Source organism: Lottia gigantea (genome assembly GCF_000327385.1).
Source record: "Lottia gigantea unplaced genomic scaffold LOTGIsca_4, whole genome shotgun sequence".
Lineage (NCBI taxonomy): Eukaryota > Metazoa > Mollusca > Gastropoda > Lottiidae > Lottia > Lottia gigantea.
Window position 1 is genome coordinate 4,290,749 of NW_008709379.1, and position 72,089 is coordinate 4,362,837.

The following is a 72,089-nucleotide window of genomic DNA, read 5'->3' on the forward strand; positions in this document are numbered from 1 at the left end:
GAAATAATGGTAAGTGTGTTATTCACTCTCTAGTCTCTATGAAATCTAATGCGTGTCGAAACTATCCTACATTCTCTAGAAAACTCTCTACAATTTTATCATATTAAGTAATACTGTATACATGATCACTCACATCAATTTAAGCGTCGTAAAAACAGCGTGTTTCTGGATGGTTTGTATAGCTACAGCTAGGCCTATAAAGATTTAATGACCCACATATTACAGTGGTGTAACCTATTTTCGTGGATATAAGCATTCAACACCGAATTTCGTCAAAGTTAAAAAAACGAAATTTTTTTTTTGTCTTAGATGTTTCCTCAGATATTCTACAAAATTGGTTTATTCTGATTTTCTTTATGAATCCTTCACTTTGACCCATATTTCATGAGCAACCAACCCAAATAAGTATACATTAATACATTTTACCTTGCTTTAAACGACTGGATTCATTCTACTAGCTGACATTGTACAGAAAACCCATGTTTATCAAATCAAACTAATGTGGAGGTTGCGCAAGGTCGCTCATGTAAATTATTAAACATTTCCGGAAATCCACGAATAATAGGTTTCCACGAAATTAGGTTACTTGACTGTATGTAGGCTTTTCCTTTTTTCCTTTCATTCTGATCAATAATTATCTAAAATAAATCCTGTAGGCTATTGTGAAACAAAATCTTTTCATGTATCTATAAGAAAATATGAAGCATTAATATGAAGAGTCAGTGTAGGAAATTCAAAATCAAAGAAGTCAGATATTTTATAAGACTAATGAGGATTTGAGGGTTAAGTCTACCATGGTCATGGACTAGGATAATACTGAAATTTTTATTTCTTCTGTAAGCTGTAACAAGTCTCTTGCTGTAGATATGAGGATATTGGTCTTAAAGTTTCTGGTAGGCCTAGCGGCATGTGATGATATGAGAGTCGTTAGTGGCAGTTGGCTATGATTGTAGGTGGTAACAAGTCTTCAATGAATGTTCTTCTCGTGTACCAAAGGTAACAGAGAGACTTCCTCATACATTTCATCTCAAATACCAATAATACCATTGTCTATTGCGCTGTCTGCTGGATTCCAATTACTTTTTTTCTTGGTACGCTTTCCACAGCCAAGGCGTTCACGATAGAAAAAATTTAGTTGAAATATTGGTGAAATAGTCAATGGCTTTGACATGGGAATGCAAGTCAAACTGCCATCCAAAAGTCTTTTTTTCAATGGGAGAAAGTTGACCTAATTTTAGAATACTTCCTCCCGTGTATAGTTAAAATACGAGACCCATTTAATGTAAATAGTTCTATATTTCATGTAGGCTCCAGTCACATTTTCTGATGTCATGGTGCCAACATATTCTCTGGGTGTTTCCGGGTTTGATTTAGGGGTTTTATGCTGGTTATTGGCCATAGTTATTGATTTTTGAGGTAAAAGTAGGACGGAACTGAATAGATTTGAATCATTGATTTTAAAAAGAAAACCACGAGTAGACGAACAATTGTTTGCTGAGAAATTATTGCTCAGGAATTACAGAAGCATGATGAAGGCACTGTAGAATCTGAAATAATGCCCTCACTATGGTCTTGGTATCTTACTGCTGTCTGTAATTGGATTTCTGTGGTTGCCTATTGTCATAATGTTGTCCATTTCCATAAGGCCGCCTATTGTCATAATGTTGCTGATGCGATGGGGTCTTCTATGGGGTTACCTGGGTAAACGGCAGTTGTATCCATAGTCCATATTAGATCAAATAAAATCAACTATCAAGATTGCAAAAAGTAAAAGGGAAATTGAAATAAGTTTTTTTTTTAAAAATATTTTAATACTTAACAGTTCAGAAAAAAATTAGAACAACAAATAAGAAATAGAAATAAGACTTACAAAATAACTCACAATAAAGAATAACAAATTACATAAGTCCTCATATGACTATTCTGGATGTAGTATACTTCTTCAGGCATTTAGTAATGTCTGATTTCTATTCATAATACTTACATAAAGTACAATAATAACATATTTTCACTGTTATAATAGTGTTCAATACATCAATTGTAGATGTAGAAATATACACAGTTAAAATAGTGTTCAATACATCAATTGTAGAGCGATATACATATAGAGTGTACACTTTTAAAATAGGTACTCAATACATCATTTGTAGAGCAATATACATGTAGAGATACACTGTTAAAATAGGTACTCAATACATCATTTGTAGAGCAATATACATAAGACTGTTAAAACAGTACTCAACAATAAAACATCAATTGTAGAGCTAATATACACTGTTAAAATAGTGTGATACACATGAAGTAATATATACAGTTAAAATAGTACTCAATACATCATTTGTAGAGCGATAAACATGTCGAAATATTCACTGTTAAATTGTATTCAATACATCAAATATAGAGCAAATTAGAAATACTATGTTATTTATTATGTTTAAAGAATAATGGCTCAGTCTTAAGGCGAGCAAAGGTTGACCTTGTGTTATTGATGGTATAACAGAAGAAAGACTTCCTCCTAAACTTTTAGTAATATAAACTGACATCATCCAAAGTTCACAGGCCGATGGAAACCCTGCATGCTGAGGGCAAATTTCAGCTTGGCAAACTACTTTGACACATACAAGCAGGAATTTGATTTTCAGCCTTTTATTACAAATGATCAAAATATTACATAAATATACTTGCACATAGAAGCTAAGTAAATTTAAAAGGCTCATGTGCGCCCTGCTACTATCAGTTACAGTTTTTCGAGATCCTAATTTAGAGTAAAAATGTGAAATTGTATGTCGAAAATTTAAGCTTTTCTTAAAGTTCAAAGGCCCTAAAACTAATATTGGCTTCACTTCAGCCAGTCACCTTTGGTATTTTGCCAAATATACAAACATCAATCTGATTAAAATGCAAATCTGGACATTTCACAAGAGATTGAAATTACAATCATGATCTAAATAAATTTTCAATGCATCTCTTGGGCAAGTCATGTTATATAAGTAAGTAGATTATTTATTACAGTGACATGTGCATAAAACATAGAATACAAAGACGTGAAAAGTAATATCATAATAAGCTTATATCCAATCAATCAAAGATTTTGTTACTTTATGTTAGGAAAATTTCTGGTATATTTATTGATGATCATTCACTTGCATTGACTAACCTCTTTTAATAGTGTTTTTGATTGGTTAGCATAAATTATGACAACTATTGGTGCTATTGAGTCATTAATCCACAGAATAAGATTTAAAAAGAATCTCATTTCATTCGTTCATCGCATCATGAATGGTAAGTGTAGTTGCCCCCAAAAGATTGAAATGAAACCTCCAGTTCTGTATTTTAATCAGATGGCACAACAGTGGCTTTGAAAATAAAGCAGTTAACTGGGCATCTTGTAATGTCAACCAGTTCAAAACACTTAAAATTAATGGACTTTTGTTACTATTAAGGTCATTGGAAGAATCCCTTTCAATCAGCTGCTAATAACAATAAAAGGGCATTCTGCTTTTTTATGGGGTCACATGAAATGGGAGGCGTTTAGTGTCGTTGTTCCGTCCATACTTGTTTATGAACACTCCAAAAGTCACAATTCTTGACTGATTTTGACCAAACTTGGTATGATTGTATGTAATCACCCAAGGATGAAACCTATTGAAAATCAGAAAAATCTAAAAATATTTAGTTATTGCACTTGCTCATGAAATGCTTGTAAACACTCTTGAAGATGCAGCTCTTGACAGATTTTGATGAAACTTGGTGTGAATGTTTGTTATCACCCAAAGATGAACCCTATCGATATACAAAACAATCGGAAAATATTTAGTATGATTTCTTGAAAAAGCATTCTTAAAAACACTTGATTCTTGACAGATTTTGATGAAACTTGGTAATATTATACAATATCGCCAGAAAAAAGTTCGAAAGAGGTGTAAGACTGATGGTTGAATATTGCATACTGGTAATTGTTACTGTACTGCCAAATATTTTTTATTCAAAATCAAAGCTGCCAATGGGCGTATATTACCTTGCCTGGCAAGCTATCTTTCAATCAGTTTTTGTGGTTTTGAGCATGAAATAATGAAACTGCATGTCAATATATAGAGGTAGATGCCCCCTTACCTTTCATTGAAGTTTTAACTTAAAATTTCCTAGTGTTAAGTCCCAAACTACAACAGTCTTAACCGGTTACGAAAGTAATTTAAATCCCTGAGCTCCCTTTTTACTGTACAAGCAGATGATATTTGATTATGAGAATTAGAAATGAATTCTAATTGGACTACCAATTGTTGATAACCTGAAGCGGCAATTTCACAAATGTACCTCCAAAAGTGAAGAGTTGCAGTTAAAAATAAACTGTCCATACAAATATCACGTTTAATACAGCAATTCTAAAAAATTTTATGTTTAAAATGGCATAATAAGCCCAGTTTACACATTGAAATAAATTTGATAGCAGATATAGCTCCTTTAAGATATTGATGTCAAAAAAGTCTAGTTTAACTGGAATAGCCTCAGATATCAAACTGAAAAATGGAATGGTGAAGATGCTATCAGTGTTCCCAATAACACATTAATGGAATACTATTTCTTAGAATGACATAAAACTCAAAGTGTCGAAACATGGTCAATAAGAGTAGATATTCATTGGTGGACTTGCTCTGTGCCATGCGAAAAGAACAATCTCTTAAATGGTATCTATTTGACTTAAATATTTTTTGAAAAAAGCGTTTTTCAAAATGACTTAGTTTAATGAATTGAAACTTTGTTTCATAGATTTATTGGATTATAGAGGGATTCTGGTTGTATAGTTTGGCACCAGATAAATCCACTGATGAACAAAGACTCATTTAAGCACAAAAAGTTTTTTAAGTTTTTTGGTCATCCTTAGAAGCTGTATGCCTTTAAAAGTTTGGAAAACCTTTTTACAATCCCTTTAAATCCAGGACTTTCACAAATGTACCTCCAAAAGTGAAGAGTTGCAGTTAAAATCTATTTAACTTAAATATTTTTTGAAAAAAGCATTCAACTGTTCAACTGCAGGTCCAAGGAGTGAATATTTTCTATAAATAGTTAAATTCTATTCTATAACATATTATCATAGATTGATTGACAAGCATTTTAATGTAAAATATTGATTTATAAACATTATTATTAATAATTGCTCAGACAACATCTGTATATATATTTATACAAGTATATTATAAACATCACTGATCAACCAGTATTGTTCAAAAAAATTATTAAAAGAGTTAAAAATGATAAAAAGGAAAAGGCATTTTTTACCCACTGTTATTAACACTGTTAGAGGGATTCAACGAGGCTTGTTTGATGTGTATAATATAATTATATAATTTCCTCCATTCTGATTTCTAGACCTATGATTGTGGTGCCCTTGAGCCTTTCACAGATCCAATCATAAAAATTAGTTCATGGAAGAATATTTTCTATACTTAATTACAAGTTGGACCTCATACATTTGTACCTTTTAAACTTGTATCTCAAACACTTGTACCTATACACTTGTACCGTTTACATTTGGATCTCATACATTTTTACAAGACCTTGTTTTGGATCTCATATATTTGTACCTTTTACATTTGCATCTCATACATTTTATACACTTCATACAATTCCTTATCAGATATGTATATCATACCATAATTAAAAATTCATACAGATTTTTAGATAATATTATCATCATGGAACATAACTTGGAATTCACTTAAAGATGTACTTTAAACATAAAAACCTGAATTTCAACAACAGACTAATCCTAAAATTCAACAATTACATTGTCAGTTTGAATTGAGGTCAGATTTGACAAGAATGAATTACTTAAAGTTTTAATGTGTTACTTCAGGGTAAAAATACTGTTTTGTTACAATTGATTAATTCCTGACAGTATTTAATTATTTAAAGGAACAAGTTTGATGATGTAATCTTACCTCTTTTAAACAGTCCAATGAAAATGTCTGACTAAAGAATAGATGAAGATTTGATAACTATTCAGTGGTAGTTTTGGGAAAATACATGATGTATCTGTGGGGTGCCTGTGGATAATTATTTTGAGGATTATTTTTGAATTTGATTCGTCAAGAACATAGGTGTATGAAATTCAGAGGCTTGTGAAGTGGAGTAGGCTTGTTACTAACAGAGGTAACCAGAAACATAGGCCTTTCTTTTTTACTACATACACCAAGTGTGTTAACCCTTTCCATACGTAAAACCCATTAACGCGGCACAAAATTAACGTGACAACTTGCGTAAAACGTGTTAAAGCGTCTTTCTCTTTCACTGCTTACTAACAGTAAGGAATGCACAAATTACTAAATGTAAATATTGTTAAATGATATCAGTGGAGTTTTCTCAATCACGGCTAATGATTGGTTGACCTTTAACAAATAATTTAAGCAAAGTTGAAGGTCGATCGTCTGCTTGTTGTGTCCCCGGGTGCTCCCATTTTGGGCGATAGCCACCATAAACGATTTAATTACTCTGCCGAGCAGGCCAATGCTTAGATTCAGAATTGGATTGGTGATAATCCTGTTACAAATTCCAGTTCTTCCGAGGCCAATGAGGAAAATCAACCGCCTTTAGAATCACTACAGAATGAAGAAAGTGAAGAAAATTCGGAAAACTATGACACCAACGATTATGAGAATTAAATACCTGCCAAGAAAAAATCAAGTAAAACGACTAGGCCTATTACAAAGCCTAATTACGAATGGACCGGTGTAAAAGACAATGATTTTTATGTTCAGAGAGGATTTAGATCCCAGGAATATTGAAGAAAGTCTTATGATTGAAGCTGCAGAACCCGTGGATTTTACCAAGTCATTGATTGAATGAAGATATTGTAGCAAAGTTGGTTATTGAAATTAACAGATCAGCATTAGAAAAGGTCACTGACACTGATAATTTAAAGTCAAGGTTACGTGATTGGAGAGAAACCAGTTGTGCTGAAATTTATTTATTCTTCGGAATTATCATGAATGTGGGAATTGTTTGCCTACCATCAATACAATCTTACTGGTTGACAGACTGGATTTCTGCTGTTCCTTTTTTCAGAACGTCAATGAATAGAGACTGGTTTTTACTTTTATACCACACAATGCTACATGTATGTCAAACAGATCCAGACAATAGACTGCTTGGAGACAAAATTCAACCGCTTATCTATGATCTTGAGAATAACCTTCAAAATTATTTTGCTCCATACCAGATGAAAGTACATTGAGTTCAAGGGACGTGTTATTTTTCGTCAATTTATACCTAGAAAAGCAACAAAGTGGGGTATGTTAGCCCGATCTTGGCAGATAGTGTTACAGGATACATGCTCATAATAAAACTGTACTATGATAAAACTGATGACGGAAATATGGATGACAATTTATCAAAGACAGCCAAATCGATATTAAATGTATGTGAACCTTGTTTAGGTAAGGGTTACCATGTTTATGCAGATAGACTGTACCAATAGAAAGGGTATTCCAGTTGAATTAAAGTCAAAGAAAGGTATGAAAAGGGGGGATATAAAAACATTTTGTTCAGGCCATATCATGATAATAAATTGGATGGACAAGCGCCTTGTAACTATGATTTCCTCATTTCACAAAGGAAATGAAACAGTCTTTGGTGAAGGTATTCGGATTGACATGTTTACACTATCTTGTAAACACTACATTTAATTGTTATTTGTTAAAACCTTTTGGTAATTAATTCTCCTGTGATATATGTTCTGTTATTACTGTATTATTATGTTGTAAGTTATTTAATTGTGATACATACCAGTTGATATGAACAAATATACCTAATGTTATCTGATTATTGTTTTGTCTTTTATACTTATCCTTCCACACCTATTGTCGATTATGTAATTATTACTAGAGGTATCTACACTCATTTATCTTTATTTTCATATCAAATATACTTATCTGGGACTTTTTACTGTAAAGTTTGTATAGCCATTTGACATTTTGATGTGGAAGTAGCAAAAATAAATTATGCAAATAACGTTGATGTCATATATTTTAAATACGCATGGAAAGGGTTAAACTTATTTTTTTGTGGTAAATTCTAAAGTATTCTGTAAGGGACAGATTAACCATTTTCAGGTATTGATTCCGGCCTTGAATATATGTAAACAGTCTTCAGAAGTACTAGAATTTAAGTATCTGAAAGTTGAAAGTCTTGTTGAAATCTTTCATCGCAGGTATGTGTAGATGAAGTGGGACAGGATGATTAAGTCTACTGTATACATGTGACATCATTAACTGATATTTGAAATAAAAAATCTTGAAAAAAGAGGAGTAACTTATTTATCTTGCTGACATGGATAATTATAGATACACATAGCTAAGAAGGCTCAAATTTAGGAGATAAGCTGTGAATACTATAACAGATTAGCTAAGCTGAATCATTCTCATTTCTGAAACCAAGGTACAATTGATCCCTAAAAATAGCATTCTGCATACATGTGTACAGGTCAGGAAAAAAAATCTGGAGATTTGCCTTGAAAAATCTGGAGATTGGGTGAAAAGTCGGGAGATTTTTCCAAAGCGTGTAAATTCGTGATTTGAAACTTAAAATTGCTTCTTTTTTCTTTTTCTTTTTTTTTTAAAAAAGCTTTAAGCCTTGTAAATTAATTAAATTGATCATAGGCCTACATGACACAGTTATCCATAATTCTAGAAATAGTGCCTGATATTTCAAATTTAGGGGCCCAAAAAAATTTGATATTATCATTCTTCAGTATTGATTGAATCAAAAATAATGTCAAGGTGAAATGATGTTTGAAAACAAGAAAGCAAGCATGATCCCAGCCCTCTAAATTAAATGGTACCGGTAATGTAGTTGTAATACATGTACCATATTAAAAAATCAGTATTTAGTACATGTAAATAATAAGTACTGGCAAATTTACTTTTTCCAAAGGTGTAATTCATGACATCTTAAATATCTCCAGTCCGATCATTAAATAATTTTCCTGCAACATTCTCACGAAGTATTGTACTAAATTTACCGCTTCAATTTTGATACTCTTTAGATATGGAAAGACTTGTAATAAGTAAGCCTGTTCTGCAGGCAATAAATGAATGTTTACAGGCTACAGTCAAATTACAAAACGATTTTATGAAACGAAGTTTGAGTTTACATACGAATTAGACATCCAGTCGCGAATGATAATCTACCGATAATAAAAAGGAATTCTGAAACGACGGCTATGTTATATAGGCCTATCATAGACCTCGCAGATTGACAATGACGGTATAAAATACTGAGATGACTTCAAGATTTCGTTTTTTAGTAAAAGTAGGGCTACCGTAAAATTTATTATAAAAGCGAAAGTAGAATCTACCGGATGTTGTTATAAAAGGGGGTCACGTGGGCTTAAAATACACATTATTGGGTGAAAATAGATCAAATTACCATCTTAATTGGAGGATTAATTAATCAGGCAATGATAATATTATTACGTGATGAGATTAACGCGTGTTACCGGCAATTAAGATACAAGTGATGATAGTGAAAATTTTATCAGGAAAAAAAAACATATCATAGAACTATACAGTGTATTTAATTGTGGTGTATTTTTTTTTAAGTGTTGATAAAGAGGAAACACTTGAGGTTTGTAAAAGCTATTGTTCATTATTTAGTCACCAGTGATTAATTCCACGTCACTCTTTCGAATTCAGGAAAATTAAAAGTTATTAGATAAGAGTGTCATTGTATGCCTATATACATCGCCATTGCATATTTTGAAATAGATTGTGAAAATGCAAATGAAATTCATGAACAAGGTTTAGTCCTTTAATTGACCTTAAACTATGAATAATGTTACAATGTTTGAAAAAGTTTAGTACACTGTGTATAAAAAGCATATTTTTAACATAGTTTTTGCTATACAGAAGCTCGTTCAAACTCTCTATTAAAGTAGAACCTGTCTGAAATTTGTTTTATTCCAAAATTTAGTCACATTCAAGAGAAATTTTCAAGCTTTCAAGCTTACGTAACTTTTAGCCTTCCATTTTCCCTTGTTAAATCACATTTTCAAAGGTTGGGCAGATATACTTACCATTTTTTTTTTATTTTGTAAGCAAGACTAATATTGTGGAGCTTGAATGTGCCCCGAAAGCAATTTAAGTTACTTGTGAATAGTTGATTATGAATATCAAATATAACTTTTTGATTAAGGTTCTGTCTGAGTATAGACAAGGACTTAGTAGGATTCAACTAAAAAATAAAATGAAATGAGCTTTGAAATGAAATGAGCTACTATTGTTTACGATTTTTTATAATAAAGATGTGCTAAAACAAGCACAAAAACTATAGCGGTCTTCTGGGCTACTAACTCTTTTTAGATTTCCCAATGTCAAGGTAGAATGCACAGCTTTTAGGACAAAGGGGCTCTATTATTTCATTGTCCAAAAAGGTATTAAATGTCCTTCAGGGCTCAACAGGGTTTCAAAGAAGGTACATTGTGAAATCGATTTATAGTTTCTAGCTTTATTGTTAGTTCTGAAACTGTTATACTGGTAATGATAATGACAATAAAGAGGATATCGGGTAGATATCATGATACATGAATTCTGTTACCTGGAAACCATTAAAAATTATTTGCTTGATGTGTGAAACTCATTGCAGCATATATACATGCATTTTATGTGATGAGGGATATTTAATCATTGTAAGTGAGTCGAATTCCTTGTGTTTAGAGTGTTGCTATATTTTGTGGGTAATATTGTGGTAAATAAATAATTAATTTGCATTATTATTGGTATACATACAACATTAATGAAAGTCGTCAGTTATAAAGGATATAAGAGAAAATACCATATATTTGTGAATAATGATAATTGAATTATCAAATGTAAATTAATCAATTGTTCAACAACATGTTCTTTATAGGTTCTGTTTTAATATTTATAATCAATTGTTCATACAAATGCAAACTGCTGTCCATTATTCTGATTAAATTGAATTCAGTCATGTGAAACTAATAATAGTTTTTATGATCATAAGGAATTAAAGAAACACTTTCTTAATGTATATGTATATTGGTATATGGACAATATATTTTGTTTTGAAACTTCTTATTGAATATGAAAGTATTTTAACAGCTCAGTTTAACATCAAAAAAAAAAATTAAATGATTGCCAAGATTTGCTGGAAGTTGTCTAAAATCCCATTGATTTCACAATCTACCAATTGTATGATTGACCTGAGCTAATTTTCATATTGGAAAGCCTTACACTGAAATCAGAACACTATTTCATGGGAATACCTAACACTGACATACGAACACTGTTAAATATGGACATAAAAATAAAGATTTGAAAATTGAAACACTTAAGCTTATACCATGTTTTTGAAACAAAATTTGTTATGATTATTTATAATATGTCTTGTATTGATAACAAGATAGAGTGATTTACAATTATAGATAAACAAAAGTACAGAAACACAGGTCAACTGTAACTTAGTAATAACCTTAGTGATTATATGGTTTGAGAGACAGTAGATGCTTTTATTGATTGTTTACATTGATTATTTCATGCTGCATATTATTCATTATTAATCCAGCCAAGTGAAACTAGAGTGGTTGAATTGAGTACATCATGATAACATTGTGAACATGGTTAATTTGATCTGTCCTTTTTCTTTTCTGAAATATTAGTGATGTGGACCCAACATATGGGATGCAGAGGATAATATTTATATCTCTGATACAAGTCAGTTGGGCTGACATCCTTGACATGAATTGACAGGCATGAATGGAAGTTGCCTGAACCTGTTTGGTTTGATTGACTAAATCATCGAAGGTATGTTTTATTTGAAGATAAAAGGTGTCATGTGATTTCTGCATTTTCACATATCCAAAAGACTCATCAACTATAACAGATGGGTGCATATGAACAAATTTAAAAGCATTATCAATTTCATTTACTAAACCATGCTGTTAGATAACTGTATTTTGGACATAAATATTTTTGGATCAGATGGTAGAAAGTTTCCCTTTAAATCCAACGCGAAATAAGACCATATCTTTATAGTAATTTGAGATAATGTAAATGAATACGTGGAAAATTTATATTTATTACTGATAGAGATCTAGCACGTTCAGATTGAATACAGACCAAAAATCCTAGTTATAGGTCAGTATATGAATTTGAAGTAATTTGATCACAATTTTAGATTGAAATTATAGGTGGTAAGGCTCTTTAATTAACTATTGCAACTAGGATGTCAATACAATCCTTAATTTATCATGCAGCCACAAGTGAACTTTAACAAGTTTCACAAGCTATGTGACACAGGGCGTGTTCAAACCTTTTGAGCCTATTGTTTATCTTCTATTGGTTTAGGTTCGGTGAACTTAATATACACTCAGTACATTTGAACATTGGTCAACATTTTGATAAAGTATTTGTGAACATATGACAACAGATTCTAGTTTTAATATGGTTAACTTTCCTCATTCTAAATGTTTGTTTGATGTCTTCTGTTATCAGCTTAGAATAAAGGTCAGTCAAGGTATTTGATTTTATGAATTTCATTTCTTTAAAAAACATATAAAGATATATAATCCTGGTCACCCTGATTAGAGTTCACTGAAACAGAGAGAAACTAGAACTGTTCTAATAACAGTACTGATGCAAGGCCTGTTACAACATTCAGGTACATACGAAGATGGTCTATTGCAATTACATTGATGTAAATACTTTTCTACATCTCTAAATGCAAATATCCAAAACTGCCTGGAGTTTAAAGTATATTGACTAGGAATAAAAGAATGTTTGTCAATTTGATGAAATTCGGATAAGAAATAAGAAAGTTGGTAATGTGCAATCCAATCCAATTTAAAATTCGATTATACACAAACATACCAAGTTTGAAGAAATTCGGTCAAGAAATAAGAAAGTTGGTAATGCGCACAACAAAAATTTAATATTTCCATCCAATTTAGAATCTGATTATACACATACATACCAATTTTGATGAAATTCAGATAAGAAATAAGAAAGTTGGTAATGCACATGCGCACTGCACAAATTAAGTGGGGGTATCCCTTTAATGTGCTTCTGTAAGCTGAACTTACAGTATAGCATGGTTCAATCCACCCAAGAGCTTATTTGTATACCATAACTGGACATAAAACAGTCATATAAAACAAATATAAAACGGAGGGTATCTTTTAACAACTAAAACTTTTCTATTGGGGTTGACAGCCAGGTTAATCTCATTAGCCGATTTATCTAATAATAGCCCCATGTTAAGTGAATGGGGTTTTGAATTTGCATGTAAGGTATGCATGTTATATATCTATGGAAAGCTCAGAATCTCTACATAACAAAATCGAAAGAATTATTGCCATATCTCTATTAGAGACCGAGATATAGCACTGCAAAAGCTCAAAATTGTCCATATTTAGACCCCTATAATTATTACTTCCGGTATGTATTTTTTTAGTTTAATAGGTTTGTATTAATGACACTAATATCATGCATATTTATGTTAGTTTGGGCATAACTCAAGTGACGTCACCAGAAGTACTAGCTTCGAAACCGGAAGTGATGCAAAAATTTTGAATGCATTTTTTTATTCCCCTATGCTGGCTGTCTACACTATATAAGTTTCAAATCTGTCCGACAAATAGCAACCGACATAGCATATTTCGATTAATTTCGACAAAAAAAAGTATCGAACTTATTTGCGAAAATCAAATTTTTTCAACTGCCATCATGTGTCCATTGTTATAAGAAGTAGAATAAAGGAAACCGGAGCAAAATCGGTCGATAATTACGCCCACTAGAGCCCACTTTCTGTTTGTTGCTAAAGTCGTTTCATGTTGCTCAGAAAGTTTTCGTTTTATATTCATTACTTTTATTAAATTTTCGTAGAAATCATAGTAATCAATGTTTTTGTTGAAGAGATTTGTGATCGTTACATCTCGTAAAAAAAATTCTATCTTAATAATATTGAATCCAATGTGTATGTCTGAAGAACTGGTAGGTATGCTATTATGTAGGTCTATATGTACTTGTATGTGTGCTATTATGTAGGTCTATATGTACTTGTATGTGTGCTATTATGTAGTCTATATGTACTTGTATGTGTGCTATTATGTAGGTCTATATGTACTGGTATGTATGCTATTATGTAGGTCTATATGTACTTGTAGGTAGGCTATATGTACTTGTATGTGTGCTATTATGTAGGTCTATATGTACTTGTATGTATGCTATTATGTAGGTCTATATGTACTTGTATGTGTGCTATTATGTAGGTCTATATGTACTTGTATGTGTGCTATTATGTAGGTCTATATGTACTTGTATGTATGCTATTATGTAGGTCTATATGTACTTGTATGTATGCTATTATGTAGGTCTATATGTACTCGTATGTGTGCTATTATGTAGGTCTATATGTACTTGTATGTGTGCTATTATGTAGTCTATATGTACTTGTATGTGTGCTATTATGTAGGTCTATATGTACTTGTATGTGTGCTATTATGTAGGTCTATATTATGTACTTGTATGTATGCTATTATGTCGGTCTATATGTACTTGTATGTGTGCTATTATGTAGGTCTATATGCACTTGTATGTATGCTATTATGTAGGTCTATATGTACTCAAACTCATGTATGCTATTATGTAGGTCTATATGTACTTGTATGTATGCTATTATGTAGGTCTATATTATGTACTTGTATGTGTGCTATTATGTAGGTCTAAATGTACTTTTATGGGTGCTATTATGTAGTTCTGTATTTTCTCTTATGTATGCTATTAATTAGTTCAGTATGTACTTGTATGTGTGTTATTATGTAGGTCTATTTGTACTTGTATGCAGGTCTATATTATGTAGTTGTATTTATGCAATATTGTAGGTCAATTGTGTCTAGTAGGGGAGTATTTGGTATTATATGCTAAGGTTATATCTTGACCTGGTAGATAATGACTGATAGTGGTTATAACCTTACACTAATTTCAATGATATTGTTTTTACATTCACTTTCACCTATTGCTTATTGTCATTATGACCAGGGGAAAGACTGTAATATAACAACATTACTTAACTGAAATAGTTCACTTTAAATTGAAAATATATGTATTTATATGGTTGGAAAACTCAAAAAGTCCAGTGGAGTATGAAGGATGATAAGACAATAAATACTAATCAATGACAAGTGGTTGTCAAGGACATATTTTCACCTCAAAACATGTTTATGTATGAAGTATATCTTCTGGTTTCTACTGTAGCAGGTAAACCTTGTTTAAAAGGATTGGGGATATCAATATTCATGATGTCACATGATTTTCAAACTAACCAATTAATACACTTTTACATTGTCATTTGATTAATTATTTTGTAAATTGAACACACAAACAAAACTTTTGAGTAAAGTATGAGTACAGGCAACCCCCTCTTGTAGGTTTTTGGAATTAGTTAAAATTCCCTCCCCAATATGACGTTATTTGGATAAAGTAGACCATTGTCACTTTTTTTTATAAGCGATTCCTAGAGATAACTCTTCTTTAAATTTTTAAGTGAATTTGATTAAGAGACTTTATCTCAGTTCATAATTCAAGGAAAATTACCTAATGAATTAAATCAGATGACTTCAGAAATATATGTAAGAAAATCAGTTCAATTTTTTCGGAGCTCTGAAAGTCCATTATTATCTTCGAGTGATATTGAAATGTAGTTAAGTGACTGGGACTTAGCACAATATTACTGAAATTGATATATTCCATCTTGTTCTGTGGACAACATGCTGAGGGTTTTCACTTATAGTTTCAAGGTTCATACATAGGCTAGGGAATTTGTCTATTGAGGTGGTGAAAAAAGTGGCACAATTGCCTACTCAATTTAGAAGAAACTATTTGTAGACTTGTGCCAAGACAAGGGTAATGCTGACTCATTTTGTTGATGAGTTATCACAACTGATTAATGATGCAAAGCTTATTCTCAAAGTGCTGAAATTAGCTTGATATCTGTTAGCTTCATATTATTATATTCTATTTATATTATGTTCATTCCAAAAAATATTAAAGAGGCCCCAATGTCTCCTACTTAAGTTATAGTTTATAAATAAATATATTTTAAATATGATTTAGAAGGGGCACTTGTCTTGTCTTTTTCTCATCACAATAAATTGTATATTTGGTTGAGTATCATCTAAAGCATAGAATCCGAATAAGTTCAAGAATTGTTGCATCCCTACCTAGCAAAATTGAAACAAATTTCGAAAATGCAGCATGGAAGAAAGTTTCCCATACAATTCCCTACTTCCAAATTATCAACACCCATTTGACACATTGTATCATTACATTTTTTGCTTGTCAACATGTAACAATTTTGTATGTGCCAGATAAAACTGGTGAATGGCAATATTTTCCTTCTGCTTTGTTATACAGAAATATTGATATCTCTCAATATTTGCCATGGTCTTACACGAATATAAACTTCAAGTAATCTCTCTCTGTTTTATCTTTTCAGGTCAGTAAATGGTAATAGATAGTACTGGTAGATACAATAATAGTTAGTATAGCAGGAAGGAAACTTCTAGATTAATATCATCATGAAGAAACGAGATGTGTTATATTTACTTAGAAACATATTGTGTAATGTCAAACTACTCTTATTGCTTCTTATGACTTTGGTATTGATATACATATTCAAGTCCAGATCAGCCTCTCAAGCTGGACATGTGAATCAGTACATTCAGATGAACTTACATCCAGATTCTAATAGCAACAGAAAATCAGTATCTGAACCAGATCTAAAATGTATTCATCCAGAACTGGACCCTAATCATCCTGACTTGATCAAATTTTTCTTTAAAATTCCCCCTTTAAAGTGTGCAGCAGAAGAGAACTGGGTTTATATTGTTAATGGAACGTTCTATATCAATAAAGCCTCGTCGGACGCTAATGGTGATATAACTTGTGACATATATCCTATGGTTAGGAAAGGAGATTTTGATACAGATTATGGAGAAGCCATTAAAGATGTAAAAAACGGAACTGCCTTGAATTCTGATTTTATAAGAGTTGATTGTAAAGCTAACAAAGATGATAACAACTATAGTAACGTACATTGTGGAATAGCATATCAAAAGGAACTACATGAGCGCAAAATAGATTTGCCTCCCAATGCCCTTAATATGGATTTCTTAATGGTGGGATTTGATTCCATATCTAGGATGACCTCCATTAGAAAATTGCCAAAAACAAGAGACTATTTTTTGAATACTTTGGGAGGATTTGAACTTTTTGATTATAATATACTTGGAGATGGGACACCAGCAGCCCTGTTGCCAATTCTGACTGGACAAACAGAAGAAGAGTTGCCTGAAGCTAGAAGAGGCCATGCAAATGCCAAAACAGTAGATGGTCATCCTTGGATCTGGAATGATTTCAAAAAAGCTGGCTATGTCACCACTTATGCAGAAGATTCCCCAGGTGTAGGTACATTCCATTACCGTATGAAAGGCTGGGAAAAACAACCAACAGATCACTATATGAGGAATTTCTTCATTGCAGCTGACAAAACTAGTAAGAAAGACTATTGCTTTGGTTCAAAACCAAAGCATATTTATTTCTTAGATTGGTTGCGAGATACATTTGTAATGTATCGTGGGAGGAAAAAATGGACATTTGGTTTCCACGGTGAAATTAGTCATGACGACTCTAATAAAATTGACTATATAGATGAAGATATCCGTAAATTTTTTGAATACCTTCAAAATAATAGTCATCTTGAAAACACTTTGTTGATATTTATGAGCGATCATGGAGCTCGGTTTTCTAAAAATCGTGAAGCTGCTCAAGGTAAACAGGAAGAGAGAATGCCAATGTTTTTTATACGATTTCCTCCATGGTTTGAAAAAAAATACCCAGATGCTATGAAAGCGTTTAAGATCAATACTCATAGGTTAGCCACTCCATTTGATATACATGAAACTCTAAAGGACTTACTAAACTTTACTGGAACTGGCAAGGGTGATTTGAGTAAACGTGGGATAAGTCTGTTTAAAGAGATTCCTAAGGAAAGGACATGCCAGCATGCTGCAGTAGAGGTTCATTGGTGTGCTTGTCTTGATTGGAAGGCAGTGAGCCCATCTGATCCTCTATTAAAAAGGGCCTTGCAAACTATTGTCACTAAACTCAACAAGCTGACAGAACCACATCGATCTTTGTGTGCTGTCTTAAGTATTAAAGAAGTTAAATCGGCTTTAAAATTTATTACTAACTCTAAAGTTTTGGCATTTAAAAAAGCTAAAGACCATGATGGTCGGATTGGTGACTTTTCTGCGAACACTAAAGACAGTGAAATCTTATATCAAATCACAGTAGTTACTGAACCTAATAATGGTCATTATGAAATTACAATCAAACACATTGTCAAAACTGATGAAATGACGCTCAGTGAAAAGGATATAAGTCGAACCAATATGTATGGTCATGATCCCGATTGTATAGCTGCCGATTTTCCTTACTTAAGACCAATCTGTTACTGTAAAAAGTAACGTGTGAGAGTAAAATGCTGGTGTATATTTTTATATAGATAACATCTCTTGAGTTATCTGTCATTCGTTCCAAACTGTGTTCCAACAATCAGGCCAGTGTTAAGCCCCCTTGACGCAAGTATTCCAAATTTTTTGAACAGCAAAAAAAAAGTCACGTATTGCAATTATATACATATATTTGACTTGAATACCTACAAATGATCATAATCAATAATCATAAGTCTAATTTGGAGTAGTAGGTAATAATATCATCTCATTTCAATCCAATTTTCAGATGTCATGTGTACTAGTTTCTTCTAATTTACACACTCTCAATATTATTAGATATGTGAACACTCAGACAAGATTGTTAAGGTGTTCTACAAGTATGTGCATGATCTGCCATAATAAATCTATTAGTGGAAAGCTCGTCATAATTGTAAGAGGGTTATCAGTTGGTGATTTTATCACATCAAGTCTAGAATAAAAACTGAACACTTTGTAGTGTCCTGATGTAAACAAGGCTTTTGATTCAATAGATTAATGTTAACTGGTTTAATAATGACAGTAGTTTATTGGTCTATTGTTATGTAATAATTATACCATATAAACAATATTATCTACGTATGTGACTCCTTCAACAGAAGATTACTTTTGTCTTTAATCATTTCATTGTGTTGCAATTTAAAAAGCTTCCAAAGAGGAATCTCATTTTGTCTTTTAGGTCTATCGATAGTAAACTAAGTTACTTTATGAAGGCTGGTATAATGAAAGCAATATATATCTATACATGTCAATTATTTAGTGTTAAATTAAATCAAAGTATAAAAATTGACCAGTTATTGATACCAACATTATCTTTAAGGGATACAAATTTTATAATTGCGAAAAAAAACAGCCATTTAGTTTAATTTCTAAAAAGTGATAAGGATAGCTGAAATTGAGATCTGTATCAGCCAATATTAAGATTTTTTTTAAATTTAACTTAAACATCAGTATCCAGGTGTGTTTTCTTACTCTTATATTCTAAAATGAAGAATTGATGAAATAAGATAATGTGTATTGAATTAAATTACATAGTCATGTAATTTTTGAGAATAATTGAACATAAATAAGGATATAAAAGTAAACTTAGTGTGATATAATGTGAAGTGTCTTATATAAATACTGTTCTAGTGTATATTTGTGTTCGTGATCAACATGAAAGAGCAGTATTACGAAAAAGTTTTTCATGAAGTTCAATAATGTTGTAAGGATGTTCAGTGTTTATTTTAGTTGTACTTTGTAATGGTGCATTTCCAGATAATTTTCTTTTTCAAAAATAGAAAAACTGTTGCAATGGTTACATTTGTGACAAATCAAGCTAAAGATATGACTTGGATTTATGTCAAGATTGATGTCCATAATTTTAATACGTTGGTATAAAGTCAAATTTTTGTCAGTGGAAAATGAATTTGAAGACTTTACACAACAGAAAACATGCAAATGTCTGCCAAAATTTTAAGCTGTTTAAATGATCTTGATTGGAATTTTGATTTTGAAGTTGCAGACAAACCAGTCATCTTTAAATAGAAGTTGAAATAATAGTAGGACTTCTAACACAGAAAAAACATTAAACATGTACGCCTATTGGTTTGCACCCTTAAAGACAGATTTTCTGTATGATAAACATTTTGAATGATATATTAAAACTCATGTCTGATCAACATGATTCTATTAAGTAAACACTATAACATCAGGGTGTGGTGTTTTGCCATAGTAATGTATAGGGATTTGTTATTACAACGTTTTAAGGTAGAATCTGAATAGTTTATAGATTTCTACTGTGCTCATTTGCACTAAAATGTCACGAATGCCTTTTTTGGGCTAAAATAGTATTTTATAGATTTATACTGTGTTCAATTGCTTTCAAAAGCCTAGAATTAGTTGTAGTAGCACTTATTATACTCCACTGTTATCTTCATAATTCTGTTTGCAAAATACATTATTTAAACCTATTCTAAAACTATTATTACATAATCTATTTAAGTATATATTTATTTGGGTTTGTTTTTAGTGAATGTTTTATATGTGTATATTTGAGGAGTTGGGAATTTGTCATTTCAGATGAATATACACCCACGTACAATGAAGAAATGAAAACGGGTTAAAGCACTGCTCAGAGGTGGTGTATATCAAAATAAATGCATCCAGGAAAGAACACACAAAATAGCTAGTGCTTTCACATCACAGATCATCAGGCTTATTATTTATATATATATATAGCAAACATTTTTATTCTAAAAATAGTTTTTGAAATTAATCATATCACAATAACTTGAGGATCAGAAATGTGGTTTGATGTATTTAATGTTTGATTGACCTATTTTCTGAAAGGGTGACCCTATACTTTCAAGATTTGCGAAAATAATAAGCTCCCAGCTCAGCAGTAAGATGAATGTGAGTGTCTTCCAGGAAAATTATCCATCAGGGCAAATTATATTTATCAGGTTAAGTTTATAGCAGAGTGGAAGAAATGTGAGTATTGAAAATATGCAAATTACTAGAAATCATTGAAAAACTATGCATTTGTATAGATAGGTGTGATTTTTGTTTGGAAAATGAGGGCCTTCATAGATTTCTTTGTTGGTCAATCCAGGAATATATCCCTACAAATGTATAAGAAACTGATTTAAGATTCACAAACAGTAGTTTCCAAAAAAGGAGTTAGATTAGTCTAGCCCATTTCAACAGAAAAACAGAAATAGGTCTTCAATTGCAATTAAGTACAGTAAACTCAACAATACAGATATATTTTGTAAAAGAAAAGGAATCAACAAATCTCAATAGAGTATGTCAAAATATTTTCAAATTTTTATTTTGTGCCAATGCATTTTGAATAGTATTTAATATTTTCATCATAGCTTATATCATGATTTTTACATATCATATTATATATAAAAACATTCCATCTGTGCTATATTAATTAAATTATGGATATTTAATTCCATATTTGTCATGTTATTTGTTTAGCCTTTAGACTGATAAGATTTATTTGAAATAGAATTACTAGAAAGATTGTAATATTCTGTATCCTACCATGGCCTTCTTCTTTGTATGATCATGTTCATTATTGCTATACAATGTTTTTTTTAAAAGGTGCGGAATTAATTAATTTATTACAAATGAATTTATATTTTCAAATCGAGGTATATATAGTTGTCCTAGTCACAATATTGCCTACTGACTGCCCAGTCGATAGCCCACCTTAAATATTTATCCGATAAAAATTATAGGTAACATTTGTAACAAAGCAGAATTGTATCACTTAAATCAATGTAAATATTAATTTGTAGTCCCACATGAGATCTTTCATGAGAATGGTGATTTTTATGTTCATTTGAACTGTCTTCAGTCATAATCAAACATTTCACTAAGTGTTCATAATATATGTGTTCTTAAATAAACGTATTCAAACAGCCATTGTTATACCTTGAAAGAGAGTCCAAAATCCTGCTCAATACCAATCTAAATCCATCCTATTGTTGCCTGTGTAGTATCAAGTCATAAGACATAAATTATGATTTATTCCAAGGCCCTGAATGTTTATGATGTGTACCAGGATCCCAAATACATGTATACATGCATAGTGTCAAACTCTGAGTAACAACATGTTTTTTAAGTTCTGTTTTAATAATCCTATATCGCTCTACAATATGGAAGGGTTTTTGGGTCTAAATAAGATGATATGCTAATTTGTCTAATCCATTGTTGAAATGTTTAGAATGTCTAAATACTTAATATGATACCGTCAACTTTGTAATATTGCTTAAGTAAATTTTAATAAAACAAATGTGTTTTGTCATTTCCTCACTAATTAGCCTACACATTTAAATATCATTTTTGTATTATCATTTTAAACATATCATTTTTATACACCCACATGAAATGGGGGGCGTATATTGCCGTCACCTCATTCAGTCGGTTGGCCCGTCCACAATTGCTCGTAAACACTCTACAAGGCACAATTCTTGACTGATTTCGATGAAACTTGGTATGGTTGTTTGTAATCACCCAAGGATAAACCCTATCGAAAATCAGAAAAATTGAAAAATATTTAGTATTAGTTATTGCCCTTGTTCTTGAAAACGCGTTAAATTTTTAGTTCAAAAACACTCTAGAAGGCACAATTCTTGACGGATTTTGACGAAACTTGGCATGAGTAGTGGTTATCACCCACGGATAAACCGTATTGAAAAACAAAAATTGGAAAATATTTAGTATGAGTTATTGCCCTTGTGAAAACGCGTTAAAATGTTAACTTGTAAACACTCTAAAAGGGACAATTCTTGACGGATTTTGACGAAACTTGGCATGAGTGTTTGTTATCACCCAAGGATAAACCCTATTGAAAATCAGAAAAATCGAAAAATATTTAGTATGAGTTATTGCCCTTGTGTGAAAACTTTTTTTCTGGAAGCCACGCCTTTTGACCTCATTTGCATATTGCTATCAGAAATGTTGAAAATGATATGTCGAAAATGATTTGTTTAAAATGATAATACCAAAATGACGGTATCATAATAAGTATTAGACAATTTAACAGAGCATCTTATTTTGACCCAAAAACCCTTCCATACTACAATTGATTTGGGGAGTTGGGTGGTGTAGGGGTCTCCGTGTACTTGTACTGTAATGGGTTAAATCCTACATTTGTTTGTGAGGCTTTCTTTGTCTATCAAGCAACCTAAATGACTTATTTTTTCTTTAATCTATCCATCAATTTGGGCTCATCGAAAACCATGTGTGGCTGATGAATTTTTCATTCTAAGGGACATTAATAAGCTAAATATAGAAATTGGTGGGACGATCGAGTTTTCGATCTAAACTGAACCCTGCCGATGTCCACCGTCTTCAGAAGATACATCTTTTAATACAAAAGTAAATCAATTATATATATCATTATACAATCTTTCAAAACTAGTTTTACGCACACCAAAAATAAATACGTCTGCTACTATTGTTGAAATAGGATTTTGAATGGCAATGTAAAGCAAAGATAATTCTATAAACAATAACAATGTCTTTACAAATCTATGCATACATTGCTATGACGGCACAAAACAGGGTCATCAAGGACAAAACAAGACATTTTGCTAGCGATGCAGCTCCTCCTTCCATTTCGTCAGTATTAGGACCCGGGTAGTTGGGATTATTGGTACCCTTCGTTGTTCTGGAAGCTGTTGTTGATAATGTTGATAATGATGCTGTTGATGTCTTTATTGTTGAAGGCAATGTGGTTGATCTAGCTACAATATAAAAATATTCGATTGATTATTCTGTAACTACACTTGTATACCACCATGAAGTGTTAAACATTTTTACCTCCGACCGTCAAATCCAGGACCGCAAATTATAGAGCAAGCTTGCCAACTCACAGACAATGGTGGTCATGGATCCTCAGATAGACGTTGACTTCGGTGAAGTAAATGAATAAGGAGATATATGGATATAATAACGTATAGACCTACTTACTAGTTACTATACAGTTGTATTTTTGGATAAATATGTATATACTTGCTGTGGTAATATTACCAAGTAATGTAATATCTAATGCACTACAATGATCTCTCAAAGAATTATCTGCTGTTATACAAGTCTGGTAAGCCAAAATACTCCTGTAAAATAAGCGATAAGATGCTTGTCAAGTCTTTAACTCCACAAGAGAAGACCGTTAACGTTCCGGAAGTGACGACAGTCTGAATTTGTTGACTTATCACAGAATCGGATGTCGAAGTATAATACCATGTTATTTAGATAGCAGACATTGATATAAACCACTTGATTAAGAAAAATGATTAGACGAATATGCTGGATATCATTAGGCCTATCAACTAATTCTTTTAAATGCAAAAGATTAGAGAATTGTGATGCTAAAATGACTCGGACACAACTGTAAGAAGAATGAAAAATTTGTCACTTCTTACCCGCAGCTCATGTCGCTTTCGCCCAAGTTTTCAGTACAAATATCAACTATTTCTTCAACAGCAGAATTAAAGTAACATTGAAGAGCTTTCCTATATGCTAAAATATACAGTCACGTAAAATGTTAATTAATTTAGCCACTTATTAACATTTAAAAGTTTATACCATTATTAATATAACATTTAACAGTAGTATACCTTATGGAATTTGGAAATGGGTTTAACTTTAACTGTTACATACCATCAGTATTTTTACATATGACTGTTGCTGCTCTTAAAGCAGGTTCGAACATGCTCCTATCACTATATTGGCAATCTTGAATACTTCTATTGACACACATTTCTAACTGATCTATTATACTGAAAATAATACGGAGTTGAATAAGTGATAGATTCTCTTGAGATAACTAGTTCATTGGACCCATGCACCAGTATTTGTATTACAATAGATTATTTTGATCATAGTGAAAAAAGTAACCAGTGACAGATAACGAACACTACGCATTTAAACTGACACCTTCTCATATTAATTAATGACATTTACATATTGATTGGAGTCACCGAATTACATTTTTGGGGATATTTTACAAACAAAATATGGGGTGTATTGTATGTTAGAATCCCTGTTACTGATCATATGCATATATTTATGAATCTGCGGCAGCATTGTTAAGTACTTTCTAATATTAACAAGAAAATAAAGTCACACAATAGGAAAATAAATAACGGATATCATTAATCATAAGTACATAACTTATTAATCAAATGAGTGAAATGTCAGTGATATATAGTTTCTCGCAAAAATGTATTGTGCATTCAACTCGGGGTCCAAGACCGTTTTGTTCAGCAATATCTAAGCATAATTCAGAAATATATAAGACAAAACTTTGTACCTGCACAGGGGATCGACCTCGTCTAATCTTATAAGACCTAAAGAATTTTCCTGGGTTAAAAGATCATAGTTATCACAGGTTTCTATTTCACATTGTGATGCAATTCTTCCAATCATTACTGAAATAAATAAACATGATGGCTACAAACACCTCTGAAGTTACTTCACTTATTCAGACAATAGTAACGCAGTTTATCCAGACAAACAATATTTAAACGGATTTTTATCGAGGCAACGAACACTTAGATGGATGTCTATCTAGGTAAAGAATACTTGAATGAAAGTTTATCTATACAAACAATACTCAGATGAATGTTCATTCGCAGACAAAATAAACAGTACTTAAATTACTGTTTATCCAGACGAACAATACTAAGATAGATGTTTATCCGAACAGACCATACTTAAACGAATGTTTATCCAAATATAATTACTGAAATCAAACAGCGAAAATAATGTAGATCATCCAAACAAACTGCACTGAAAAAATGTAATTTTGCAGGCAAATATCACTGAAATTACTAGCTTAATGCAGACATCACAGGCATTCTAGGTTTCCTTTGCACAGACATTAGTGACATTACGCAGTAATAAGTTAATAAATATGATCAAACCTGAGAAAATAAACACTAAAATTCCAAAGGTCATCATTGTGATGTTTCCAAGTTTGCAGAATAGTTATTTTCAATATAATAAAGGAAGTAATATAATAAGCATCAACATTCTCTTTATAGATCTAGTAAATCTTTATCGGAACCACGTGACAGGTTATAATCTGAGTCAAAATGTCGCAGTATTAAGGGGGTTTCCGATGTCAAGACAAAACGCTGATTGTTAAAGTTGCACGATAAATTACTAATAACGTTAGACTTCGAAACAAATGTCATACTAAATGAATTGACCAATGAATCAGAATGATTTTCAGTTTTGCTTGCGTCATCAAATGATGTAACCTAATTATTGATATAGATATTGTTCAGCTCTTGGTGCTTTTTTTGCCGAGTAAAGTAATTTGATTTGAATTGATAAATCACACACATGAGTGTGTCAAGAGGCAGTCTTATCGGTTCTGCCCCTGTCGAAATGAATTTATCATTTTTGTTATAAAAAAAACGAATCAAATTGTATTACTAAGAGCAGGAGACTTGGCAATAATAGTATGCCCCCTATATTGCAAATATGCTGAAAGAATGGTAATCGTAGATCAGGTTTCAATTCCTGGTATTTTAAAGACTTTAACCCATATATATTTGGAAAGATGGATATTTCAGAATCTTTATCTCCCTACATCATTTACGTCACGCCTGCGTATCCATCAATTTTATAAAAAAAAATTCAAAATTTGTCAGGAATGGGTCTTCTGGTGTGCTTACAGGCTAATACTTGATCGCGTTTTTAAGAAGAAGGGCAATAACTCATACTATATATTTTCCGATTTTTCTGATTATTAATAGAGTTCACCCTTAGGTGACAACAAACACTCACTCCAAGTTTCGTCAAAATCTGTCAATAATTCAACCTTCTAGAGCGTACACAAGATCAAAATTGAACAAGAGCAACAACTCATACTAAATGTTTTTCACTTTTTCTGATTTTCACAAGGGGTCATCCGTGGGTGATTACAAACAATTGTACAAAGTTTCGTCAAAATCGGTAAAGAATTGTGCCTTCTAGTTCAATTGTGGACGGACCGACAGACGACGGACGGACATGGGTGACGACAATATACGCCCACATATGTTTGGGACTAAATAAAGACGCACTTGGGGGCGTTTTGCCCCTCGGTGTGGGGCGTTTTACCCCTTAACAATTATTCGTTATTTCAGATATGGTTTGTCACTACAAGCGCACCTCAAACCGAGGAGGTTATGGCAATGATATTTTGAGAGATGCCCTACAAGCTTTGGAATATGGTGACACCCCGAAAGGTTTCGCAAGACAGTACAATGTACCTGCTAGGACATTGCGCAGACATAGGGACAATAAAGTATTACAGCGAGGCTAAAAAGTTTTGGGAAGAAAATCAGTAATACCAAAGAGTTCGAACACGAACTTGTTGTACACATTCAAGCAATGGAGCGGGCCCTCTTCGGATTAACCTCCTTTGATGTAAGAAGGTTAGCTTATGATCTTGCAGTGGCATCAAACTTCGAGCACCCATTCAATAAAGCAGCGAAAATGGCAGGGGTTGATTGGCTTCAAGGATTCATGACCCGTCATAAAGATATGGCTATAAGAACACCCCAGACAACCAGCATAATGCGTGCAACAGGTTTCAATAAGGTTAAAACAGACCAGTTTTACAATGTCTAGAAATCCAAATTTAACACCCGACCGATTATGGCATGTGGATAAAACCGGCATTCAAAATGTTCGCGTTCCATGCAAAATTATGGCATCAAAAGGTGTAAAGCAAGTCCGTAAGGTGACTAGTGGAGAAAGAGGAATAAATGTCACTGCTGTTTGTGCTATGAGTGCAAGTGGAATTTATGTTCCGCCTATGTTTATTTTTCCTCGCATGCGCTTGAATGATAATCTAATCAAAGGCGCACCTCCAGGATCAATAGCGAAAGTATCATTCTGGATGGATAGATAGATTGGTTAAACCATTTTATGAAATATGCTGGCTGTACCCGAGAGAATCCTCATATGTTGCTCTTGGTGGGTATAACTCTCATAAAACCCTAAATGCAGTGACATTGGCACGCTCTAAGAGATTGGTAATGATTACCCTACACTGCAGCCATAAAATGCATCCTCTTGCTTGAACCTTTTTCAAAAGCTTTAAAAGCAACTACAGTTGTATAGTTGATACTTGGATGTCTGCCCATCCTGGTGGAAGAGTTACGGTATATGAGATGGGCTATTTATTTGGTTCAGCTTACACGAAAGCAGTCACTGTGGATAAGGCTGTTTAGGGTTTTGAATGTACAGGAATTTGGCCCTTTGGTTCAGATCATTTCAATGACGAAGACTTCCTGTCAGCATCAGCCACAGATCAAGAACCCCCTAATGTGGTTGATACAGAAAACATTACCGTCGTAATAATTACCGAAGGACTTGTAAACCCCACCTTGTCATCATTACCAACATGGGCATTGACACCGTCGATATCTTCACCGAGACCAACACTTGCTTCATCGTCTTCGAGACCCGCTCTGTTTTTATTGACACTTGCTACATCGTGATCAGCACCTGGTTCATCATCTGCACCTACTCCATCATCATCATTGGCACATGCTCCATCGTCATTGAGATCTACTCCATTGTCATCGTTACTTGCTTCATCGTCATCGTTACTTGCTTCATCGTCATCGACACCTGCTCCATCGTCATCGTTCCTTGCTTCATCGACACCTGCTCCATCATTATCGAGACCTGCTCCATCGTCATCGAAACCTGCTTCATCGTTCCTGACACCTACTCTTTCGTCATCGAGACCTGCTCCATCGTCATCGAGACCTGCTCCATCGTTTTCGAGACCTGCTCCATCTTCATCGAGACCTGCTCCATCGTCATCGACACTTGCTTCATCATTATCGACACCTGCCCTATCGTCATCGACACCTGCTTCATTGTTATCGACTCCTGCTCCATCGACTTCATCTTCTTTTCCCCGATCTGTTGCGCAAAATTCGCTCGTTTATAGAACATCTAATAAGAAGAAAGCAGCCGAGATCATTTCTTAGTTATCCCCAATGCCGAAAGTAAAAACTTCAGCACCCGGGAAAAGAAAAGCAGAGTCATCTACCGTGCTTACATCATCGCCGTATAAAAATGTCCTTGAAGAAAAAGAAGAACGAAAATTAAAATCAAATATAAAGTCAACTCGGAAAACTCCCAAGAAAGTTCCAAAACCAGTAAATCAAATAAATTTGGTAACGGTTGATGATACAGAATGCATATATTGCACAGAGCTTTTTTCCACTAGCAATGAAGATTGGATTCAATGTATTAATTGTCGTGGGTGGGCGCATCAATATATCATCGTGTTAACAAATGAAATAAATGAATTGCTGATATAGGTGATCTTTAGTAATTTTAGTAATAGGACAAGTTAGATCGCAATGCCCCCGTCACATGAGGGGCCGGATTATCTTACCCGATCTTTGTATGTTCTGTCAATGGTATATTATTTATCTATTTGATACACAAAAAAACACAGAACTTATAATACCCTCACTGTCGAAGTCGATCTTAAAGTCTGTAAATCTTAGATCTGTAGATCTTAAATCTGTAAAAGGAAACAAGTATCGAGTCCTTTGGGGGAGCGTATTCCTCCATGTTACCCTATGGTACAGCCCGTGTCGGCTTTATTTTGAAGTCAAGTTTTGAAGAATTGTTTGAAAATTCGCTAAATAGGTGGCCTCTTCATTGTGGTCAACCACTGCACTAAATTCTTTGCCATGTCATGTACGTTGCTTTGTAACGTCATCCACTACGTCTGTATGATTTGAGCTATACGTCAGAATGGAGAGCACAGAAGATGGACGTGACAAAACAAGTGACATTTTGTGAAGTCAAACTGGTGCTAGATGAATATTCATTGCATTTTTTTGTTGTTATTTCTACTGCAATTATCAATAGTCTGTCAAGGTAAGTTTTGAGTTGAGAATAGATGAGTTACTCTACGTTTTCAGAAGACAGTTGGCCTGGTAAAACAGCACAGGATGTGTTATCGGAATAATTTATCAGGTGTAAATGCTTGTGGAGATGTGTATAGGTAGAGACTAAGCCAAGTTGTAAAACTGCTTCTGTTATTAGCTGGTTTCAAGATTTAATGCAAGCAAAAACTATATAACAGCCTCATGAATGTGGCACAACGATGTACTGCTAGGACTAAGGCTTAAGGCAATGGCAAAGGCAAGGGTTCGATTCGCCTGACTACTCGTACACATTTTATGAATATAATTGTAGGTTTCAAATCTAAATTTAAACCAAAAAAGAAAAAAGATAAAATAAAAGAAGATGATGATGAAGCATATTTTAAGCTACGAAATAAGGCAAATAAACAAAGGCTGGTGACCTCGGATATTCCCTACCCCCTCCAACTACAGATATACCAACATATATTTTACTCTCATAATGCTTACGAGAAATCTCTTTCTGAGACGGTCCAATTTAGCTGCGAAAGTGATGTCTCCTCTATGGTGCTTAAGAAGTACCCTATGGCATTGTACAGCTGGATGTTCAATGGGGCAATCTTAAAGGCGAGCGATAGACTCGATTTAGTCAATGGAAAAGTAGAAATCAAAAGTGCTACTAAATCAGACGATGGTACATATGTGTGCAAATTGGAATATTCTACGAACAAATTTATAACAATGGACATTTTTACCCTTGTGATAAACTCTGGAAAAACGGATTTTTCCCTGAACAAGTTGAAACCATTCAAACGACTTTGTCCTAGTATAGTGTTTGGTCTTCTATTCAAAAGAGCAACTAAAGAATGGAGGTTTAATGGGAAATATTATGAGAGATTGGGTAGGATTTCTGCTCAGGATTTTTCCAAGGCAGATTTTGCCCCCTTGAATGAGAATATGACTGGGAAATGGGACTGTGTGGTTAACGATGGTACGACGAAACGATTGTGGACAGTTATGTCTTTCAATATGGTGGTAAGGAATCCGACAAAAATGGAAGAGCAGGCGGAACTATTGTTCAAGGAAAAACCAGTATTGTTCGGACTTCTTATGACATCGCCTGTGCTTGCTGTTGTTCTTATTATTATATGTTTTTGCTACAAGGCGCCTCCTAAGTCAGAGTATGAAAAATTGGTACCGAAAAAGGGATCCAAAGATGATGCTAAAATTTTACAGGAAGTTATCCTCGAGTCTGAAGAATCTGACATAGACAACTAAAAAATGACATAAAACAAACATTAATTATCATTTATAATGTATAGATTAACTTAAATACAAATTGGTGATAAAAAACTGATTGGGACTTTCCCTTATTAGTAAAAGCTTAATTTTTTTTAAAACTGAGAACCAATACAAATCTTGATATTATTAGGTGTATTTATTATATGTGAGGAGTAGATTAGGTAAAGTATCCTATAGATTCTGATAGAACAGTGTATACGAATAAAGTGCAAAGAGTTGGTGGTTACGTTGGTGATGCAGATTTAGATGTTTCGTTTTTTGTCTCTCTCTATCCCGTATAGTCTGACAATAAGAATTTGTATCCTATAAATATTACTGTAAAATGAAAATATGATCAATACAAATTAAATTCCTCGTCATTTAAAGAGCCAAAGGTTATATAATGGTCAAATCTATCGGAGTTTGGTGGATTCGAGATGAATAGATATGTTTAAAAAAAATCCCCTTCGGAGATGCGGAAAATCGCCATAAAACAAATTTTCATTTGTTATAAAGGAGGATATGGGTTCAAAGCTATTTTTCCTATTATTATTTATTTGGGCAGAATTTTGGAAATTAGACAAACCCATTTTTGAAAAAAAACTCCCACAAGGGATGTAACTCTGTTCGAAAACTGCACTGAATAGTAGAACTCCAAGATATTGCCATCAGGTGAATTAGAATTTCATGAATTGAAAGCCTTTATTGGATTCCTTTTTAATGAGAAAGCTGAAGGTATTGTCACTTTTGTCTGTGTATTTTTAAATTTTACTGTATAATTTCTTTGTTGATGATGTACTTATTTATGGCTTCAGACAACATTTAACTGTGTAGTTGTATCTGAACCACAGTTGGGCTAATGATTTTGAAGCTGTTGTAATTTGTCCTTTTACTTCAAGATGATACTAATATCCTAAGAAAAGCAGAACCCTTAAATATTTCTAGGCTGCTGAGTAGGTATTTATTTCTATTGTTACCTTTTCGGAACATAGTCACAGACTTGAATTATAGAAATTAAACATTGCATTTCTATCACTTTTGTCAATTTTTAAAGTTTTCTTATTTCAGACTATAAAAATGAAAGATTTAAATAGCAAAAGCGTGAGCAAGGAAAGTTTGCCATTTTATTATCTTCAAGTTCAGTTGTAAGTATTGGTCTGAGTTTTGTTTTTAGCATTAAGCTTTAAATACCCAGTACTTATAAACAAGAACTTCCCTCTTTTAAAGGGATACTGTACTGTTGTTTTGATATTTGTCTTACGGTCTTACCCGTGTTACCAGCTAATAGAGTTCAATATTAGCTATCATTTAGGCACCCTTCAGAATTAACATCTGATCATGTCCTGTTCACTTGTAATTAAACATTATGTCATAAATAATGACAATTTGTGAGAATGTTTTATCCTGTGACATGGTATATTTTGGTTGAATTCTAGATGGAAGAATCGTATTATATTGTTATTTTATTAGAGAGATAAGATGTACTCTATTTGGTATGAAGTAACCTGCCCCATGTAGTCATAAGTCTCTAAAACAGGAAATTAAAAGATAACAGCATAAAAAATTTCTGCTTAAACACCTAGGCGTAATTACTATTCAAATTTATTTAGGGTAGGCCTATATGTGATTGTTCTTGGAGCTTGTTCTTTCATTATCAATGACTTAGATACTGTTATTTTAGAGAATTTGAAAATAAAAAGAATAAGACAGATGTTTTATTATACAAGAAGAGTATCACAATGGCAATGAAGGAGTTGTTTGGAGAGGTGAATAATGTTATTTTGTTTAATGTCAAGGGTTGATTCAAATAGTAATAAAAGAGATGACTTATTCAAGATCAATTGACCTTATTCACACTTTGGCCATACTGAATCCAGAACGAGGCTCATAACGCAAACCTTGAAAGGTAACCTCACTGCAAAAAATCGCCACCTTGACGTCTTTTGAAATTAATCATATTTTACATCATTAGATTTAGAATTGATCAAGCTAATTAGTGTTACTTTCAGATAGTTTGAAGCCTATTTTCTTGATGTTGAGTGTGTGTGTCTAATGATGTAAACTGGATATTCATTCATATAATGTTGAAATCTTATGAATGGATTAAGTAATTTGTGTTATGAACCTCGCTTTCAATGCTTCAAAATGAGGCTTGAATAAGGTCTATAGACTTTCACCTGGGCTAAGAACCAATGACCACCCTTTCAGTGTAAACCAGGAGGTGCTTTTATGTAAATATTCTTAAAGCCCCTGATTTAAAAAGTGATCATATTTTGTATTTGCAGGTTGGTGCTAGTGTAAATGTTGATGTATTAAAGTTCAGTGAAAATGATTCAACATCTATATTAAGAGTTGATAAAGAGTAAGTTATGTAGAAAATCTTAAAGGGATTGTAAAGAGATTTTCTAGCCTTTTTATAATATAAAATAGAAGTCAATGGGACGCGGACGCCATTCACTTCTATTTGGGACATTCCAATTGTAGGAACCACAGGCATTGGACAAAAAATTGGAATGTCCCTAATATAAGTCAAAGGTGTCTCTGATACACATAAAAAGGCTAGAAAACCTCTTTACAATCCCTTTAATGTCCATTTCATATCTTAACATGACATCATTTGCTTTGAGTTGAGCAAATGACGGCTGTGGGTTCAATTCTCGATCGGCGTTCGTTAGTCCGATGACCTTGAATAAATTATCTTCACTCATAATTCCAGTCAAACCAGCTGTAAATGGGTATGGATAAGCTGGGAAAGATCAATGCCAAAAGGTATGGCCAAGGACCAGCTGGTAGAAAGGATCCTTAACTTTGAACCTAAGTTGTTATCCTTGTAAAATATAGTTGTTTCTTTCTTTTTTTCTTTCTTTCATAACTAAATAGTAGTTATTTAGAATATTTCAGTATGCCATCTTGAGATAGTTGCCTTTTAGTAAACTTCAAATAGGATTTGTCTATTATGTCAGTACTGAAGAATATTTGAAAATCTTTCTAAAACTCTTCTATTCTCAGGTTTTTATCTTTTATTTAATTTTATTTTGCCTTTATATTTAAAATTTGGATATTACAAATTTGTAAAAATATTTTTGTTTTTTTAGAAATTATGTAAAATTAAGAAGTGCCTTGACATTATATGGTAGTTTTCTAGAGACTAAAGTTCCTTGTGCTTTTAGAGTTTTACAGGTGAGAAAACCACTGTTAAAAAAAAGTTTTAAGGTACAAATACAATAGCTGAAATCTGCAATATTGCTGTATATATATTTCGTTGAAATTTATTAAATTTTATGTTTTCAGGCATCTCAGCATTTGATTAGTCTGAGTGTAAACAGCAGAATTACTTAACTGTTGATATTGAAGATTTAAATAATCTGGTTGATTACTGAGTTGGCGTAAAGTTCTGTAATAAACACTGCAATGGTTTGACCAATAAGCTAGTAAAGGCTACTCTCTCAGAATATATGAGTGTTCAATTATTTATAAAAATATCTATATCTATAAAATCAAATTTCTTTCAATAGCACCAAATTTTCATGGGATTGTCCTAAGAAGCATATGCATATATGAGGGGACATAAATTTGTGGATTCCTAACTTTTTCAAAATATCTTTTGTATAAGAACCATAGTACTTGGGTTTTACTACTAATGCTAGTTTATTATATCCCTTTATTATTGAAACATTGTTTGCCCTCAAACAATTAACATCAATTATAGTAGTCTGTAAAAAATTTTGTTCATGAAAAGTAGTCTCAATAAAAAAATAAATGATTTCAAATTTTGTGATTGGACCAAGTTTCCCTTAGTCATCTTTTTATACTCCCACATCTCTCTATGTGGACGTATATTGTCGGTCCGTCAACATTTGCTTGTAAACGCTCTAAAAACTAGTGTTTTTGATGGAATCAAATGAAATTTGGTATGTGTATACATATTCATAAAACAAAGATCAAGTTCGAATTTGAGCTATTTTCGACCGTAAGTAGCAGAGTTATTGCCCATGCCCTAAATATTTACCATCCGCATGGCGCGGTGGGCATATATGGCTGTGGTCCACTATCTTTATACAATGTCAAAACTGTTTTAAATTTCTGAAAAGCTGGAGAAGCTAATTCAAATCTTGCCATTTAAATCTAAATAACTTTTTTTCCTTTTTAAATTCGTAGCTCAGTGTGATGAATTGTTTATGCTAAAAAAATTGCTAGCTTTGTTAACTTAAGAAATGTCCAAAATAAAATTAAATTTAATTTGTTATCTTTTGTTATTATTTTAACTTCTTGAATTTACTTTGTGTAACATGAATATTGACTAAATAAATAATATGATGAATTTTAGTCATATATAGAGCCTATAGCCTATTAATGGGAATTGAAAGGAAATACAAAACTCAAGATAACAAATGCAGTGCCCATCATTGCTCGTTTGAGTAGGGTAGGCATTGTCATATAGAGTCAGGCCCTACAAAAAGAAGGCTTAACAATATGCTTTGAGGTATTAATGTTGCCCTTCTTTCCGGTAAAGACACACCAACTGTAGTCTGAGACACACGAACATCAATCAGACACAAATCCAAAATTCATTTAAGTTCAATTTAGGATTATGAAGGCATTCATTAATTCAAGTCGGACATTGCCATTCATGGTGCTTTTCTATTTCAATACAACAGTGCATTTTTGGTGTTGAGTCAAACCTTAATAGAGACCAAGGTCAAGGACGCATAACATTTATAATAACAGTACTTGGAATAAAGGGGTGGACAAGGAAACCAAAATCAGGAGAGTCGTTTACATAATAAGGTACTCATTAAAACCGAGAAATTTTTAAGAGGTGAAATCTTAAAACTGTTCATATAGTCAACGTTGACAATTGGCAATATGTAATAACAACAGCCAATCAATGTCTGAGTCCGTCTGTCATATTTTTTATTTATTTATTTATAGATTGGGGAAGCTAAATATTATTAGTCGATTCATATGACACAACTTCAATAATAGCGGTAAATATTTGTCATCGTCTCCAAGCTGTGTTAACCCATACTTTTAACCATTGTCTCACAATTTAGCTATTTAGTATTTTGAAGATTTAGATCTACCGTTTATTAATATTTGTATTTTTCTGCAGAAATATGGGATCTAAAATAAGGAGTAAGATGCCGGAGCCAGGATACAGTATTTTACAAAAACAAAGAGAATTCCTATGTAATGAACTGGTTGCTGGACATTTAGTTGATGACTTATTCAGCTTTCAAATTTTAGATGACGATGACAAGGATCGTATAGAGAAAGCTGAAAGTCGTAGTAACAAAGATGGTGTAAGAACAATGTTAGACATATTGAGTAAATCAGGACCTAATGCATATGACAAATTCCTGAAGGCACTTAGTGAGAAAAGGCTATGAGCATGCAGCAGTTGAACTAACATCCACAGTGGTACAGCAACCTCAAGATCCATGTAAGAGTTTTTATATTTTAACTGTATGCCTATTGCTGAAAAGTAATTGAGTTGCCTTATAATTCATTGTTTTCTTGTAAACTTAGCTGAATGCCAGCTTTGTTTTTAGTATTGAACTTTCATTCAGATAGGCCAAGATATATTACATGGTTAAAAGAAAACAGTTGTTCACATTGTATTTTGTTTTATTATTACTTATAAATATCTTTCTTTTATAGTTTGTTGGATAGATGATTTACCTGATGAAAAGAAAAACAAGTCTTTGAATGAAAAAAATTTGCTCCGTCTGTCAAATTTTTTCGCAAATGGATGGGAAGGTGTGGTTTTGTTTTTGGGAAATTCTGAAGCCCAGGTTTATCAAGATAAGGAGAATAATAGAAGTAGCACACAAATGCAATTATTTTCTGCTTTAAATCGATGGCGTCAAAGAAAGGCTAGAGATGCTACAGTAAAAGAATTACTAACAGCAATGAGATTATGTTCTAGCTGTATAATCGAATGGGATAGTGTTCAGAAATATGTTACGGATTCTACTGAGTTGAATCATTGTGAATAAAATAAACTGAACTTTATCACAATGAAAGTAAAAAATATACAGAACTGAATGATAATTATAAAAACAAAAATACAGGACTGAATCATTGTGAAAGAAAAATTATATGAATCAATCATTGTGCATAAAAAACATATGGAAATAAATAAATTTGAATAAGGTAACACTAAACTGAATTATTTTTTGTACAAAATATACAAAACTGAATCCTTGCGAAAGACAAAAAAGGGGACTGAATCTGTGTAATGAAATCATTGTGCATAAGGGAAAATATATTGTTAGGAATTGTCTTGAATAAAACACACTGATCCGTATTTTTTTTTTTTAATTTATGGCAATGTATAATCTTCAATAAAATATACTGAAATTAATTTTTTTTTGAATATTTATTGTGAATGAAAACAAGATTTGTTTGTTACATAGTTTGATATTTATTTTGATGATTACTCCTACTACAGCTGTTAAGACCTTAATTGTTGGGTGTCATTATGTTTGAAGTTTTCACTTCTTTATTTCACACTTGATTTTTTGTTTTAATTCTCAGATTTCTACGTTTTTTTGTTTAACAGTTCATTTATATACAATAATATTCCTTTTTATATGACGTCGCCATCTTATCAATGGATGACATAATTTGTGTTATGAACCTTGCTTTAAGTGTCTCAAAAACGAGGCGTGAATAAGGTCTATTATGATAGAGTTATAGACAATTTATAGTATTAGAACCTAGCTCAATTTAACAGTTTTTATTTTTTGTTATTATTAAGAGTGAAGAAATTCTTAAAAACTCCTATTTGTTGATATACTTTCATGATCAAATTCTATTGTTTTTATATTCTACAATCTAATCCAATGTTAACTGATTTTGAATTTAAAAATTTTAAAAATAACTCTATAATTCTAATCATGAAATGGTACTTGGGCCAGGGTGTATGAAATAATACAATATAATATACAAATTATGTCATAAAACTAATTTCACCTGAAATTCTTGACTGACACTTTTTCACATGAAAATAGGATAATTAAAGTATTAGATAAGCATACTTTCATTTTTCTAAGCATTTTCGTTTTTCAAGAATTCTTTTTTTAAGAAATCATTAAGTTTGACATTTTTCTAATTTTGGCAAAACTTTATCTGGCCCATCATACTCTATCATCAAGTGTACTTGATTTTTTATGGAAAACATGATGGTAATATTCACAAGTCTGACTGCAAATTTTTGTACCTGTCTAGTTTTTCATTTTCATGGGTGTTTTTAAATATGGGGTGACTTGGGATTTTTGTTGAGGTAACTTGGGCTATGTAATGGGTGACTTGGCATACAAAGGGGGTAACTGAATGATACTTATATTGTAAGAAAAGGATTGATATTCTTTATAAAAAAGTTAGGATCTTGTTTTGGAAAATTCCATAATGCATATCGTGACTTGAAATTACTTTTTGAGAAAAACGCAAAGAACTATTTGTACGCGTATTTTGTTAAAATCTTTTTAATTATTTTTTTATGTGGTTTTCATACTTTGAAAATATAAACCTTGTATAACATTTCGAGTACTCCGGCCTATTGAACCAATAACTCGTATAATATTACAGTATACAAGGTTTTTTGTTTTCATCCACAGAAAAAGGAACATTGAATCTTGTATAATATAATATTTGACGAAGTTTTAAACTGACTTTTTATAAAGTGTTTGTGAGTTATTTACAATCAAGAGTACGAGGTTTTGATCACAAGATCCCCGCTTTCGAACGGAACCAAAAAGTCAAAATGATCAAACATGGCATATACGAGGTCACCCACGATATTATTGTCTATCGGTAAAAAGACATAGAATGAATTAAATTATACATTGTTTTTTGTTAAAGGGACTGTAAAGAGGTGTAAAAATTTGCTTGTGTATCCAGTACACTCATAGCATCAATTTGCACCATTCCAATTTTTGATTAGACATTTGTTCTGCCAATTCCACTAAAATTAGGTGTTTTATGATGTCACCATCCCAAAGGTCCTTATATATCAGCTTTTGCCATGGTGGCATCATAAATCGCTTAGTTTTAGTGGAATTGCAAGAGCCACTTGAAAATTGGAATGTGGCAGATTGATACTATCAGTGTCTCCTATACACATAAGAAATTTAGAAAACATTTTTACGACCCCTTTAAGGAGTTCTTGATAACCGGCCATAATAGCTTTAACATTGTTGTTTTTTTGTCACTTAAATCAACCTGTTATGTTCATTTTTTTTTATTTAATATTAAATGGCCCAATTCAACATCAAATGCTAACCTGATTCCCATTTCAAGTTTTATACAGTTTTCCTATATAAAAAATTTACTGAGCCTATTCACCTCATGAAGTGGGCCTCTGCACTATTGTATAAAAATATCAAACATGGTTTATGTCACTGTTTAGATTTGTTCACCATGGTAAAGGTAAGGGTATAACTAATCTACGAACTGAAAATAAATGGTCTAAGTTATTCCCGAAAAAAATTAACAAAAATGTTAAAAAAATGTTTAAAAAATGTTAAAAAAACGGCTCAAGACACCCCGTTTTATGGCATCAAAAGGTGAGCTAAGAGAATTAGTAAAATTTTTCCTTAAGCCTATTGATAGATTTGATATGTAATTCAGACATCAACATGCAATCCTCAAAACAGTGTGAAATATCGATTCAAAATGTAAGAACTTAAAAGTGGTCGCTACAGACAGGTACTACTGTACAATGAATGCTCCCTGTATAGACTCGTTTTGCCTCCTTCACGGGAGAACTGAACTGAACTTTCACCTTTGCCGACTTACTAAAACTGAAGTGATAAACATTGAAAATAATGCTTTCAAAGCCAAAATTTATTCAAAAATGCTACAGACCTTTACGTCTGACTTATAACAGTCATACCAGATGCCTGTCAATCAATCGGTGGCGGTCACAGAAATCAGATTTGACAGAGAAAGAAGTTGAAAATGAAATAACCTCACCAAGTGGGGAGGCCAAAACCGTGAAACTTCACAGTAATAAAATTGGTGTAACAAACAACCCCTTCACAAAAAACCTTTTCTTGGGAAGATTTCAGAAGGTAAGAGTTTGTAGCTAAGTTGACATTAATATGAACGACAATGCTAACTTACACAAATATTAAATACCATTATCAAAAACAGTCATGATATTGGTAGGCCCTAATTCTAATAGCCTACCCGGTAGCTGATTTAAGAGTCTTATTTCACTTATCTGCATTAACCTACAGTGTTGTAGCCTAATCTATTTTCGTGGATATAAGGATTCATCACTGAATTTCGTCAAAGTTAACAAAAACGAATTTTTTTTTATGTCCTAGATGTTTCCTCAGATATTCTATAAAATAATTAAAATTGGTTTATTTTCTTTATGAATCCTTCACTTTGACCCATATTTCATGAGCAACCAACTCGGCAACGGCGGCAGAATGCGTCACCTATTTTCGTGTACAATGTTTGCTCTATAAATAAGTATAGAAAAACGCGTCGTATGGTTACCCAGTGACATAATTAACTTCTCTTAGTATTTATCTTTAATATCAATTCATTATAACTAGTGACAATTCATTCAAAAAAATAGTGACTGACAAAATAAGATACGTAGCGTGATTTATTGCTAAAAGTCACTGAAACAACATAAGAATATGGTCCACTTTGTGTTCCATAGAAATTTTCTGCTGACACGGAATCCGCTACTTGATCACGTGACTTCATTCGTTGGATTATATTCTAGCAGACGACATTTGGAATTCCGATTACCGCTCGGGATTATAATGAAATTAGGCCGATAAAAAATGGTGACGTTTGGTAATAAGTGAAATCCGCCATTTTGTATTTGTCAAAGTATACATTAATACATTTTACCTTGCTTGAAACTACTGGATTCATTCTACTAGCTGATATTGTACAGAAAACCCATGTTTATAAAAACAAACTAATGCGAAGGTCGCTCATGTAAATTATTAAACTTTTCGGAAATCCACGAATAATAGGTTTCCACGAAATTAGGTTACTTGACTTGTATGATTATATGGTATTTGATAACTGTCTTAAATTTCTTTAAAATTTCACTTTATAGGTATTAGACCTAATTTCACTATAGAATTAGAGTGCCTATGGATTTATTGGCAAAAGGTTTCATGTCTCATCCCCATTAAAGTATAAACAGTCGAGTACCGGTAACCTAATTTCATGTTAACCTATTTTTCGTGCATCTCCGGAAATGATTAATAATTTACATGAGCGACCTCGCATGACCTCCGCATTTGCTTCTTTTGATAAACAAGGGTTGTCTGCACACTATCAGCTAGCAGAATGAATCCAGTAGTTTCAAGCAAGGTAAATGTAGTACCGGTAATGTATACTTTGACATAAACAAAATGGTGGATTTCAGTTATAAATTACCAAATCTCACTATTTTTTATCTGCCGAATTTCCTTATAATCCCTAGCTGTATTCGGAATTCCAAGTGTCGTCTGCGAACGACGTCACATGACAAACTAGCAGATTCTGTGTCAGCAGAAAAATTCTATGGAACACAATGTGGGCCATATTCTTATGTAGTTTCAATGACTTTACGACTTCACATGACAAACTAGCAGATTCCGTGTCAGCAGAAAAATTCTATGGAACACAATGTGGGCCATATTCTTATGTAGTTTCAATGACTTTTAGCAATAAATCAATCTTACGTTTTACTTGTCTAATTTTGTCTGTCAAAATTTTTTTCTTGAATTATTTATCTTTGAAGGAATTGTCATTAGTTATAATGAAATATTAAAGATAAATACTAAGAACAGTTAATTATGCCATTGGGTTTCTTGTTTTATGGGTCAAACATTGTACAAGAAAATAGGTGAGGCATTTTGCCGCCGTTGTTGAGTTGGTTACTCATGAAATATGAAATATGGGCCAAAGTGAGGGATTCATGAAGAAAATCGAAACAAACCAATTTTAATTATATTATAGAATATCTGAGGAAACTTCAAAAAAAAAATTCTGTTTTTCAAATCTGGCGAAATTCTGTGTTAAATCCTTAAATACACGAATATAGGTTATATCAATGAACACCATTACTTTTGTACCAGAATGAAATGAGCATTTTTTGAACAATTTTTATCTCTTGCAGGACTGGTTAAATTTTCCTCAAATTGATCAGAATGATTTTGCAGAAGTCAATGGAATTGTTAATCATTTAGAAAAATATTTTGATGAACAAGGTTTGTTGCTTTTAAGATTCAATGAAGTCAAGACATACAGTATGGTATACAGACAATATCCCCATTTGTTCAGATACAGTCGAGTAACCTAATTTCGTGCTAACCTATTTTTCTTGCATCTCCAGAAATGATTAATAATTTACATGTGTGACCTCGAATGACCTCTGCAATTACATGTTTTGATAAACATAGGTTATTCCTACAACGTCAACCTGCAGAATTTTTCATGTTGTTTCAAAGCCATGTCAAATTTATTATTCATTTCTATCATAATAAATATACAAATGGCGGATTTCAGTTATTACCAAATATAACAATTTTTTATCGGCCAAAATTCCTTATAATCCCAAGCTCTGATTGGATTTCCAAGTGTCATCTGCTAGAATATATTTCAGTGCACGAGGTCACGTGACACAATAAATCACTATTACGTTTTAGTTATCTTACTTTGTCAGTCTCTATCTTTTTGGAAATCATTGTTCTTTGAAGGAATTGTCACTAGTTATAATGAATTGATATTAAAGATAAATACTAAGAGAAGTTAATTATACCACCAAGTATCTATACAACATGTTTTTCTCGACTTATTTATAGATTAAACATTGTACACGAAAAGACATAGACATGAAAATGTTGACGTATATTGCCCCTGTCCGTTGGCCCGTTGGTCTGTCAACATTTCTTGTGAACACAATAGAGACTACAGTTTTCAATTGATTTTAATGAAACATGGTGTGATCATGTATATTGATGAGATAATTTGATGTATTTGGATTATTGGAATTTCTCAGCATAAATAACTGACAGTAAATATATATATCAATGAATTCAAACTATTAGAATTTCTTTAAGATGAGAAAATTCATACTTTATCATTTCTGACAGCTGCCAGTGGGCGTGTGTTACCTTGCCTGGCAAGCTATCTTTTATTCTCTTTATTTAGTGGATTCCAAAGCAATTGATGAAAATGCCAAAATACCAGACAAAGTTCTAGAAGTATTAAAAGAGATAGGAATGTTTGGTCAACAGATTCCTGTTGAATATGGTAAAAGATATAATATTTAGAATGTTTGACTTCTTATTGAGTATTTTTGTTATTACAACCAAAATCTAGACTTTCTTATATGAAAAGTTTACCTTTTTGATTTTGCAATTGATTCTTAAAGTATCCATTCTACTTTCATTTTGTTTAGGTTTGTCAAATATATACGCTTATACTGAATTTTACAGTTGGGAATAGCTCTCTCTGCTTACAATTTACTTAGTCGTTATTGTCTATTTTCAATGATCCAAGACAGCTGTTTCTACCTCATTGATTTGGTTTGCTTTTAATCTTTGACATTTACGGTTTGCATTTGATTTTTGTTACTACTATATCTTGCAGGTGGTCTAGGATTAGATGCTACTAAATATGCCAGACTAGCTGAAGTAACTGGTAGAGATGGAGCTATATCTGTTACATTAGCTGGTCATCAAACTATAGGATTAAAGGTAGATTTTTTTTTAACACTTTGAACATTGATGCTATGTGTTATATTTTCTAGTCTATTTATAAAGAAAATCAAAAAGTCTAACGCACAAGATGCTCAATAGCTCAGTCATTCGTCTTGTGTGCAAGTTGTCTCAGCAGTATGGTTTCATCACATTTCGTTGACTGCTTATGACACCATTAACCCTAAACTTAACCCTAGGCCTGTGCTTTCGTAACTTCAATTATATGTTGTTGTTACATCCACTCTTACCTAATTGATTATAAATTTCAGGCAATCTTACAAGCTGGAAATGAAGCCCAAAAACAGAAATATTTACCCAAATTAGCTACTGGTGAATTGGTAGCTGCTTTCTGTCTGACTGAGCCATCCAGGTTAGATATTTCTTTGTGAAATTGGTTCTGTTTGGTTTATTTCTTTTAAAAGGACACTTTGCTTCATGACATTTTATTTTGTTAAATATTTGAGAATGGTGTTTTAGTGTGTTCTTGAGCTAAATATTGATATATTTAGAAGAATCACCTTGTATCAGATAAGGTATTGATGTTAGAAAGAGTAAGAGATTGTTTTTTGACTTCAGGAATAATTTGCTTTTAGAACTACCAGGCAAAAAATCGTTTTAACCATTTTCACTTGACTATACCCCAAAAACAAAGGTATAATTGTGTATTGTGGACAATTTAGACAATTCATTTTCGTTCTAATTCATGACATTCATGATCTCAATTTGTAAATTAATCATTATAAACCTAACATATTCCTTTATGTTTGATATTTTCTTTTGCTCGGTATTGTAATATGAATAGGTATTCACATTTATCTCGTGCTCACTCTACAGACTACAATTCTATATTGATTCATTATGAAGATGTGCACTATTGAATTTGGTGATGATCTGATGATTTGCTTGAGAAATATTGCATAAAACTCTGATATCGCATTTGTTTTTTTTTTTCACTTTTTTGGCTTGTGCTCACTCTACAGACTACAATTCTATATTGATTCTTTGATCTTTTGTATGTGTGTCAATATCATTATGAAGATGTGCACTATTGAATTTGGTGACGATCCGATGATTTAGAGATATCGCATAAAACTCTGATATCGCGTTTTTTAGCTACGATATAGAATTTGTTTTACAGTTCACATTTAGCTCTTTATCAAGCTGCTGGTGGGCGTATTTGCTTGTGAGACTTGCCGCAAGCCTATGTTGTTATGTCTTTAAAAGCAGCCTATGAAATATGTCTATTGATATTATCACGTGTTTTATTTCTGTAGTGGAAGTGATGCAGCTTCTATTAGAACTAAAGCTACACTATCTGAAGATGGCCAACTTTATTTTTTAAATGGAAGTAAAATTTGGATCTCAAATGGTGGAATTGCTGATCTTTTTACCGTGTTCGCCAAAACTGAAATCATTAATGATAAGGTAAACAAAACAAGGTATTTCAGCATATTTATTAAAGGAGTCTGATAATCTTAAATGTGAAGCCATTATTACAGTACATTGTGTTAATGCATTTAATATGTACCAAAATACTTGTTTCAAAATAAGGCCCAGTGTCTCCTAATATATTAAGTACACATTTTGTCTATGTAAGTCTGGATATTTTATGGTAGGGAGAAAAAGAAGATAAAATTACAGCATTTATAGTAGAAAGAGAGTTTGGGGGAGTAACTAGTGGTAGACCTGAAGATAAACTAGGCATTAGAGGATCTAATAGTAAGTTTAGATTTGTATCATCACACTGTAATCATTAGGCTAAAATTTATGTGAAATTCTTTTGATGTACAGGGTGTTTCAATGATTGTCTGAAATTATGAAATGAGACATTAAAATAACATTTTATGAATGAAATCTCACATTTAATATAACTACTAAAGTTCTTATTATGCATCTTGTGAATTACCATAAAGAGAAAAAAAAAGATTGCAAATTGACTGGGTTATTTTTTGACCAAACTCATGATTTCATGTCAGATATATTTTTGAAAATTACAATGTGTAGTTTGAGTTTTTATCAGAAGAAATAGAAAAGAGCATAGTAATTGTTATAATTCCATCTCTTCTACAGCATGTGAAGTACATTTTGAAGATACACCAATTCCTGTAGAAAATGTTATTGGTGAAGTTGGTAAGGGTTTTAAGGTAAAGTTCTTTTAATTGTTTCTCAGTAGTAATAGGAAATTATTTTGTAGACCCAGTTTTCATGTTATGAGGCGATTTCATATTCAAAACAGATATCAGCATCTAAGATGAGCTCTGGTTAAATCAAAAAAACAAGATGTACAGGATTTTGGAAAGTCTTAACTACTTCTATACCATACCATCATAGATCACAGATAACAATTTAACCACGGCCTAAATTCAATTCAAATATTAATGTACCACAAAATTAAGTGTTGCTTATCCCTTTTAATACTAGGGATATATCCTGAGTAGCTTTTCGTTGCAGCTTTTAACAAGTGATATGTGACGTTAATGTTGTACCCTTCAAGTTAATATTACTTGGAATTCTGGGTATGGGACTTTGTTTTCTAACATACCATGTCCAATGGGTTGAAATAATCAGTATTTTTTAATCAATGTATTTGTAATATATAGATAGCTATGAATGTTTTAAATAGTGGAAGATTTAGTATGGGAAGTTCCTCAGCTGGAGCATTAAAGAAATTACTAGGTAGGCTACATATTATTTTCCAGTTGGTTGGTTGGCTGGTAAATGATGCCCACTTTTAGCAGAAGAAAGATTAGGTTATTTACCTATACTAAAAAAACTTTCTCTTATATACTATGTCCTCTCTGATTGGAAAATATTAACTATTCCATTAAAATAGTTAATATAGTTACTGATCTATTCTACCAATATTTTCTGTGAATAAACCTACTTAAACATATCCATAGAATAGAAAATATATAATTCAGACTGTCAAAAATGGCTTCAAAAAGGTTTATTTTTCTTTTTTCTTGAAAGAGCACGTATTTAGATTATAAGATGCCTTTATATCTGTTTTAGGTATGACAACTGAACATGCTACATCACGAAAACAATTTCATCAACCAATAGCTCATTTTGGTATGATTAAGGTAGGTCTTTGGTATGCTAATCATATAGCCAGCTCCCTTTTACCTTATTGAACCCTCCCAATCCTCATACAGGGTTGAATTTTATACTTTGCACATTTCTATCATTTCAAAATGAGGGGTATAATGCTTTTCTAATGTCAATGATGCCGTCTTTGAAGAAGTATTTAGTTGTTTAGATGGGACCATAAACTAAGTTCCTGCTTTTTCAGGCAGTGCACATTTAAAGATCTCAACCGTTACAATTGAAAAAGTGAAATTCTTACGTTCTGGCAAAAATTCCTTTATTGCACACTGCATTGCATTTCTCATCTTCATTTTAAGATGTAAAACTCCATTTTTATTTCATTTCAAATCATATTCTGTGACAACAGCTTATTTTGAAAACCGTGTTTAATTATAGGAGAAATTTGGCAAAATAGCCACACAGATATATGTTATGGAAAGTATGGCGTATTTAACAGCAGGATTTATAGATCTATATGAAGAACCAGATGTTTCATTAGAAGCTGCTATTGTTAAGGTCAGTAATATTTGATAAACAACAGAATTGTGGCTGCAATCTGATCAAAATACATGCTTTATGGTTTTTTCTTACTACAACTGTCATACATGGTAATCATCTGTGTAATTCTAATCCAAGATGTCATAATTTATTCTCATTAATCAAAACAGCTATTAAATAGGTTATTAAAGATCAGTGTAATAAAATTCCTCATATATAACAAGAATATTGTCATTCATCGTCAGGTTTTTAGTTCGGAAGCTACATGGCAGTGTGTTAATGAATGTCTACAGATAGTTGGTGGTATGGGATATATGAAAGATTATCCCTATGAAAGAATGTTAAGGGATGCTAGAATACTGTCAATATTTGAGGTATGATGATAAAGTATACTGGCATGGGTCCAAGTCAGTGGTGATATTCAACCCTTGTTATCAGATAGATATATCTGTTACTTAAGACAAATAAGGATCAGTGCTTACAAAGGACCTACAATATTAATGAAATAGAATCAGTCAAACTAGTCACGTCAAGACCAGTAAGTCTGATTTGCTTTTTTATCTTCTTGAATATACTTTTGTATACCTGTATATTTTCCAGGGTACTAATGAGATTTTAAGATTATTAATATCTTTAGAAAGTATAAAATTTGCTGGTAGAGAAATGAAGGAAATGATTATGTATGTATGTAGATATATTTGCATTATACACTTTCCACCTTTTAACAATTATATACAGTAAATGAAATGTGACATGTTTCTGTTGGTGTGTGTGATGAGCGTAGGCAGTTGCATTACAGTATAGTTGTTGGAATTGATAGAATAAATACATGTAGTTTGAAGAAAAATGTTACCAATGTTGTTTTAAGAAAATTTTTGGTATGATTATATAATTGTTGTTACTTTTAGGAAATTACGGAACCCACTACAAAACCCCAAGTTTGTTTTAACTACTGCTATAAGTAAACTACAAGGTAGAGGTCTATCTGATAAAGCACAATTATTATACTTAGGTAATAATGTACATCAATTATTGTGGGTAAGTCATGTCTTAGCTGATTCTAAATTTCTTCATAATTTTGAAGAATTAACTATTGATTACTTGACTTTCAAAAATATTTTGGAAATGTAATTTCAAGAAGATTGTTGGGATTCAATCCATTCCCTTTTCTTTATTCACAATATTTAGCATAGAGATGAATTGAAATATTCAAGCTTGATGCGACTCTTTGATTTGAAATGCCAGTATTGCTTCCTAAGGGAGAAGCCTGCATAACTAATAATGTAATGCTGATTTATTTATGCTTCAATTGATGTTAATATTTGAACTTTTATCTAAACTTATCCATGTGCCAACAGCTAAATATGTCACAACACTGTAATGTAATCTATTGAGCAACAGCCCTCCCAATATATTATCAATATTGTTTTCTGTTTCCAGCCTTATTCAGAGAAGCTAGAGAAGTCTGTATACTTATTAAAGAGTACAGTAGAAATTGTTTTAGAGCGATATGGAAATGTAAGTGTTAAGATTGTCGCATGAATCTAATTCATGACTATTCTTGGACAAAATATAGCTTAGAAAGTAGAGTTTTATACTTGTCTATGAATAGAAAGAGCACAAGATGGTGGAATTTTTCGGAACTTCTGAGCTAAAATGAGTCAAATGATGAAATTGTCATCAACCTTGCCTTAGTTAAACCCAAAGCGGACAAGTATAGGAAGCTAATTAGGAACCTGATGATACCCATGTTGAAGGTGAACCATACTATTTAATAGTACTTAGCAAAGTAGGATATTGTTATTATTGCAAGAATTGTTATAATTGGAAGGAATTGTTATTATTGCAAGATATCGTTTTTAATATTAATTCAGGATACTGAAATTATTATAGGATATTGTTATTACTGTAGGATATTATTATTATTTCAGGGTATTATTATTATTTGATAGTATTGTTATTACTGCAGGGTATTGTTATTACTGTAGGATATTATTATTATTTCAGGGTATTATTATTATTTGACTGTATTGTTATTACTGCAGGGTATTGTTATTACTGTAGGTCATTGTTATTATTGCAGGGTATTGTTATTTATATTGCCGGGTATTGTTATTATTTCAGGGTATTATTATTATTGCAGGGTATTGTTGTCATTAGTTTTGCAGGGTATTGTTATTATTGCAGAAAATTGTTATTATTGTAGATATTATTATTATTTTTGCAAGATGTTGTTATTATTTCAGGATATTATTATTACTGCAGGATTTTATTATTATTATTGCAGAATATTATTATTAATTAAGGATATTCTCACTAATGCAGGATGTTGTTATTATTGCAGGATATTATTATTAATGCAGGATAATGTTATTATTGTAGGATACTGTTTTATGACGGAAACAATGTTATTATTGCAGGGTATTGTTATCATTGCAGAATATTATTATTACTGCAGGATTTTATTATTATTATTGCATAATATTATTAATGTAGGATATTATTATTAATTAAGGATATTCTCACTAATGCAGGATGTTGTTATTATTGCAGGATTTTATTATTATTATTGCATATTATTATTAATGTAGGATATTCTTATTAATGTAGGATACTGTTTTATTGTCGGATACAATGTTATTATTGCAGGGTATTGTTATCATTGCAGAATATTATTATTACTGCAGGATTTTATTATTATTATTGCATAATATTATTATTGTAGGATATTATTATTAATTAAGGATATTCTCACTAATGCAGGATGTTGTTATTATTGCAGGATATTATTATTAATGTAGGATATTGTTTTTATTGTAGAATACTGTTTAATGTCGGAAACAATGTTATTATTACAGGATATTATTACTGCAGGATATTATTATTAATTAAGGATATTCTCACTAATGCAGGATGTTGTTATTATTGCAGGATATTATTATTAATGTAGGATATTGTTTTTATTGTAGAATACTGCTTAATGTCGGAAACAATGTTATTATTGCAGGGTATTGTTATCATTGCAGGATATTATTATTACTGCAGGATTTTATTATTATTATTGCCGAATATTATTATTGTAGGATATTATTATTAATTCAGGATATTCTCACTAATGCAGGATGTTGTTATTATTGCAGGATATTATTATTGATGTAGGATATTGTTATTAATGTAGGATATTGTTATTATTGTAGGATACTGTTTTATTGTCGGATACAATGTTATTATTGCAGGGTATTGTTATCATTGCAGAATATTATTATTACTGCAGGATTTTATTATTATTATTGCCGAATATTATTATTGTAGGATATTATTATTAATTCAGGATATTCTCACTAATGCAGGATGTTGTTATTATTGTAGTAAATTGTTGTTGAAGCAGGATATTATTATTATAGGATATTTTACATGAACAAATGATATTAAGAAGGCTATCAGATATAGCTATAGATATATTTGCTATGACAGCCTGTTTATCGAGAACTACTAGATCTATTAGTTTAGGACATCGGAATTTTGAACATGAGGTAAGTATAAAAAAGGATAGATTCATTTCTATGAGTGTGTGACCAACCTGACTATACTTAATTTATCTTTAAAAAAGCCAATATTCCCTGGTTTCCAGTGGATGATATGAAACATTGGATTACCAGTGTTTGAAATGCCATGGTTCCTTGAGAAATATATTTTGAATATATTATTTGGATTCACAATACCTTTATGATTTTATTTATTAATTTATCTATTGTATTTTTAACTTGCTAAAGATTGGGAAGGTTGTATGATTTAATCAATTTTGTATCATCTCAAAATATCCTGACCATGGTGTTTTTTAGCATCTGTCATATCACAGATAGGTGTATAGTATAATCTGTTATTTTGTAGATCAAATTAACTCAAGCATTTTGTATTGAAGCATATAAAAGAATTAATCAGAATGCTGATGAGATAGATGGGGGTAAATATTTATTATTATAATGCTTCTTGCAAATATTGTAGCTGAAGTGGCACTGCTGAATACTTCACTTAATTTAATATAGACTATATCAAATTTCCAATGATATAAATGATCAGGGGAAATAATTCACTTCAAAATTTAATAAAGATCAAATCCAATATAAAGTTTTGTATATATGATTTTTCTATATATTTCAGTAAATCTAGATAGAACCTATGGTGAAGTAGCTGATGATATATATAAAGCTAAGGGTTATGTTCCTGAACACCCTTTATCTAAACCATGGTGATCCATTCTGTTTTTAGAAACCAAAATCCATGACCATCCAGATACAGTGTGATAATTTTTAAATATCATTGTGATATCACATTTAGCTGTTAAATTGTGTACCACAAGTTAATTGTACAAGAAACAGAGTGATTCATAAACTGTATTGTGACTAATTTATAATCAATAAACATGTTCACTTGTGAAATATGGAAAAGAAATTGTGATTATTTCTGGAAACAAGGAAATATATCATAAACTGTATTAAATAGAATAATATTGTGACATAAAACTTTAATTAGTAAGTGGTGATAGAAATATCAAGAATTAGATTCCTCCTCATGAGAACTATTCATTGCATACGGATCATTGTCAAAGTTTTGTACAATTTATCCCCAATTACTTAAAAACGACAGACTTCTTTTAAAATAACAATTACTTGATAAGTCATTGTTACAACAACAATAAGATAGTGGACCACAGCCATATATGCCCACCACGGCATGCAGATAATAAATATTCAAGATTTTGGGGCAAGGGCAATAACTCTGCTTCAAATTCGGACTTGATGTTGTTTCATGAATATGTCTACACATACCGAATTTCATTTGATTACATCAAAAAATCTAGATTTTAGAGCGTTTACAAGAAAATGATGTTGATAAAAGTACTTACTGTATAGAGGTGAAAGGGCGATAGCTCCTCAAAACTGACGTGAGAGGCATAAATCTTGACAAATCCTTAAATTTAATCAGAAGTAAAATAAACTTTCTCAAACCTCTCGACTTAGGTCCAATAACATCCATTTTAAGTTCCATCAAAATCGGTTGAAAACTAAGAGTAATAGCATATTCAAGATTTTGGGGCAAGGGCAATAACTGTGCTTCTAATGGTGGAAAATAGCTCAAATTCGAACTTGATCTTCGTTTTATGAATATGTACACATATACCGAATTTCATTTGATTCCATCAAAAAATCTAGTTTTTACAAGCAAATGTTGACGGACGGACGGACGGACAGGGGTGCCGACAATATACGTCCACATAAAGAGATGTGGGCGTATAATATAATGGCTCAAGCCAAGACGACACAATCATACGTTCCATTTATTCAGATTCTCAGAAACTGCCAAAAGTTGCTGAATGATGACATTAAATACTTTATACTATTTAATTTTGTTCCAACTCAATTTGTAAGGGTGTTAATGCTGTAGACTTTTTTAAAAAGCTGATATAATAATTAGGAAATCCAAATCGCCTTCAAATGATAACTACGCATTGTTAGGAATATTTAATATAAAATAAGAGAATGAATGAATTTAAAAACATTGTAATAATAGTTCAGTTCAAGTAAATGTATGACCGGACTCTATTCTGCCATATTACATATTTATAGACATCTTGGACATTTTAAAAGAAGTATTTTAGCACACATGGCATCAAAATAATAATAAGTAAATTGAAAATTTGATCAATATTGAAGTCATTATGAAAACTGTGTCTGATGTTCATATGATAAAAGAATACTAGCTGCTATCTCTTTGATACCAACATTATGTTTAGCTTGAGCAAATATTGTAGGTCCTTTCTGTCTCATTAATGCTGCATCTCTTTCCATGACCTGAAAATACAGATGGTTTTTAAGTTATTTACGCCTGTAAGTAAGCCTCGTATTAAAGGAATTCTGCCTCTCGACATCTCGGCTAAAATAAGAACTTATTAGTTGACATACCTGATAATCCATTTACAATCTGATAAATCAATAAAACTAAGTAAGTATCAGTAAACCACGGGTAATTATTGAAAAACGCATAATAATATTTCACAATAGATGAAATGGAGCTAAGAATGAAATGATTCACCTTCAAATCAGCTCCCACTGCTTCAGCTAAATCTGTTTTATTGATAACCAATAAATCACTCTGTGTTATACCAGGTCCACCTTTACGAGGTATCTTATCACCGCCTTAAATTCGTATAAATTATGAAATGATAATTGTAACCTGTTATATGGAATGGGGCTGCAGGGAACTACTATAAACCTTTTGTAGTTAAGGGACTTGCCAATAGTCGTTTTAATATACCATCAGTTAAGAGCTCGATGAGCTGTGAATATTGCATTTCACAATGTACATCTGTCGACTGCTCTGTCTCAAATTTCAGAAAATCTCAGGCGTTTATTGCAATTATTGCGTTTATATATCACTGATTGTAGCCTTAGATGGTAACATTGGGGATTACTTTGGAAGGACAAGATGCCTCCTCGGAATAACTCTATGGTTAGTAACCAGATAGCGTTTTTATCTATCCTCGTTAATCACATAATCCCCAACCGTGTTTGTAGCCTACTGCAATTCTTACAGATAATAAAAGGTTTGTATCAGTGTATGTCGTAATTAAAAAAAAACCAATATTTATATCTGGTTTCCGTCCTTTAGAAAATTGTTAGAGTTGTGGTATGTCGACCGCCCTCTTATTATCGGAGCGAGACGCACTGTGGGCGTTGACAGAAGGAAAACAGAGTGAAATGTTGAGTCATGAACATTAAATTTTCTGCTGATCTTTTTTTTCAAAAAAAAGTGGAGGCTGTAGGGTATGTCGTTCTCTTGATATCATTAGGGCGAGACGCACTTAAGGCGTTGACAGATGCCCTTGCATATTCAATTCAGTTAAGAGAGACATTAACCTATATAATGTACAATGGCAATTTTATTTAGTAAGATCGAAGCTGTACGTATCATTCAATATAATTTTCGTGTGTACGTATTCCCCCATGCTACCCTCAGGCTTGTAACAGCCAATAATACATATGCTTATAACAGCTAGGGTATTCTGTTTTGCTGAGAATGGATATATAGTGATCCTTATAGTATATGTGTCCGGATCTTCTGAGCGTGCTACAGATGGATACAATCTGTTTCTGTTTGTGGTAGATAAAGATGTATTCAAGCAATACGCGATTATTTTGATTCAATTTTATAGTTTGTTCAACTCACCAGATACGTCAATAACATAGATGATATAATCAGCTAGTTCACGGCTAAAATTAGCAGCCAAATTATCACCACCCGATTCTATAAATACTATTTCTGGTTTGAATTTTGAGGTTAAAACTTTTACTTCTTCCATATTCAATGAATAATCCTGGAAGATAAAAGCGTATTCACTGAGATGCCGGACGTTTTTGATTTGACAATCTCAGCCTATACGCGCAAATCTTTGGATGATTCTTATGAGGTTCGACCAAGTTTTTGGTTTTTCTGGTGTGCAATTCAGTTCAGCAACATATACAATAGCACTTCAACACAATACATGTATTTACACGGTATATACCTTTTTATTATTAAATCCTTCACGCACGACCTTAGATTTTGGTTTTAAAGTATTAACGTGTGCAATGCGAAATTTATTGATCTGTGATTTTGACTGTCACTAGCACTGGACGTTGCGATTTAAAGATGACATTTACTATTTATAGATGACCAGATGACGTACCTCCCTGATTGCTGCATGAGGACAACCACCAGTTTCAACAGCTTTCATTCTCTCTTCTGGTAGGGCTTTATTTCTCACTAGAAACTCCCAGTCTTCTCTGTAATATAATTCCACCATTTGAAAATAGGAACACCGACTGCCTATCTTGTAATATACACATCATCATTGACCTTGACAATTGGGTTTCAGAGATCACAACTGGTGTGCCAAATTATTTTATAATCTGAATCACCATACATTTCTTAAAACCCTAGTTCCATCATTATGCTTTAACACTTAACAATGAAAATCCACCCAAAAATAATTAGTGGCCTACTAACCTTGTAAAAATATCATTTGTTACAACACAAACACCACGGGTCTCCCGTAAATACTGACATAATCCTAATACTAGAGCTGTCTTACCAGAGCCGACTGGACCACCAATGCCAATTGTAAAAGCTCTCTGAAAGTAAGATTCGATCGGATAATAAACTTAGGTTTTATGGTCAAAGTTAGATCCAAACATAAACATTTATGACTTTTCCATACAAAGTTACTTCTCTAACATCAATCCTATTCTTAAGACTACATTTGAGGTAAATGGTAATGGTGGATCAGTGCTATCGTTTCACTGTCTGCTATTAGGCACATTACAGAGACTTCTTATGCATCAATAGTAAAATGCCATCAATATTGTATTTCCAGCGCACATCGTTATCGGGTCCTCACAAAATAGACGTACCTCATTCCAGTCTGTTCTATACAAGGGACGATCACGATCCAGATAGCTTCCAGGACTGTCTAATATTTCATGAGAATGACCATGTTCATGTTCGTGTTCGTGGCTATGACCATGCGAATGTTGAGAATTTTTTTCTTTTGATGCTCCGGCTGAAAAAATAAATTCATTAATAACGATGGAACACTATTGACACAATTTGACTTTTTGGGGCTATTTTTGAGAATACTGTTCGATTTTGTTGGGGTCGGGTATGACCTCACATTGGATTCGTTTTGATCACATGTTAGGGCAAAAAATTGTTGAATCCTTTTTGCCTTAAACACGACTCAGGGTAAGTAATATGTTCCAAAAAAAAAAGAAAAGAAAAGGTCATACCTTTGATAAATGTACAGTTATCTGAAGACATCCTTAACTTGGTTGTGTAGAATTTTTAAGCAGATTTCTTGAGCAGATAAAGTATGAAGATAAAGTTTATCTGAAAAAGTACCAAATATAGGACTTATACGTGTCATAAATAGGATAATAATGTGGAATAAAACAACCAAGACAACTGATGCGCAAGAAAAAGCTATACGGTAGACATTTAAATTTTTGCTTTCCAAGGCAGCCTAATTTAAGCCAAACCAAATATATTTATAGGGTTTTGAATTCAGCTATCCAATTCATCGCGTCAGTGGTCCAGAAGAATAATTATAATGTATACAGGCCTAATTTGAATTCTAAAAATCTATGGGTAGCTGAAAATGAAACTGCTTTTAGCTAATATGCCTAATGCAAATAATTAAACGACATTATCCTATAAAGTATGTGAAATAAATATATTATGTAAAACTGCTAGATGCTAAAACTTATTATATCAGGTAACTGATGATGGGAAGGTCATGTTTCATCTTTGAATGCTTCTTTGCAACTATATTTGTCGATGTGTGATACCATCTAGTCCGAAACATCTACCTCTATTCCGGCCTCAGATGGATACATCTGTCCAAATAGCTATGGAGGCTGAAATAGAGACAGATGTTTCGGCCTAGATCGCATGTAGTGACAATGAATGGACATTCAATGAATTGGGTTTTTTGTCGTGACAACTTGATGGTATCTTTGGCGTAACACAGTTTGTAGTACAGAGACCTTGAAATATTTTCTTGTCTTTACGACTATTTACCATGTCATTGACCCCGAGACGCATGACAGACTTTTAAAAAGTAGTTGAAGGTTACAGGTAATATTTATACATTTTATTGTCACGTGTTACAGTGGACTCGTGTAAAAAATTTCATTCATTTACCGCTGGGATGGTTGTTAGTCTATATTCAATCATTAAATAATATTACCCTAATTCAAGGTATTCATAATCACTTCCCAGACAGCTTTAACATCCTATAAATGATTTACTTACGTAAGGGTAAAAGTCAGGCATACTTCACTTACTACGGTGACTCAAGCCACCTTACATGTTATCCACAAAACCTAATAGTAAATGCAATGAACACTGCTCACTGACTGATTTCTAGTAAAATGAGTTCAGATTTGAACAATTATAGCTTTTACATGCAGACTTACAAACAATGGGAATGATATTAATGTTTAATGTGAATAGCGTATCTTATATGAAATATTAATTACACAATATTAAGCTTACTTCAGAGCTTCAGGTGAAGTTATATAGTTAAATGTAATTTAAGATGTTCCTTTTTTTTGCATGCACCATTCTAGAATTAACTAAATAATATGTTTATATGTACCGTAATTGAACTCTTATTTTCCGATACGAACGAACTTTAACTTTAAATTAAATTTTATAATTTCGTATGTACCACATAGAATTATCTTTAACCTATTTAAAAATTGACTTATTTAATGCTAAACTTAAAGTTACTCTCGACCAACTTTAACTTTTAATTACTTTTAAATATTTGGAAATCGGAAGAAATTCCTTTATTCTCTTTTAAAGATGGGCTCCCCTATTTTCATTTATTAAAATGAAAATGCTAATACTTAAATGAATAGAAAGTAGATGTGTTCTAATGACTTGCAAAAATATCAGTTTGTCTCACATAACTAATTCATAATGAGCTAAATTAGGATAGAATTACCACCAGAATTCCAATGAGTGACCCGATCAAGAAAGGTCAAAAAGTCTTTTTTGTTTATCCAGACTGTACATAATATATGGACATTTATGATTGGTTAAACTCTTTAGTTATATGCAATAAGAACAAAATGATATGATTAAGAATACATGATAATTCATTAGAAACACCAATTCATCAAAAAGTTTGCTTAATTTGACACTAAAAAATGAGGAAACCCATCTTTAAGGGTTTCAAAATTTTAAACGAATTAAATGATTTTGATGACATTCTTCTATGAAAAGACATTTCAATCGCCTTTCCTTTACACGCTTTTTTAGGAGGAGGAATTTTTTTATCAAGGCAAATGCATGTTACAAAGATATGGATTTTATAAAACACTTATTCAGGCATTTATTTGTTCCATCGGAGAGAAGAAATTTTACTCTTGCTGATAACGTTCACAATAATTCTAAGACGCGAGAATAGTATTCATAGTGTTTCGAACTAGGCAAATCCACCATGAATACGACGACAGTAAGGAAAATTTGAAAAATGAAATCTGTCCTGGTGACCAAGCTTTTAGACTCTTTTGTCATATATAGATTTTGTATAATTTGTGGTTAGAATGGAAAATAAGGTTTCAATTACATTACACATAAATATATTTAGTTAATTTCTAAATGGTGCAGAATTACCTTTAATTACATTTAACTAAATGTATTTAAGTTTTAAAATAATTATAATCTTCTTAATATGATTTTACTTGGTGATTACGGGCCAATATCACATTTATGTAGCACAAGAGAGACTAAAAGTTTGGTTACCAAGACATGTAAAGGGTCCTTATTTTATATTAGTGTAATGTCTTCAAATTCATCCAAATCCTCAATAAATTTGTCTATTTGGGAACCCTTAGAAGCGACAAAGAGAATTTCTTCTGATTTACAAATAGAATAAAAAGTTGGTCGATTGTAAGTTTAGGTTAAGCATTGAATTACGGTGGGTTCGTTTTGCCGCATTGCCCAACTTGCCGCATCGTGCCCAACTGCACAAAAACGACATGTAAAACGAAACTTAAGGTTTCTGATAAAATCCGGAATGGCCATTTTTTACATGAAACGAAATATTTTAATCTGTTGATTCCCTTTTTTTTTTTTATTATGTATAATTTGGACCTGTTAGGGAAATCTAAACTATAGTTTTATGGTAAAATCTGGAATAGATAAATACCAAGTACAAACGATCAGAACCGTAATACAAAATACATAAATCCATAAAACGAAACAAGACAAGTGCAATAAATAAATTTGGTAATAACTTGCAAGAGTTATGTCCCACTACTGCGTGCCAATAACGTCACCCTCGTGTTAGAAAAAATGGCAACTGAAATGTCTGAAAGTGAAAATCTTCTGAGTAGTAAATCAGAATTATCAAGCGAGGAGAAGTTTAAAATTCTCGTATTCGATGTGCTCTATAATTCGGCAGTGGCTCAACCCCCACTGGTTCCTCGTAAGTCTCAGAATGTCCTGGTGGACAAGGTAGAAGCTGGGGTTGATTGGCTCCACAATACTAACTACAAAAATCGACGAACCTGCGATTGTTTAGAAAAAAGAAAAATTAGCTAGTGGACCACAGCCATATACGCCCACCACGGCATGCGGATGGCAAATATTCAAGATTTTGAGGAAAGGGCAATAACTCTGCTTCTAACGGTCGAAAATAGCTCAAATTCGAACTTGATCTTCGTTGTATGAATATGTATACACATAACGAATTTCATTTGATTCCATCAAAAATTCTAGTTTTTTGAGCGTTTACAAGCAAATGTTGACGGACGGACAGACGGACGGACAGGGGTGCCGACAATATACGTCCACATAGAGAGATGTGGGCGTATAAAAATCGATGCGGGACACCATAGTAAAATATTTCGTATGTGAAACAAATGGCCATTCCGGATTTTATCAGAAACCTTTAGTTTCGTTTTACAAGTCGTTTTTGTGCAGTTTGGTACGATGCGGCAAGTTGGGCAATGCGGCAAAACGAACCTACCGATTAAATTAGTAAATGCTTAAATAGATTTAAGATAATGCTATGACGGGCAGAATAGAATAATATTAGGCTTAATTTCATTTGCTGCATACGGGCCAATATCGAAATCGTGATTCGATTTTTCCTTTCAGTCAAGTTTATTTTATATATTAAATCAACATTTAGAATATTATGCTTTCTGGTAATTGATCTGGACAGGTCATGTTTCATCTTTGAATGCCTAATGCTTTTTTGCAACTTTCGACTCATATTTTGGTATATGATCCCATCTAGTCACGATGAAAGAGAGACCACGAAACTACCCTATGTACATTCAATGAAATGGATTTTATGTAGACTAACGTACAGGGTCACAGTGTCTAACACATCAAGTTACTGGATGACAATCGCTTTGAAAGTTCATGACCTGGATCATGACAATTTAACAGCCAATCGAATTGTTGGCAGCTTTCAAGAAAATGGCGTAGAAAATTTTCATAATTTTCACTCCTTGCCGATCAATCTCTAGTTTGTAATAAATAAACATAACAAGGTGTTTACATTGATGGTCTGAAGTTGGATATGTTTTCTGTGCGTGAAGTGCATATTTGATTTGACCCCGTTGGAGTCTGGTCTGGGCCCCAGCAAGTAAGAATTAAACCACAACAAAACCTTCTTCAGTTAAGCAGAGATTGATTCATTTACAGTGGCTTTGTAAAAAATTAAAAAGCTTGTAGATAAGCCTACAGAGACCTTGAAATATTTTCTCGTCTTTACGACTATTTACCATGCCATATTCACCTCGAGACGCATGACAGACTTTTAAAAAGTAGTTGAAGGTTACAGGTAATAATATACACCCTAATTGAAGGTTATAACACAATCACAAGTTTACATAAGGGTAAAAGTCAAGCACACTTCACTTAAAGTTTGCGACTTAGTTTTCTCACCAACATAAACTAATAATAAATGTGATGAACACAGCTCATTGACTGATTTAAAGAGAATTGAGTTCAGATTCGAATAATAATACTTTTTTCACGCACACTTACAAATAATAGAGAATAAATGAAGCAAACGTCCTCCGTGAAAGTTGCGCTAGCGCTCTGCAACATATCACAGTAATGAATGGCCATTTTTTTTACCGGAACTATGTCAATATATTGTCACGTGGGCAAAACAATCGAGGGCACATTTTTCTGATTTCGAGAAAAATTCATTTATTATGTTTGGAAGTCTAGCAAATATTTTGTTTAGATAATGTTGGAAGACGATACATATTATTTTCTCTTATTTTATTCTTATATTTTACCAGTCACAAATTTTCAAAATTGAAATACTTTTTTTTAGATGTGTAATTAGCAATTAAAAATTATTGACCTTGGACCGTTTCTTCATGTAAATATTTTGAAAACATTGATTGTTTTGAATCTGCTCATCTCGAAATTTTAGACAAATCAACCAAAATTAGTTTAAATAATCACAAAAACACTGTTTTAAGGGCGAAATATTTTAAACATTAAATACACTAGTTAAAACTAATTAGAGATAATTCTACTCTGTATATGCACCAACACGATTAACTTTGTATATTGATCTGTACTGTAATTGAAATTGTATTTTCCATTCCACACACTATACCAAATATAATATATATATGACAAAAGAGTCTCAAGCTTTGTTAGGACATATTTCGTATGTGAAATTTTATATCATGCTGTGACCTGATGACCCGTGAATCCGTTAACCGTGATGGCATCGAATCAGCAAGCCCTATGACATATTATATTAATATAAAAAACCCAGTGCCGTTCTAAAACAAAAATAATTCCTGTTCGATGGATTATTTAAAATAAATCGAATTATTCGGTAACAATGAAAGAAATATACCCGGCTAGCATATTTTTTAACTAAAATGAAAATTGATAAGATCTAGTTCTATTGAAAAACAAATCAATTAGTTATTTCCACACCTTTGTTACTAGGGTAAAAGCAAAAACATGGCACTAGTGATTTATGGGCCTATTTTGGATATAAAGAAGATGACAAGAGACAATCTTTTGCAAACAAACTTATTTTCGCACCCGAAAAAGAAGCAACCCGTTGAATACTCAAAAGTTAGAACGGGACCCAAGGCCAAATCAAAGTCCAAGAGCGCAGTACAGCTACAGCTACAACAATCGCGATATTATCAGCTACAATATCGCGTTTTTTGACCAATATCGCCCAGCCTTACCAAGATCCATGTCATTGATCAACCAACATTCAGTTTATGGATCATATCTATCAGTTTCAGAAACATTGCTATTGGCGTTTTTTAATTTTCATTAATTGTTGTTAAATCCTGTGTACAAATTTTCAATCAGAGCTAAGCTTGTTTTAAATGGACATTGAATCTAAGAAGTTTTCGATTGATCAGATATTGAAATGAACATTTAGTCATTGCATTCGATGACATGCAAATGGGATGATTTTACTAAAGTAAAGAAATATATATATATACAGCCCAAATACTGTATTAATGTTTATAGGAAGCAACCATTACTGATCACTGATCAATTTAGAACTCGTGTCCGGACACTGATCATTCTAACTGGAAAGCTTGAGATATTGATCGTTTTTTAACCTGGACATGACCCTTGGGACGCCTTAATTACGCCGATTGTTTTCAGCCAGAATCTGCCTTACCGATTTAAGTCAGTCGATATTCATCACTTTGTTATCATCACATAAGCCTAGTTAAGTTATAGACTTTCATGTATGATAATTCAAAACTATTACATTTTGATGAACATTTGTGACTCCTTTTAATAGTGAGTTTAACATTTGGCAATAAATAAATTAATAACAAAAACCACTTTTTTTTTGTTATCTATATCCATATAGTTAGAAACTGGTTAGCTGAAAAAATCTGATTAACCAGTTGGTTTCAGCTGCAAGTCAGTCATAAGGGTCTAATGACTTCTGTTTCTTCCATGGCTCCCAAACAGGACACAAATCGTTTTAACTACTCCAACTTGAGATTTGCAACTAGAATTTTTCCGAAATGTGACTTTGATCATTTCTCCTGTGCACTCTTCAAATATTAAATGTGAATAGCGTACCTTATATAGTATATTAATTACATAATTTGTACGTACTTCAGAGCTTCACCTGGAGTCATTTTCATTTGATGCTGAATATTATAAATTACCATATATTTATGTATATGTACTTATAGTTTTCAATTTCATGCTGTCACACTTTTAATAGTAGAGGCTGTAGGTAGATATTGTGAAGCTGATTTTCAAGCTCTCAGAAAACCAATCGGTAAAATTTAATATACCACAATCGCGAAAGGTCGTGAGTGGATATTTCCTTTCAGTCAAGTTTATTTTACAGATTAATGTTAACAAAATTCAGAGTATGCTTGATTAACTGACGAATATTCGATATTACGAGAATTATGTTACATGTCCAACTCACAAAATGAATGATATACATAAAATACAAAATGATTAAATGAATAATATAACTCTACCTTTCACTATAACCTTTAAATGACAGTGTCACAGGTGTGTCAGTCTACTATTTGATTTTTTCAGGTAAAATAATTTACGACCGTAACCAACAAGGTCAAGTTAACAATGGTATTTTAATCCGTCTGAATTGGGAAAGCAGTGCGACTATATTGCAGTGAACCATATAAAGCATATTTCACATTTGAGTGGACACCCAATGCGACTATTCTGATTAAAGCAGTGGACCTTCAATGTATAAAAGAACCTGGACTGTCGTGAAGCGTGTCAGTTTAAAGTGAAAAGGTTGTAAAGTTTACGATATATCAAACTAGGAAATACACGTAAGTATTTGTTCGTTTATTTCTATCTTTAGACGCCATATCTCGGTTGCTTCACATTCTGTAACAAATTTCATTTCAACAGAATTGTCATCTACATACTATTCTAATTTCTAGTAGGCTGTATGAGACAAAGCAAAATGCTCCATCATCATAATGTTAGGTCATAGCATCATACTTGAACATGACCTAAAACATGCTTAAAAAATGGTTTCCGATATTTTGGGCAAATCTCAACCAGCATACACTTAGATTCTTCACGATCATATCCGATATTTACCATTCAAAATTGTTCTACGAGTCATAAAATTATTTGAAGCAAATTAACATTCTACATTTGATAATTGTATTCTATTAATTAGGAAAACGAAATTAACGTTATCACAATAATCGGCATGAGAAAAGATTAGACAAAAACAATTCCATGATAATACCATGATCAACAAGATATTGAGGAACGTACTTAAATTAAAATTGTAGAATTTTTAGTAAAACGTTATGCTTACATGGAGCTGAAACATATAAAGATAAGAATTAAAGAAAATACATATTGTAGAAACTTAATTTCATCATTCTGTATCACTTTTCAAAATTGCACGTATCTTCAGAATCGACGTCCGGGAACTGACAACAGTTTAATCTTCCACCGGATTTCAATTCTGAAAAATGTTGCTAACAGTTCAAATTAATGCTTATCTGTTAAACTTCTAAACTGTAATTGCTAGCACCACAGACGTATGCACAGACTGAAAATTTGAATGGTCAAATCGATGGGTACAAAATACACATACAAAGTCTGTACAATCTTTTTCAAACTGAATATAAAATCAATTTCACAAATGAATGTCACCCCTGAACACAATGAGGTCACGTACACGTATATATTAATATGTCACCCCTGAACAAAATGAGGTCACGTACACGTATATATTAATATGTCACCCCTGAACACAATGAGGTCACGTACACGTATGTATTAATATGTCGCCACTGAACACAATGAGGTCACGTACACGTATATATTAATATGTCGCCACTGAACACAATGAGGTCACGTACACGTATATATTAATATGTCGCCACTGAACACAATGAGGTCACGTACACGTATATATTAATATGTCGCCACTGAACACAATCAGGTCACGTACACGTATATATTAATATGTCACCCCTGAACACAATGAGGTCACGTACACCTTTATGATAATCTGTCTCCACTGAACACAATGAGGTCGCATATTTTTTATTATGTCACCACTGAACACAATCAGGTCAGGTATATGTTAATATGTAACGAATGAACACAATGAGGTCATGTATATGTTAATATGTAACGAATGAACACAGTGAGGTCAGGTATATGTTAATATGTAACGAATGAACACAATGAGGTCATGTATATGTTAATATGTAACGAATGAACACGATGAGGTCGCGTATACGGTAATATATCACCACTAAACACAATGAGATCACGTATATGTTAATATGTCACCACTGAACACAATGAGGTTGCGTATAGGTTAATATTTCACCACTGAACACAATAAGGTCACGTATATGTTAATATATCACCACTGAACACAATGAGATCACGAAGACATAATTTATGTGTTAATATGTGACCTCCTTATTGTTATTTGCTATTCTAGTATGATGACTGAAAGTTCATAGCCTAACTCAGGCGGGGCCATTAGCCCATTTCGCCAGGTTTAACACTCAAACATATGGTGCCATACTGGTGCCATACTGGATAGTTTTGTCCTGATTCAGGTTTTGGGAAGTTTTCTTATCTAATTAAATATTGAAACTCAACTTCACACACAATGTAATATGTAGGCCCTGTGCAGATTTATGTAAGGAAATTCTTTCGGACAGTTTTAACGGTGTAGAAATCGTCCTCTTGAACATCAACAGAAGTTATTGTCAAATCCCTCTCACCTAATTATTACTTTAAGTTGGAGAACAGAAATAGTGAAATAAAACCACATTTTTCAAGAAAATGTCCAAAATACTACATCCCTGAGTAATGCTGAAAGTTGGCGATTCTCTTGGGGAAATGACAGAAGACAGGGCAGGTATAAAACACACAGAAAGGCTGACCTAACTTTGCTCTCTTTTTGGTCCTTCTTTCAAATTTCTTATAAAGGAGCCCCCTTGACAATTTTATGGCCCCTTGACAATTAGTGATTCACAGAAACGCCACTGAAAAAAAAGGGCTGAATTTAATGTGGAAGTATCAACTTACTTGTTATATTTTGAAATAAATAGTTGTATGATTTGTCTAAAACTAGTTTTATTTTACAACTGAAGTTTATAAAGTAAGGATTATTTTGCATATTTGAATTAGTGTCAATATCTAGAATGATTTTACAATGTTTAAAAAAATTAATAGTACATGAAGTATCTTGTTAATTATGTTATTTAATTTAGCTGATATATCTTATGTTATCATAATTCTGAGTTCTACTGTCTGGGTTAAGACGTCCTGGGTCTGAAAATAACAATGAAATTTCAATACTCTTTTCGCAGTTTAATCTGGTGTTTCAGAAAACTCTTACAACACAGCGTATCATCAGATAATGTTCTTACAGCTGAAGGTACTAAAGAAATAAAATGAAATTATCACCACGAGAACAGGAAGGCCTCCTTGTTTATCAGGCTGGTAGTGTGGCCCAGAGACGTCTTGCACGGGGTGTCAGGTTAAATCACCCTGAAACTGTCGCTCTGATTGCTTTACAAGTAAGTAGATAATTGTTTCAATTTCATTTTTTATCTCTGGAATTTAACCCCCATTCCAAACTTGATTGTACATAAAATTTCAGAGAACGAGAAAGATTCTTTTCATTGCAGATTCGTTCTATGCGAATTGACATATCTTGAAGATTCAAGATAAGTTAACTTTTGGGACATTTTTATCACAGAGAACTACCATTGTGCGAAGCGAATGTTTTGAATGCTTGTGGTTATGAAAAATATATTCACAAACCAAAAAAGTTATTTGATTCTAGTCCGGATGACTGAATGTATTTATCATGTTATTTGATTGTATAAATATGCTGTTGGATATTGTTTTTCATTTCATTTCATTCTAGCTGCAAGAGCTAGCAAGAGATGGTCTTTCGGTGTCTGAATTAATGGATCTAGGGAGAAGAATGCTTGGTAAGTTATAGACTATATTATAATAGCCCAGTTTCCCTATGACTATACAAACTAGAGACGGTATTGGACTAAAGTCCTTCCCTGAAATTTGGCCAACGTCCCTGGTTACTTGTTAGGTAACATTAGAAATACACACTATGTTAGGTAACAATAAAAAAGACAATCAATGGATAAACACAGCTTTTATTCGTTAATTTGTTTTCTACAAAATATATAACTGACATATTTGAGCACAAAACTTAAGGAATTCGCAACCAGGTCCATTTTTGCAAGATGATAGAACATGAGGAACTATTGGAACCAGACGGAAAACCTCAATTTGTCAGTGGTTGGTGCGTCCGGAACAACTAAATCCAGCAATTCATCACGTTAACTCGGATGCCGTTAAAACTTAGCTGAAAATCTGTTTGATCTCAGATTCTACCAGCGGCAAAATGGACCTTGACCTTACTTTTTTATATACAGGAATTAAGCAAAAACCCATGGAAATGATTTTACATTAATTTGTCGGTTGGATAGGCCCAACCCGTAGTGTTGTCATCGTTTGCGAATCCACGCTGTGTATTTCTAATAAATGAACAATGCCTGTGATAGATATGAATCACGTAGCATGGATTCAGCACGCGATATTTCAGCATGTTCTTGAACACCCAAACAATTAGTTTATCTATGCCCCAATCTGAGGTTTTCGAGTCCAATACGTTCTTGACTTGGTTACTTAATTTACCAATTGGAACAAATATGTAGGCATCATGCGATCCGACATATGGCTTGATTTCACAAAATTCACCAGTCAAGTCGCAAGAATCTTCCAACCGTCCATTTCTTGAGAGGGCATACATAAGACGATGTTGGAGCAAGACCTTCTTTTGTATCAGATCAAATCCATCCCCGGGATACGTGTCTGCTTGAATTATCATCACTAACTCTCCATTTAACTCATCAAACGCGTGTTCAAATATACTTATTGCTTTTCTTGGTTGGTCAGTCTGCAGGAATTTCAGTTTTTCACCATTCTGAAAAATTCGCGCTTTGATGAATTCGGGTAAAAGTTCACTATCATACAGCACATGAACAGACTTGATTTTATCGTGTAATAAAGTGGATTGCAAGCTTGAAACATATTCATCCATTCGCTGATCCTTTTGTGGAGAGCTATATTCATTATAGTCAGTTTGTGACGAGGAAAGCTGGTGCAAGTAAGGAAACGTCAACACTGCTGTTATTTTGCTGTGGTCTGATATCTTCTCCGCTTCGTCGATATCGAGATTCTGTGAGGCTTCCATGTTTATAAATCGACTGAGATTATTCACCACATAAATCATGAATAAAACGTACAGCACCAAAAACCCAGATGAGAATTTCTTTAATTTTCTTAAACACATTTTGTCTTATAAAATAACAGTTCACTTGAAATCACTTAAGATATAGTTTTAAAAGTAGGTCATTTACTCTACACGTGCTAATTTATCTAACTTGTTTCGAGGTTATCCGTGAATATCTACCCACGATACAAAACATTCATACGAACAGCCCACTTTTATTTGAGTCAAAGTAGCAATGAACAATAACAGTCTTAGTTTGATAGCTATTATTCTACCTCAAAACAAAATATACTGCATTGGTTTGAAAAAACTAATTTTCCAGAGGATAATCCGAGATATTGACCCGATATTTGTGTATGATATTTTGACTTCAGGTCGTAACCAGATAATGCCTGGTGTTGGTGACATGTTGAATGAGATCCAGGTTGAAGCTACTTTTCCTGATGGCACAAAATTGGTAGGATCTCTATAGCACTAGTCAGATAGTTTCAACGTCACCTATTTCAAGTCATTTTGTTCAACGAACTAGCAGATATTGGCGTGGTACAGGGGTTATTTTCCGTATAATCAGAAACATGAGACGTCATCAGCACACTCACATATAGATAAATAAGAACAAATAAATTTATTTCAGGTGACTGTTCATGCACCAATTTGTGCCGATGACGGTGATATGGATTTAGCTTTCTATGGTAGCTTCCTACCAATACCTGATTTAAACGTATTTAGTCCAGATTCTAAGGTATGTCCGATTCTAAGGTATTGTGGCAATGTCATCAACCAAGGTTTTTGCCCTTCGTAAACTGATTAAGACTTACGACTAATCGGTCTTTGTAATCAATCCGACACACTCAGCACTCAATCCGCACGTTTCCTCAATTCACATTTCAAGTGATATATACATCTAACCTTTTTCTAAAACATACCTTTAGTTCGTAGTGCCAACACCCCGTGTTAAGATGGTGGCATGTTGACACTTAACACCAACTTTGAAATGGGGTTACACCAACACCACGTGTTAACACCAACACCGCAGCTTGATTACAAAGTTGGTGTGGAAATGGGTGTTAGTGTTGGTGTCGCTGTCGGTGTCAACACCAACACCAACTTTGAAATAGGTTACACCAACACCAGGCGTTAACACCAACATCGCTGATTGATTACAAAGTTGGTGTAGAAACTGGTGTTAGTGTTGGGTTTAGTGTAAACACCTGGTGTTAACACCAACTTTGAAATCACCCATTGACGCTGTGTTTATGAAACAAATTTATAAATGAACAACAAACCGAGAAAACCAACAGGTTTATCTGAACTTACACTTTAAACCAACTGTGACAGTGAAACATCTGGTTCGTCGTAAATTTAGCCAATTATTATAAGGTGCCAACAGGCAAATCTAATAGGCTCATATTTCAACAGGTTGTTAAAGCTGCCCAGAAAATCAAAAACAGGTATGAGATCGAAGCTCGAGATACCAGTGAATCTATTGATGCACCAGTTTTAATCATTCCTGGTGAAATCATGCCGCAAAAAGGGGAGATAACTATAAATAAAGGTAGACAACTCAAATCTCTGAGAGTTACCAGTGTTTGTGATAGACCAATTCAGGTAAGTACATCAGAAAAGCTCTAGATGATTTAAAGATAGCTGGTGAGAATATTTTTTAAAAATGACACGTTAGTTTTATATCACAAAAAATGTTGATATTTGCATATATTGCCTCAATATTAATGCTCTAAATCCTACAGTTTTTAGTTATACCTTTCACAAAAAAGGTATGAAAAATATGTTTTCAACTTCAATTTCTTCGCAATCTATTTTTGAAGTCGTTTCCAGATTTTGTGTATTAATTGGCTTTATCGTCTGTTTAATTTAGGTGGGATCTCACTATCATTTTATAGAAGTCAATAAATATTTAACTTTTGATAGAAGACAATCATATGGAATGAGATTGGTAAGTGATCTAGATATATGTTTTAAAGTATAAGCTGATTCTGATTAAGTATCTTGAAAATACCAGTTTATAGTTTCGTTTTCAACATTATTGATATTGTCTGTATTAAGAGTTTGTTTGCTTTTGATGTTTAATCAAATACTACATATGCATGTCGTGAAGTATAAGCTCAGCACATTATTGAAGAAGGATATAACTGATTAAGGCGACGATGACCTCCAAAGAGATATACTTTGATTTTTTACAGAATATTCCGGCTGGAACCGCTGTGAGATTTGAACCTGGTGATACCAAAACTGTATGTCTAACGTCCATAGCGGGTAACAGGTAAGTCATCAGTTGGACTTCAGGAAGCAATCAATACACACGAACGTAGGCCATTAATATCATACCTTCAACCAACACATATCCTAGTGAAAGCTTTGGTCTGTATCCATGAATTACTAGAAAAGTGATATCGTGCTTGCCTGAGTGCATGTTGGAAGTGATGCATGAACAAGTGTGATATGAGGCCATACTGTAAAGTCCAAACGATATTTGGTCTATTATCTTTCATCTATTAACAGAATAATAAGAGGAGGAAATAGTCTGTGCGATGGACCAGTGAAGGAAGAACGTGTTGTACCAATAATGAATAAAATAGCACAGAAGGAGTTTGGTCACAAGGATCAGGTATTGGATTGGTTCGTTATCAGATTAATAGGAGCTTTTGGGAATTTGTACAAACTGTAAATTTACATTTTTCTTATTTTTGATATCAAATCTACTTTAGTTAAATATACGTCTAGTATGATTCTTGGTGAAGAAACATTTCGATGTTAAAGCCAAATTTCTGCTGTAATAGTACAGTATTATGATAAATTTACTTTGCATCCTTTAGTCTGAAGTTCTTGCCACTAAACCAGCCACCATTTCAAGAACTATTTATGCTCATACATATGGTCCCACCACAGGTGATAAGGTAATTACTTTTTGATGAATTATTCATGTTTATAATAATAGTAGCTACTTACGATGAGAGTTTTAAGCATTGAACGCAAAAGACAATAGTTGTACCGCAATACATGTCTTGGTTTCTTGGCCATGGAAAGATTATGAAAAGCGACTTTTATATTTGTCAGGTGCGTCTAGGAGACACCAGTTTGATAATTGAAGTAGAGAAAGACCATACAGTGTATGGTGAAGAATTAACATTTGGTGGTGGGAAGGTAAGTAAATTGCGAAGCAACCTGAAGTAGATGTACACACATTGACGTAGAAGGCAGAGCACTAGGAGTCTCTGAGCCCCAAATTCAGTATATATCCGGGCTGTCACCAAAATACATCCAAAGACAAATAAAAGAAATATCTAAAATGGTCGTACTGGAGGGCCTTTGTTTCACGTGGATCTAATAATTGACCCAAAGTCTACACCTTTCATTTCCAGGTATAACATTGAGAAATAGAAGATACCCTTTATACGTCAGGACAGGATATATTTTGCAATTTTATTATGAAACGAATGTTCTTCGCATTTTTATTGTATCATTATATTGGTTTTAACCATTTAGGTATTGCGTGAAGGTATGGGACAGGCGGCTAATAGACCGTGTCTAGAGGTACTGGATACTGTAATATCCAATGCATTGATAGTAGATGCTGTGACTGGTATAATCAAAGCTGATGTAGGAATTAAGGTAAACATTTGAAAAGTTATCCTAAC

General features: G+C 32.6%; 6 protein-coding genes across 6 annotated transcripts in view; 4 read left to right on the forward strand and 2 right to left on the reverse strand.

Moving 5' to 3' along the window:
- Window positions 1-16,735: 16,735 nt before the first annotated feature.
- Window positions 16,736-18,538, forward strand: LOTGIDRAFT_105659 (hypothetical protein; the record flags this gene model as incomplete). Its single annotated transcript, XM_009059819.1, has 1 exon — window positions 16,736-18,538. The coding sequence occupies one exon, from the start codon at window positions 16,736-16,738 to the stop codon at window positions 18,536-18,538; it is 1,803 nt and encodes a 600-aa protein (XP_009058067.1).
- Window positions 18,539-28,723: 10,185 nt separating this feature from the next.
- On the reverse strand, window positions 28,724-28,969 carry LOTGIDRAFT_99952 (hypothetical protein; the record flags this gene model as incomplete). Its single annotated transcript, XM_009059820.1, has 2 exons — window positions 28,724-28,792; window positions 28,814-28,969. Coding segments are annotated over 2 exons (225 nt in total), but the record flags the coding sequence as incomplete, so codon positions are not given.
- A 7,384-nt stretch (window positions 28,970-36,353) lies between these two features.
- On the forward strand, window positions 36,354-37,294 carry LOTGIDRAFT_228817 (hypothetical protein; the record flags this gene model as incomplete). Its single annotated transcript, XM_009059821.1, has 2 exons — window positions 36,354-36,609; window positions 36,898-37,294. The coding sequence occupies 2 exons, from the start codon at window positions 36,354-36,356 to the stop codon at window positions 37,233-37,235; spliced, it is 594 nt and encodes a 197-aa protein (XP_009058069.1). The 3' UTR covers window positions 37,236-37,294.
- A 2,703-nt stretch (window positions 37,295-39,997) lies between these two features.
- Window positions 39,998-52,210, forward strand: LOTGIDRAFT_182642 (hypothetical protein). The gene is made up of 18 exons (XM_009059822.1): window positions 39,998-40,313; window positions 42,380-42,470; window positions 43,414-43,515; window positions 43,855-43,961; window positions 44,234-44,334; window positions 45,239-45,389; window positions 45,581-45,683; window positions 46,035-46,108; window positions 46,565-46,640; window positions 46,977-47,047; window positions 47,448-47,567; window positions 47,795-47,923; window positions 48,150-48,229; window positions 48,458-48,587; window positions 48,990-49,067; window positions 50,954-51,082; window positions 51,441-51,513; window positions 51,711-52,210. The coding sequence occupies exons 1-18, from the start codon at window positions 40,068-40,070 to the stop codon at window positions 51,800-51,802; spliced, it is 1,953 nt and encodes a 650-aa protein (XP_009058070.1). The 5' UTR covers window positions 39,998-40,067; the 3' UTR covers window positions 51,803-52,210.
- Window positions 52,211-53,060: 850 nt separating this feature from the next.
- Window positions 53,061-57,454, reverse strand: LOTGIDRAFT_209701 (hypothetical protein). The gene is made up of 8 exons (XM_009059823.1): window positions 57,399-57,454; window positions 56,375-56,474; window positions 56,000-56,148; window positions 55,596-55,720; window positions 55,276-55,372; window positions 54,777-54,924; window positions 53,643-53,746; window positions 53,061-53,401 (listed from the first exon to the last, which is right to left on the reverse strand). The coding sequence occupies exons 2-8, from the start codon at window positions 56,403-56,405 to the stop codon at window positions 53,267-53,269; spliced, it is 789 nt and encodes a 262-aa protein (XP_009058071.1). The 5' UTR covers window positions 56,406-56,474; window positions 57,399-57,454; the 3' UTR covers window positions 53,061-53,266.
- Window positions 57,455-66,562: 9,108 nt separating this feature from the next.
- LOTGIDRAFT_105464 (hypothetical protein) overlaps window positions 66,563-72,089 on the forward strand; it is a gene marked incomplete at both ends in the record, with an annotated part of 10,485 nt that continues 4,958 nt past the window's right edge. Inside the window, 11 exons of the mRNA XM_009059824.1 lie at window positions 66,563-66,688; window positions 67,042-67,108; window positions 68,808-68,890; window positions 69,068-69,179; window positions 69,932-70,041; window positions 70,310-70,387; window positions 70,635-70,714; window positions 70,954-71,074; window positions 71,268-71,348; window positions 71,509-71,595; window positions 71,938-72,063. Coding sequence (XP_009058072.1) covers window positions 66,563-66,688; window positions 67,042-67,108; window positions 68,808-68,890; window positions 69,068-69,179; window positions 69,932-70,041; window positions 70,310-70,387; window positions 70,635-70,714; window positions 70,954-71,074; window positions 71,268-71,348; window positions 71,509-71,595; window positions 71,938-72,063 — 1,071 coding nt within the window. The remainder of the gene's footprint in view (window positions 66,689-67,041; window positions 67,109-68,807; window positions 68,891-69,067; window positions 69,180-69,931; window positions 70,042-70,309; window positions 70,388-70,634; window positions 70,715-70,953; window positions 71,075-71,267; window positions 71,349-71,508; window positions 71,596-71,937; window positions 72,064-72,089) is intronic.

Coding starts and splice junctions, on each gene's coding strand:
- LOTGIDRAFT_209701 (XM_009059823.1), bottom strand. CDS start 56,405: ATGTCTTCAGATAACTGTACATTTATCAAAG. Junction 55,721..55,999: donor ATAGAACAGACTGGAATGAG/GTACGTCTATTT, acceptor TCTTACTTTCAG/AGAGCTTTTACAATTGGCAT. Junction 54,925..55,275: donor CTCATGCAGCAATCAGGGAG/GTACGTCATCTG, acceptor TTTATCTTCCAG/GATTATTCATTGAATATGGA.
- LOTGIDRAFT_182642 (XM_009059822.1), top strand. CDS start 40,068: ATGCTTTCAAAGCCAAAATTTATTCAAAAATGCTACAGACCTTTACGT. Junction 44,335..45,238: donor TGTCTGACTGAGCCATCCAG/GTTAGATATTTC, acceptor TTATTTCTGTAG/TGGAAGTGATGCAGCTTCTA. Junction 46,641..46,976: donor AGCATTAAAGAAATTACTAG/GTAGGCTACATA, acceptor TATCTGTTTTAG/GTATGACAACTGAACATGCT.